This window comes from Bombina bombina, chromosome 4 (genome assembly GCF_027579735.1).
Source record: "Bombina bombina isolate aBomBom1 chromosome 4, aBomBom1.pri, whole genome shotgun sequence".
Taxonomy (NCBI): domain Eukaryota; kingdom Metazoa; phylum Chordata; class Amphibia; order Anura; family Bombinatoridae; genus Bombina; species Bombina bombina.
In genome coordinates, this window is record NC_069502.1 from 624,995,166 (window position 1) to 625,067,254 (window position 72,089).

The window sequence follows — 72,089 nt, forward strand, 5'->3', positions numbered from 1 at the left end:
GGTGCTTACGGACGCGGCCAGCTTAAAAAATGTGCTTGTGCACGATTCCCCCATAGGAAACAATAAAAACCTAACACCTGCAAAAAAGCAGCGTTCAGCTCCTAACGCAGCCCCATTGTTTCCTATGGGAAAACACTTCCTATGTCTGCACCTAACACCCTAACACGTACCCAGAGTCTAAACACCCCTAACCTTACACTTATTAACCCCTAATCTGCCGCCCCCGCTATCGCTGACCCCTGCATATTATTATTAACCCCTAATCTGCCGCTCCGTACACCGCCGCCACCTACGTTATCCCTATGTACCCCTAATCTGCTGCCCCTAACACCGCCGACCCCTATATTATATTTATTAACCCCTAATCTGCCCCCCTCAATGTCGCCGACACCTACCTACACTTATTAACCCCTAATCTGCCGAGCGGACCTCGCCGCTACTATAATAAAGTTATTAACCCCTAATCCGCCTCACTCCCGCCTCAATAACCCTATAATAAATAGTATTAACCCCTACTCTGCCCTCCCTAACATCACCGACACCTAACTTCAAGTATTAACCCCTAATCTGCCGACCGGACCTCACCGCTACTATAATAAATGTATTAACCCCTAAAGCTAAGTCTAACCCTAACCCTAACACCCCCCTAAGTTAAATATAATTTTATTCTAACTAAATAAATTAACTCTTATTAAATAAATTATTCTTACTTAAAGCTAAATACTTACCTGTAAAATAAATCCTAATATAGCTACAATATGAATTATAATTATATTTTAGCTATTTTAGGATTTATATTTATTTTACAGGCAACTTTGTATTTATTTTAACCAGGTACAATAGCTATTAAATAGTTAATAACTATTTAATAGCTACCTAGTTAAAATAATTACAAAATTACCTGTAAAATAAATCCTAACCTAAGTTACAATTAAACCTAACACTACACTATCAATAAATTAATTAAATACAATACCTACAAATAAATACAATTAAATAAACTAACTAAAGTACAAAAAATAAAAAATAAATGTTACAAAAAATAAAAAAATATTTACAAACATTAGAAAAATATTACAACAATTTTAAACTAATTACACCTACTCTAAGCCCCCTAATAAAATAACAAAGCCCCCCAAAATAAAAAAATGCCCTACCCTATTCTAAAATTAAAATAGAAAAGCTCTTTTACCTTACCAGCCCTTAAAAGGGCAAAGTTATAATTTAACAATGAATCTAAATACCCATTAATTGTTAGTGACCCTTCCGATTCCATTGTATTACAATATCATGTCTTATCTAAGGGACGCCATCTTGGATGATGCTCCGCGTCGGATGTATTGAAGATGGACCCGCTCCGCGCCGGATGGATGAAGATAGAAGATGACATCTGGATGAAGACTTCTGCCCGTGTGGAGGACCACTTCGCCCGGCTTGGATGAAGACGTCTCTCAGTAAGTCGATCTTCAGGGGGTTAGTGTTAAGTTTTTTTTAAGGGTGTATTGGGTGGGTTTTATTTTTAGGTTAGGGTTTGGGCTGCAAAAGAGCTAACTGCCCTTTTAAGGGCAATGCCCATCCAAATGCCCTTTTCAGGGCAATAGGGAGCTTAGGTTTTTTTAGTTAGTATTTTATTTGGGGGGTTGGTTGTGTGGGTGGTGGGTTTTACTGTTGGGGGGGTTGTTTGTATTTTTTTTACAGGTAACAGAGCTGATTACTTTGGGGCAATGCCCCGCAAAAGGCCCTTTTACGGGCTATTGGTAGTTTAGTTTAGGCTAGGGTTTTCTTTATTTTTTATTTTTTTTTATTTTAATAGGGCTATTAGATTAGGTGTAATTAGTTTAAATATCTGTAATTTGTTTATTATTTTCTGTAATTTAGTGTTTGTTTGTTTTTGTTCTTTAGCTAATTTAATTTAATTTATTTAATAGTATTTAATTTAGTTAATTTATTTAATTGTAGTGTAGTGTTAGGTGTTAGTGTAACTTAGGTTTTATTTTACAGGTACTTTTTTTTTTTTTTTTAAGTTTCAAAAGTTTATTGAAGTCAAAACAATTACATTGAAAATAAAGTGCATTAATGAAATTGCATTATGTTGCATTACATTTTAGATTTGTGCACAAATTAAACAAGGGGGGGACACAAAAAATAAATCAAGTATGGTTACAATATTTAAATGTCAATTACAGAAAAAGAATAACTTTAAGCATGCATCACATTCCAACATGAATCCAGCATTATGTCAGTAACGTTTGGGGCTGCGAGTAGTATGAGGTTGTGTTAACATGTCTAGTTCTGGTTATGAAGAGTGATTTTGAATGTATGATTCCCACATGACGGTCATTTGTGCGTATAGATCCAGGTTTTTATTTTTCATGTATGTGTATTCTTCTAAAGATATTGTTCGGTGGCACTCAAAGTGCCATTGGCTAAGGGATGGTACATCCTCAGACTTCCACTTCCTAGCAATCAAAATTTTAAAGCTATTGCTCAGTATATGGAGCAATTTTTTAGACGGGGTGGGGAGCTTATTTGGGATGTTGTTAAAAAGCCATAAGCAAAGATCAAGAGGCAATTCTATTCCCAATATTTTACCGGATTCCCTGGCTACGTCTGACCAAGTGGGGGCTAATTTGTCACACTGCCACCAGATGTGGGACATGTGACATTCCAGGGACCCGCATCTCCAGCAATGTGCCGATTTAAGTTTATATATCTTTTTGCATCTCTCTGGGGTCAGGTACCATCTTTGTATAATTTTTAAGTTAAGTTCTACAAATCTGCTTGAGGCTGAAGTTTTTTTAATGTTATCAAAAATCCGTAGAGCTTCTACATGAGGGATGTCTATCCCTAATTCTAAATTCCATCTGTCGATGTAGTAGGGGAGGGAACCTTGTGGTTGTTGTGACAAGAGTGCATGAATGATTGAGAGTGCGTGTCTAGTCGGAGTGGGTTTGTCACAAAGAGATTCAAATGGTGTCATAGTTCTTGTCATGTTGTTAGATTGTGGATGGGAAGTAATGTATGAGTGGCATTGTCTATAAAAAAGCCAGTCCTTAAAGACAAGAAAACCGGCAGAGATCAGTTCGTCTGTACTTGTTGAGTGGTGCTCATTTCCAAGATGATGGATTTGCAAGGATCGGGTATGTATACCTGTTAGCTTAGGGGTTATCAGAAGGCCGGGCTGAAATTCATGGTTATGAGTTAAAGGTGTTAAGGGCGAATATTTCGATGAAATGTTAGGGTATTCTGTAAGGATCTTGTCCTAAATTTTAAACGTTTCTAGTGTTGGCTGGGGGGAAAATTGTAAAAACCTGATCCTGTCTTTTGGGGTCCAACATAACTGTCCTAAATGTCTATTACGAGTAAGATCGTGTTCTAATTGGACCCAGGCTTTGTTATGATGGTTTGAGTGCCAATCTATGATACGCTGTAAAAAAGTGGCTTGTCTATACCGATGGAAGTCCGGAACTCCCAGGCCTCCCATCTCTACAGGGAGAAGCATAATTTTTTTGCTAATTCTCGCTCTGGCATTAAACCATATAAAGTCCAAAATATTCGATTGTAGTGATTCCATGAAACTTTTGGGGAGGGGAATGGGCAGTGTTTGAAAGAGATAGAGGATTCTCGGGAGAATATTCATTTTGATGATATTGATCCTACCTAACCATGAAGTATTTTTTCTCTTCCAAGAGGAGAGATCGGAAATTATCTGCTTGAGTAAAGGTTTGTGGTTTAGTAGGAAGAGCTGTTCAGGTAATGGAGTAAGATGAACTCCCAAATATTTAAGTGAGGTTTGTTGCCAGCGAAATGGACAAATCTGCTGGACTAAGTGTATATCAGATTGTGGGGCATTAATATTCATGATTTCCGATTTACTTTTATTGACTAGAAAGTTAGAGGCTTTGCCGAAATCGTCTAATTGGCTGATAATGTGGGGAATAGAAGTTACAGGGTTTGTTATGCAGAATAGGATATCGTCAGCGTACAGCATAATTTTGTGATGTGAGTCTAGTACTTGTATACCTGTTATGAGTGGGTGGTTGCGGATCTTTTGCGCCAGGGCTTCTATTGCACATGCAAATAAGAGTGGGGAAAGGGGGCAGCCCTGTCTGGTACCATTGGTAATGCTAAAAGGGGCTGAAAGGGACCCATTTACATGGACTCTAGCAGTGGGAGTAGTATACATGGCGAATATACGGTCTGAAAATTCCTGTTCTATGCCCATTTTCTGAAGTACTACTTTCAGGAACTGCCAACCAACGTGGTCAAAAGCTTTTTCCGCGTCAGTTGACAGAACCAGGAACGGAATATTTTTATGAGTAGCGTATTCTATTAGCTGAGTGATCCTGACCGTGTTGTCCTTTGCTTCCTTAGTGGGTACAAATCCAACCTGATCATTTCCAATCAACTGTGGTATGACAGTGTTTAACCGGGTTGCGAGTATCTTGGCGTAAATCTTAAGGTCAGTGTTTAAAAGAGAGATTGGTCTATAGTTTTCTACAAATTCAGGGTTTTTGCCAGGTTTAGGTATGAGGGATATGTATGCCTCCAATGTTTGTGTGGAGAATGGGCTATTAGGCGTTATAGAGTTAAAGAGGGTAAGTAAATGTGGGGTAGTATGTCAATATATTTTTTATAGTAATAGGTTGTGTAGCCGTCTGGGCCTGGTGCTTTTCCGATAGGAAGGTCTTTTATAGTTTTCCTGATTTCGAGGAGAGATATGGGGCTCTTGAGAAAGGTTTGTTGGTCTTCTGTTATTACTGGGAAATGTATGTTCTCAAGAAACTGTGTTATATAATTTGAGTGATCATGTGCGTTAGATGTATGGGGGGCCTCGGATGTTGTGGATAGATTGTACAACCGCTCGTAATAAGTGCGGAATGATTCAGCAATTGCCGCTGTGTCATAATATGTTTTATTTCTGGATTTTATCGAGAGAATATACCTGCTGTTGGAATTGCGTTTTAGTCTACTGCATTTATTGTCACCTTCATAGTAAGATTGTTTAAGTTTAAAAGCTAGGCCTTTGCATTCCTTATCTATAAGGTGGGTTGTGGCCTGCTTTATAGTCTGCAGTTCTGCAATTAATTGTGTGTCCGTAGGTTTCTTTTTGAGTTGGGTTTCTATGTCACTTAGTTTATATAAGGAATCTTGAAGTAATTGTCTCTGTTGTTTCCTGTAATGGGATGAAATATTAATGAGTTCTCCCCTTATTGTTGCCTTGTGTGCTTCCCATGTGTTTTGAAACAGTGAGACCGAACCTATGTTCGTTTCAAAGTAATCTTTAATGGTATTTTGCATCTTTTTGCTATATTGTGGTAAATCTAAGAGCTCATCATTCAGTTTCCAGAGATAGGCTGATGACGATGCCGAGGGCCACGCTATGGTGCATGATACCACAGAGTGGTCTGACCATGACGAGGGGATAATACCTGAGTGTGTGATTTTTGATAATGTATTGACATCTGTGAAAAAGTAATCTATACGGGAAAAGCGGGCGTGTGGGTGAGAGAAAAAAGTGAAGTCGTCTGTGTCAGGGTGATGGACTCTCCATACGTCATGAACAGCTAAGTCTCTGAGGCGTTGTTTCACTAAGGAAATGGTCTTGTGTGGTGTGGATGAAGTGTGGTTTGAGTTGTCTCTGTAGGGGTCTAACGTTATGTTCAGGTCACCTCCTATGATTAGCATCCCTTTAACAACTTCTAATATTTTCCTAGATAGAGAGGATATGAAGCTATCTTGACCGGTGTTTGGGGCATAGGCACAGACCAGGGTTGTAACTGTATTGTATAATTTCCCTACTAGAATTATATATCTACCCTCAGTGTATCTATGTGAATCAAACAATTGAAAAGGTATTCCCCTTTTAATTAAGATCCCAACTCCGTTGGTTTTTGCTTTGTTAGTAGAGTAGTATGAAGGGCCGAATTTGTAAAAGAAAGTTTTAGGTTCTTGTCCCTTTAAAAAATGAGATTCCTGTATGAAGAATAATTCTCCATTTTTATTCTTAATGTCTCTAATTGCTATATTCCTCTTATGTGGGTTATTTAAGCTCTTAGCATTTATGGATAGGAGGGATAGTTTCCTGTTAATATGGGTAGTGTTGCTCATGGTGTCTAACGTCTAAGAGGGAGTATGTTAATAGGAAAAAGGGAAGTGGTACCTGTATCTGAATATGTTTTAAACCCATGTGGAGTGAAAAAGTCGTGGCATAATATTGAGGTACAGTGCGTGTGAGATATGCGTCTGTAAACAACAACTGTGTTAACTGACTAATATAGATCATAACAATCATAAAGTAACCATAAAAAAGAATAATGGGATTTAGGGAATGGTGGAAAACCATAAGTAAGATTGAAATTGCTGACATTTCAATCGGAGGTCCTACAACAGTTAGGACATAAATGATATCATATATAGTAACAGCGTAAACAGTGCAGATAAAAATTTACAATTATAGTTCTTTAAATTAGATTAGGTGAACTTATTCAAGGAGAAAGTGCAAACAAAAATTTTGCATAAGCTACATGACAAATTCTTACAACAAACAGAATTCTAGTTAAACTGTTAGCAAATAGCTGGGGGAAAACCTGGAAGGAAAACACGACATGCATTACATGTAAAAACTTATTGAACATTATACTGCGGTGGTTGGGTCTCACCAATTATGAAGGGTATGTATAGTCCTTAGTTCATATCAGTCTCTAGATGAAGAAGGAGAGGCAGTGGCTCTGTCCTTTCTTTTTTTGTATGGTTGTACTTTGCTCCAGGCTGTTTTCGGTAGGCTGGACAGATGAGTTTGAAGACTTGTGGCTTGGAAGCTGTCTTGGGAGGAAGATGGAGGGCCTGGTGGCTTCAGTGGTATTCCCAAACCTTTAGAAAGTTTGTCCAAATCTTGGATTCCTTTGTAGATAAGAGTTTGTCCATCATGGGGGACAATTAAACTGAAGGGGAATCCCCACCGATACTTGATGTGTTTATCTTGCAAGATGGATGTTATGAAGCGAGCTTCTCTGCATTTCTGGATGGTGCTTTGGCATAAGTCTGGGTAAATTTGTAGATCATGGTCCAGGTAAGAAATAACATGTGAGGATCTGGCCTTCTGCCAGATGGTTTCTCTGTCAGTGAATCTGAGAAAGTTAAGAATAGTGTCTCTAGGGGGAGCATTTGGGGGTGGAGGAGGCCGGAGAGACCTATGTGCTCTTTCGATTTCCAGTGGTGGAGCTTGCTGATCACCAGTTAAATGTTGGAAGAGGCCTTGTAGATAGGCCGACATGTCGGCTGTTTTGATTGATTCCGGAATTCCTCTTATGCGTAAATTGCTCCTTCTCCCCCTGTTCTCTAGATCTTCAATTTTTTCCTCTAATGCTTCTAGTTTTGAATCATGCGTGGAAACTTGATTGTAAAGTGATCCAACTGCCTCAGTGGTGGTGTCTTGTATTTCTTCCATTTCCACTATTCTCTCCCCTAATTCTGATATATCTTTGCGCAGTGAGGAAAGTTCTTTGGTAATTAAAGATTTAAGTGATTCAAAGTTGTCCTTGGATGGGAGCTTTGCAATGTCCTGCTTAAGCTGCATAATGTATTCAGTCGGTAATATTGTGTCAGGGGTTATTTGTTGTTCTGGTGTGGAGAGCTCTTGAGAGTCTGTGGTGGTTGTTTGAAAAAAGGAGCTGACCAGAGAATTATTATTGGGTTGGTTTTTGACGCTTTTTTCCCCTTTGGTTTTAGTTTTAGAAGCCATGCTTTTGCTAGAATAAAGCAGACACAGTGATCAAGGCGCTTGATTGTTAATGTGTATATGACCCAATCCAAGTTTCTTCATACAAGTTATGTGCCAAGTCTAAGTCAATGTGGTTTTGGGTAAGTTTTTCCAGCTATGCTTCGTCATATAGTTTACACCCCACTTATATAGGATTTATAGGCCGCATGTAGAGAGCGTAATTGAATATCTGTAAAACACATTTCCTTCAGTCGGTAGTTGTAAATATGTGCTGTTTAATGCGACAACCGTTTTCGGAGGTGCATACCTTATTCAGCAGCGCTGTAAATCCGATCAATGAACTTTAGAAGTGCTGCGTTATGATAGTTCAGTTGCCTCAGGGATATTTCTCCTACGCACATTTTAGATCCAATATGGCGTTGGTGCGCTTCTCACCTCTTGTATCCCTCAGTGTAGCGAGTCAAGCGGAACTCGTTTAGAGAGGAAAGTGCTCACTTCTCGGTCTCCTAACATTCACCCATGTTATGTGACAATTTGCGGGCGAATAACACTGTTTTAGTGCTTAAAGGTCCCACTGCTGTAACGGAGCTGTGCTACTGTGCGGCCATCCGCCTCCTGGCCAGGCTCCCTCTATTTTACAGGTACTTTTGTCTTTATTTTAGCTAGGTAGTTATTAAATAGTTAATAACTATATAATAACTATTCTACCTAGTTAAAATAAATACAAACTTGCCTGTAAAATAAAAATAAATCCTTAGCTAGATACAATGTAACTATTAGTTATATTGTAGCTATCTTACGGTTTATTTTATAGGTAAGTATTTAGTTTTAAATAGGAATTATTTAGTTAATGATAGGAATATTTAGTTAGATTTATTAAATTATATTTGTTAGGGGGTGTTAGGTTTAGACTTAGGTTTAGGGGTTAATAACTTTAATATAGTGGCAGCGACGTTGGGGGGGCGGCAGATTAGGGGTTAATAAATGTAGGTAAGTGGCGGCGATGTTAGGGACGGCAGATTAGGGGTTAATAATATTAAACTAGTGTTTGCGATGCAGGAGTGCGGCGGTTTAGGGGTTAATATGTTTATTATAGTGGCGGCGATGTTGGGGGCGGCAGATTAGGGGTTAATAAGTGTAGGTAGGTTGCGGCGACATTGGGGGCGGCAGATTATGGGTTAATAAATATAATGTAGGTGTCGGCGATGTTGGGGGCAGCAGATTAGGGGTTCATAAATATAATGTAGGTGGCGGCGGTGTCCGGAGTGGCAGATTAGGGGTTAAAAAATGTATTTTAGTGTTTGCGATGCAGGAGGGCCTCGGTTTAGGGGTTAATAGGTAGTTTATGGGTGTTAGTGTACTTTTTAGCACTTTAGTTATGAGTTTTATGCTATGGCGTTGTACCATAAAACTCATAACTACTGACTTTCAAATGCGGTAGAAATCTTGACGGTTTAGGGTGTACCGCTCACTTTTTGGCCTCCCATGACAGACTCGTAATACCAGCGCTATAAAAGTCCCATAGAAAAAAGACTATACAAGGTTTACGTAAGTCGTTAAGCGGTAAGGCCAAAAAAGTGTGCAGTGACCCTAAACCTTCAAGACTTGTAATACCAGCGGTAGTGAAAAAGCAGTGTTAGCACCTCTTAACGCTGCTTTTTCAGCTACAGCAAAACTCGTAATCTAGGCCTTAGATTTCAACTAGCTTGAATTCTTGAATATGCATTTTATAGGACCAATACTAATCACTAGAATTTGATGTTTTAATACTATAACTGGAGGATCAGTTTTTAAAGTTTTTACTTTAAAGTTTTTACTTTATCCTACTTTTATATTAACTATACAGGTTCTGATGATTTAGAAGATTGTTGTATTATAAAATATATTGTTGTTAGGTGTGGCCAAACCCTACTATTTATATTTTCTTTATCTAAATGTACTATTTGTTTTTTATGTATTGATTAAATATTTATTTATATCATCAAAGCAGAATACTCTGTCCATATATGTGCTTTGACTTGATTTGAGATATTTGTAGAGATTTCTCTTATTCAGTCATTTGTACTATATCCCTTAGCTCCTCACAGAACGCCACTCAAATATTTGTTTTTCAAATTATACTTTCCTTGACCACACCTGAGAGATTGTGGTTTAAATCTTTTTGAGTTGGCTTAGAGGATAAAATAATGAAACCCAAAAATGTTCTTTCATGATTTAGATAGAGAATACAATTTTAAGCAACTTTCTATTTTACTTCTGTTATCTAATTTGTTTCATTATCATGGTATAATTTGTTGAAGGAGCAGCAGTGCACTACTGGTTTCTAACTAAACACATGGGTGAGCCAATGACAATCAGTATATATATGCAGCTACCAATCAGCAGCTAGAACCTAGGTTCTTTGCTGCTCCTGAGCTTACCTAGATAAACTGTTCAGCAAAGGATAACTAGAGAAGGAAGTAAATTAACTAATAGAAGTAATTTGGAAAGTTTTTTTAAAATTGTATTCTCTATCTAACTCATAAAAGATAATTTTTTGGTTTCATGTCCCTTTAAGAAGGCTGTTTTCAGATGAGAGAAAGTGTCTACTGCTACTGGAGGCCATTTTTTGCAGTCTGTGTTTCATTTAGTCAACTCAGTGAGAGGAGCAACGATTCTGGAGAAGTCCTTTATAAACTTGTGATAATAGTTGGAAAATCCCAGGAATCTCTGTAGTTCTTTCAATGTGGAGGGTTGAGGCCATTCAAGAACTGCGGTTAACTTAGTAGGGTCCATGGCAAAACCGTCCTTTGAGATAACATATCCGAGAAACTGGATCTGGACTTAATCAAATTTGCACTTCTCCTACTTGGCTACCAGAGAATTGTTTCTGAAACAAAGAAGTACCTGTCTCACATGTTTGTGATACTCCTCCATGGTGGCGGAGAATATGAGTATGTCATCCAAATAAACAATGACAGTACGATTAAGGAGGTCACGGAAGATGTCATTGACGAGAGCTTGAAAGACAGCAGGGGCATTGCATAGCCCAAAAGGCATTTTACTAAATGCTCATAATGCCCTGATCTCGTGTTGAAAGCAGTTTTCCATTCATGTCCCAGGAAGATACGAATGAGATTATATGTGCCACGAAGATCTAGTTTCGTAAAGAAACAAGCATTTTGGAGCGTGTCATATAATTCAGTGATCAAGGCAATAGGATACCGGTTCTTAATGGTGATGTTGTTTAGGGCTCTGTAGTCAATACAGGGTCTTAAACCAACATTCTTCTTACTGACAAAAACCCCCAGCCCCAACAGGAGAGGAGGAAGGGAAAATAAAGCCTTTAGCTAAGTTCTCTTGGATATATTCCTCCATGACCTTGGTTTCAAACTTGGAGAGCAGATAAGTCCTTCCTGTAGGAAGTGGAGCTCTAGAGAAGAGGTTGATTTTGCAGTCGTAAGGGCGGTGAGGAGGTAGCACATCAGCTGCTTTCTTTTCAAACACATCCATATATTCAGCATATACAGAGGGAAGAGTAGAAGAAGTCTGAAGGTTGGCTATAGGGGTGTGATGCAATGGAGTAACCATAGCCAGGAAGGAGTGAAAACAGGTTTTCCCCCAGGAGGCCAAATGTCCCTCAGTCCACTCGAATTGAGGACTGTGTTTGTGTAGAAAAGGAAGACCGAGGATAACTGGTTGTGCAGGAGAATGAATGACATCAAATTGCAACTGTTCAGAATGTAAGACTCCCACAGTCATGGTTAAAGGTGCTGATTCTAAATGGATTAAGCCTGATCCCAGGGGTGTGCCATCCAGAGTTGTTATTTTGAGACATTGTTTTTTCTAAAGAAGAGGCAAACCTGCTTGAATCATGAAAAGGTGGTCTAGGAAATTTCCAGCAGCCCCGAATCAACAAAGGCCTGTGCTTGAACAGAGTTCTGGAGAAAGGTGAGGGTAATAGGTACCAGGATCCGAAAAGAGTGAGGGGAATTGGTAATGGCCATGCTTAGAGGTACCCCACTATTATCCTCTAAGCGTTGGCTTTTACCGGCAGTATATCACAGTTCTTAAGTTGATGTGAATTGAAACCACAGTAAAAACAGTCTCAACCTCCTTCTTCTCTGTCTTTCAGATTTAAAGGACTTTAGGGAAGAGAGATCCATGGATTCCTTCTCAGAGGCAACTGGAGGCGCAGGAGAAGTAAAGGGTATTCTAGTGGCTAGATGGGTAGGAGGACGGGAAGGCAGGACTCTGCGAGTTCTCTCTCTCTCAGCTTGTCGCTCCTGAAAGCGAGAATACAGACTGATACACAGCTCAATGAATTCATCCAAGGTAGATGGGACATCACGCTAAGTGAGCTCATCCTTGACGTGTTCATGTAGACCTCTCCCAAAGATCGCCTTGAGAGCACTGCAATCCCAGCTGGTCTCATGTGCCAAGGTGCGAAATTTGATGGTCTATTGTGCCACAGATCTATTACACTCACAGAGATCCAAGAGAGAGCATTCAGCGGTAGAAGTGCGACCAGAGGTCCCGAACACGGAAGAGAGTGCAGAGACGAAGGTATCAGCATCATTCAGGAGTTAAGCACCGTGTTCCAATAGGGGAGAAACCCAGGCTAGGACCTTATCCTTTAATAAGGAAACAATAAAGGTGACCTTTGACTGATGGGACTGGAAGGTATGAGGGTCATTGCGGAAATGCAGTCTGCACTGGTTGAGAAATCCCCAACAGTCAGTAGCACCATCATACTTGTCAGGCAATGGTATCCGGGGTATGCTACCAGAAGCAGGGGAGGAGGCTGCAGTACTAGCAGCAGGGGCAGACTGTATGGCAGCAGGAGTAGTGTTTTTCTCAGCAACAAGTGAGGAGAGCATAGCGGTAATAGTCTCTAGTTTAGAATCCAGACTCTGCAAGTGTATGGCATGAGTTCCCAGCGTTTGTTCCTGAAGATAGACTGCTCTTGCTACCTCATTTGGGTCCATGGCCCAAGTATAATGTAATGCTTGTGGGATATTTCCCTATCAGACCAAACTTGGCCAGTAATCTTCTTATCCCGTCGTTGAGTGGAAGGATAAGGAAATATCCTAGAACAAGAGAACAGGTAAGTAAATGAGGTAAGCAGTACTCACAGTAGAGAGGGCAATCCTTCACGGCACTACAGAGGATAATTGGAGAGTAGTCAGGCATGCAGAGTCTGGCAACAAGGCAATCTAGAGTACCAGCAGTACAGGGGTTAAACACTAGAGAGGTCTAGGACAGGCAGAGTTCAGCAACGATAAGGCAATCAGCAGTTCAGGGTTAATCAGAAGAGTAGTCTTGAGACAGGTAGAGTTCAGCAACAATAAAGCGATCAGCAGTTCAGATTAGAAAGTAAGCACCCAAGAGCACACACAGTAACACCTATACTTGGGCAATGATAACAGGCAACAGAGGTACTTACATAGGCGTAGATTCGCGCCAGAGGAAGCATTCAGCTGCAATCAGGACCGGCATCAGAGGGAGCTGGCGTGCGGCAATGACATCATCGCCATGCACCAGAAGCAGCCACCGCATCCACGGCAACGGGCCACCGCATCCATGGCAATCGCCATGACAAGTGAGGGGAGCGAACTGGAGCGGCGTCACACCCTGGGCCCTGTCTTGTTCAGACACTGATTCATGTATGGGGAAGGTAGTAAGCTGTTTAGGAACTGGCTTTAAGAATATATGCAGCACCTTAAAGGGATACTAAACCCAATTATTTTTTTTACATGATTCAGATAGAGAATGCAATTTTAAGCAACTTTCGAATTTTCTTCTATTATCAATTTTTCTTTGTTTTGTAGCTATCTTTATTTAACCCTTTTGAGTCTGGGCTAAAGTGCCTACATCGGAACAACTGTTCCGATGTAGACAAATTGAAACCACGTGATCGTGCACACGATCGCGAGATTTCAATTATTGGATCTCGTCTGGGGGGCGTCCCTACAACCCTAGGAACGCCCCCAAGACCGCGATCAAGTCCTGACTGCACATAAGGCTTCAGGACAGCCGTTAGTTATGACGTTCTATTCCGTCATAACGGCTTTAAAGCCCATTCTAATTATGACGGAATAGAACGTCATAGCGGCTTTAAAAGGTTAAAAAGAAAGAATGTAAAGCTTAGGAGCTGGCCCATTTTTAGCTCAGAACCTGGGTAACGCTTGCTTATGGGTGGCTAAATGTAGCCACCCATAAGCAAGCGCTATCCAGGGTGCTGAACCTATTACTGCAAATTAAAGGAGCCCAAGTTCCCTGGCTTTTTGTATATTTTACCTCTAAATAGATCTATATACCAATCATATTTAATTTGTTATTATTATTATTATTAATAAAGGGCCATTACTGCCAAAACTAGAATCCACATGGATACATTTCAGTTTTGTATAAAAGCATTTTTGCAATATACATGTATTAGGAAAAAAGCTTCTAATAAAAGTTATAGCGGTTTCAAAAGTGTATTTAAAAGGACATGAAACCCAACATTTTTCTTTCATGATTCAGATAGTGAATACAATTTGAAACAACATTCTCATTTACATGTATTATCTAATTTGCTTAATTTTCTAGGAATCCTTTGTTGAATAAATAGCAATGCACATGAGGCATCTATGTGAAGCCACCAATCAGCAGCAACTGAGCCTATATAGATATGCTTTTCAGCAAAGGATATCAAGACAATGAAGCAAATTAAATAATAGAAGTAAATTGGAAAGTTGTTCTTTCTAAATCATGAAAGAAAAAAATGTGGGTTTCATGTCCCTTTAACCCCTTAACGATCAAGGACGTGCCAGGCACGTCCTACAAAGAAACAGTCATTAACAACCAAGGACATGACTGGCACGTCCTCTGGGGTTTCAAGCGGTGGAAGCGATCCTGATTGCTTCCAGACGCTTTCAGGGTATTGCAGTGATGCCTCAATATTGAGGTATCCTGCAATACCCTTTTTTAAGCATTCTTTGGTCAGCAATGGTGTCGATCATTGGTGGCGTGGGAGGGCTTAGAGGGAGGCGGGTGGGCAACCTATCGCTGGTAGCTTCCTGTCAGTGGGGATGATGGTGGCATAAAATATAGCAAAATGGGCCTAGATCAATACTTTGGGTTGTCTACTAATATATATATATATATATATATATATATATATATATATATATATATATATATAGGGATATTCAGGGATTCCTGATAGATATCAGTATTCCAATGTAACTATTACTAATTTTGAAAAAATATTTTTGGAAATAGAAAAGTGCTACTTGTATTTATTGCCCTATAACTTGCAAAAAAAGCAAAGATCATATTTTATCATTTTTTTATAGTAAATTATAAGATATGATGAAAATAATGGTATCTTTAGAAAGTCCATTTAATGGTATATAATATGTGTGGGTACAGTAAATGAGTAAGAGGAAAATTACAGCTAAACACAAACACTGCAGAAATGTAAAAATAGCCCTGCCTGGACCCTAACGGTAAGAAAAGTGAAAAATTGACTGGTCACTAAGGGGTTAATAATGCACCAGCATTTTAAACACAGCAATTGCTCATAGAGTCTAAAGTGCTTGTACCATCTGGTAATGACTTAATCTGTTAATTGCAGATATTATATAAGCCCCACTGGTGGTCTGAGCAGCTGCATTATTTAAAATGCTGGTGCACTGAGAATATCTAGCTGTGTAGAGAAAAATGTTAAAGGGACACTCAGGTCAAATTAAATTTTCATGATTCAGATACAGCATGTAATTTTAAACAACTTTCCAATTTACTTCCATTAAAAAAATGTGGACAGTATTTTTATATTTACACTTTTTGAGTCACCAGCTCCTACTGAGCATGTGCAAGAATTCACAGACTATACGTATATGCATTTGTGCTTGGCTGATTGCTATCACATGGTACAGGGGGAGTGGAAATATACATAACTTTAAAATTTGTTCGAAAAAAATCTACTACTCATTTGAAATTCAGATTAAATGCTATTGTATTGTCTTTATCTTGCATTTGTTGATTATGCAAATCTACTGTGTTTATTGGTAAAAAAAGCATTTTTTGTCAATATTGACTGGCAGCTAATGGTAATGTAATCAACCATTTTAATATAACTTTTTCACAAAATTCACATACACTTTTAGAAATGATTGCAAGAATCAAAGTAAACTCTACTTTTATCAGCGGGGTTTTAGTTGCTTTCTTTTGATTCAGCTTGCTTGCATTCTTTATATTTAAACTTAAGAGACTTCGAGATCTTAACTGATAACTTATGAAATAAGTAAATAGGAACACAGACAGTTCTTGGATAAGATAAATTTAGTTAATATTTAAAGTTAAAAATCATGTAGGGGGCGTTTTACAGTATGATTTGATTATTCATAACATGAATTTGGTGATCCATAGTGTGATACGGAATGGTGTGTCACCCTGTGACTTTTAAGCTCTACGTTATACACAGCCAACGAATTGCCAAACATGTTCTGCTTGTTGTGTAAGCCCTGCTACTACGTCATTAAACAGCGCACATGTACTTCCAGCACGAAGGCGCGCCCTTTTGACGTTACTACTGACTAATTTTACACATCTTCCGTTTCCCTTATATTGTAGAATAAACCAAACCTTTTATGTATGTGGGGGTGATACAGAAACATGTTATGTACGGTTCATAGTTGAATAATCAATCTATATAAATATGTATCTTTTAATATTTAAGTATAAATAGTGTAACTATTTTATTTATCCTTAAGTTACATTTGTTACACATCGGATACAATTCTATTGCTAAGTCCAGGCACCCTCTTTTAAATAAGATTGGTACGACCCAACCTGGCCGAGGCTGCATGTGCGGATGGATGCAGTAATATCTTCCGAATTGTAGTATTTTAACGCTACTTCTGGTTTCTGTGATTGACAACCGCTTGTCAAGTTTCATAACACAATGGTAAGCTAAAGCTAGACCTAATCATAACTAGGATCTATAGCGTGTGATTCAACCCACGTTATTATAATAATTATTATTGAGAATCAGAGATGGCTGCCTCTCTATGTATTTTCTCTGATACTAGAGGTGTTAATTTTTTTAATTACATAGGGTCTTTTGCTACCTAAACGTTGATTATGTCCCGTGTATTTGGTATATGATTTTACAAGTTATTAGTACAGCAAATTGTTAATAAACATTATAGCATACTCAGTAACTGGAAATGGAATGCAAACTATAATTTAAAGCGACATTAAACACTAAATAAATGCTAGATAGAATGATGCATTCAAATAAAAGATTAGTCTGTGAATAACATGTTGATGTATTTTTGAAACTTGTATTAGTAGTTCAAATAGCGACAAAATAATTGTAATGTTTTATTGTCTATAAAACAATGGGAGCAGCCATGTTGTAACTTAGGTTACCTTCTTTGCTGTGGCCAATAAGGGACAGTTATAAATGGGTCACTAGACTGTGCAGCCAATGGCTGTATGGAATATAACAGGGTTCTGCACTTCCATTTCTAACAGTAACTGAAATGCTCACAATTTCAGTAGAGTATATATATATATATATATATATATATATATATATATATATATATATATATATATAATTTTATATTACCATCTTAAAGTGTTTAATGTCCGTTTTAAGGTTCAACGAGTTACAGTGAAAAATAAAATGTCCGTTGATGATTCTTAGTACTACAGAACTATTCAGTATTTTAAAGCCAATGAACTGCTGCCCAATTATTGATAAATATACCGAAAGTCACACAAAACAGAAAAGGTTTTACTGAACACAGCATAGGAGAAAAACATGTACATTTAGGCTTTTTAAATAGTTTGGTATTGTATTTTTTGTTTTTCAAAAGCTTTATTAAGTGCACATAAGTATAAATAACAATTACACAAACAATGTGATTGAAGAATACAGAGAATAACATTTGTTCAATGTTCAGCTGGTTAACACAAATTAGAGGTGCATAAAAGTTGGTATTATATTTTATTAGTGATTTACTTACTGCAGATATCCATCATAGATTTTTCTTTCATGCTGAAAATTCCTTTATTTGTCTGAAGTGTTCGCCGTGCTGAGCGCTTCAGGCAGCCCACGGCAGAACATTATTTTGCTATAAGGTGACGTTTCACCTCTTAGCCAATAGCCATGCGGGCTATTTGGTTTGGCGCTATCTGGCTTGGCGCCAGCTGGCCCGCACGGCTATTGAGGAGCTCAGTGTGGCGAATGCTTCAAACAAATATAGGAAGGAACTTTCAGCATGAAGTATTTTATACTGAAGTCCCCTTTATTTGTTCCACTGGTAAATCCTAGCGTTTCAGAAACGCTAGGATTTACCATCACTTTAAATATGAAATAATGCTTAAACTATCAAAAAATAATATATATATATATATATATATATATATATATATATATATATATATATATATATATATATATATATATATATATATATATATATATATATATATAGGGAGTGCAGAATTATTAGGCAAATGTGTATTTTGACCACATCATCCTCTTTATGCATGTTGTCTTACTCCAAGCTGTATAGGCTTGAAAGCCTACTACCAATTAAGCATATTAGGTGATGTGCATCTCTGTAATGAGAAGGGGTGTGGTCTAATGACATCAACACCCTATATCAGGTGTGCATAATTATTAGGCAACTTCCTTTCCTTTGGCAAAATGGGTCAAAAGAAGGACTTGACAGGCTCAGAAAAGTCAAAAATAGTGAGATATCTTGCAGAGGGATGCAGCACTCTTAAAATTGCAAAGCTTCTGAAGCGTGATCATCGAACAATCAAGCGTTTCATTCAAAATAGTCAACAGGGTCGCAAGAAGCGTGTGGAAAAACCAAGGCGCAAAATAACTGCCCATGAACTGAGAAAAGTCAAGCGTGCAGCTGCCAAGATGCCACTTGCCACCAGTTTGGCCATATTTCAGAGCTGCAACATCACTGGAGTGCCCAAAAGCACAATGTGTGCAATACATGGCCAAGGTAAGAAAGGCTGAAAGACGACCACCACTGAACAAGACACACAAGCTGAAACATCAAGACTGGGCCAAGAAATATCTCAAGACTGATTTTTCTAAGGTTTTATGGACTGTATGAAATGAGAGTGAGTCTTGATGGGCCAGATGGATGGGCCCGTGGCTGGATTGGTAAAGGGCAGAGAGCTCCAGTCCGACTCAGACACCAGCAAGGTGGAGGTGGAGTACTGGTTTGGGCTGGTATCATCAAAGATGAGCTTGTGGGGCCTTTTCGGGTTGAGGATGGAGTCAAGCTCAACTCCCAGTCCTACTGCCAGTTTCTGGAAGACACCTTCTTCAAGCAGTGGTACAGGAAGAAGTCTGCATCCTTCAAGAAAAACATGATTTTCATGCAGTACAATGCTCCATCACATACGTCCAAGTACTCCACAGCATGGCTGGCAAGAAAGGGTATAAAAGAAGAAAATCTAATGACATGGCCTCCTTGTTCACCTGATCTGAACCCCATTGAGAACCTGTGGTCCATCATCAAATGTGAAATATTGACAGAATCCATGGATGGCAGGCTTTTGAGTGTCCTTGCAAAGAAAGGTGGCTATATTGGTCACTGATTTGTTTTGTTTTTGAATGTCAGAAATGTATATTTGAATGTTGAGATGTTATATTGGTTTCACTGGTAAAAATAAATAATTTAAATGGGTATATATTTGTTTTTTGTTAAGTTGCCTAATAATTATGCACAGTAATAGTCACCTGCACACACAGATATCCCCCTAAAATAGCTATAACTAAAAACAAACTAAAAACTACTTCCAAAACTATTCAGCTTTGATATTAATGAGTTTTTTGGGTTCATTGAGAACATGGTTGTTGTTCAATAATAAAATTAATCCTCAAAAATACAACTTGCCTAATAATTCTGCACTCCCTGTGTGTGTATGTATGTATATGTGTGTGTGTGTGTGTGTGTGTATATATGTGTATATATATATATATATATATATATATATATATATATATATATATATATATATATATATATATATATATATATATATATATATATATATATATTTTTTTTTATGGTGAGTGGATGATGTCCTTTATCATGTATTTCACAAAGGGAAGTAGATATTCTGAAGTAAACAAGAACTTTTAAATAGTATTTATTTATGTTTTTCATTTGCGGTAAATTTTGGGGAATTAGTTATTCAGTTTAGTCACTGATTACATTGTTTACAGTTGTACTTTTACTGAAGCAGTTTCAGTATTAGACATTGTGATAGATTAAGCATGCTGTCAGAATTGAAAGAGCATATATATTTATCAGTATTTTTTTATTTGTCTTGTTTTAGCCTCACAGAAGGAAGAAACCCTTTATAGAGAAGAAAAACGCTGTAACCTTCCATCTGGTACATAGAAGCCAGAGAGATCCATTGGCTGCTGATGAAACCGCTCCCCAGAGAGTGCTGTTACCTGCAGATAAGGTTCCTAATTTAACATATTCAACTTTATTGTACATTTTCTATTTCTGCTCCTGAAGAATGATCATACAAACCTTGAAAAAAAAAAAAAAAAAAGTTTAGATTGTATTTGTTATATTGACCTTTGGTCTTATACGTGCATTTAAAGAATTTGCAGTTTGTAGGGCATTGTGGTAATGTTCAGGGCTGGATTGGTGGTTTAGCATACAAAGAGATCCATTCTATATTTTCTACAAATTTCAAGTGCTGCAAATTAAAGGAGCCCAAGTTATACATCTATATACCATCCATATTTAATATTCTTTTTTTATTATTATTAAAGAGACATTACAGCCAAAACTGGAATCCATATGGAAGCATTTCAGTTTTGAATAGAAGCATTTTTGTAATATACATGTAGTAGGAAAAATGCTTCTAATAAAAGCTATAGCTGTTTCAAAAGTTTATCTAATTATGCACAGTGCGCCAGCATTTTAAACACAGCACTTGCTCAGAGAACCTTAGGTGCTTTTATCATCTGGTTATGACCTAAGCTGTTAATTTCTGACATGATGCAAGCCCCACTGGTGCTCTGAGCAGCTGTAGTGTTTAAAATGCTGGTGGACTAAGAATATCTAGCTGTACAGAGAAAAAATTTTACTCTAAAGCAGTGATCATTTTTACTAGAAGCATTTTCGCCAATACATGTTTATTGTAAATGTGTTTCAATTCAAACATGTAATTCATCTATGCGCATTTAAATTTTGACCGGAATGTCCCTTTAAACTTAAAGTTTTTAATCTATTTCTTAAAGGGATACTAAACACAGATGTTTTCTTTCATGATTCAGATAGAGCATGCAATTTTATGCAACTTTCTATTTACTCCTATTATTTTTTTATTCGTTCTCTTGTTATCTTTATTTGAAAAAGCAGGAATGTAAGCTTAAGAGCCGGTCTATTTTTGGTTCGGCACCTGGGTAGTGCTTGCTGATTGGTGACTAAATGTAGCCACCAATCAGCAAGTGCTACCCAGGTGCTGAACCAAAAATGGCCAGCTCCTAACATTACATTCCTGCTTTTTCAAATAAAAAATGATAATAGGAGTAAATTAGAACATGCAACTTTTTATCTGAATCATGAAAGAAAACAAATTGGGTTTAGTATCCTTTTTAATAATTTTTAATGTTACTGATATCTTTAAAAATATTGACGGGCCTCAAGTTTAATGTAATCAACCATTTTGATATAACTATTATTTTATATATAGATTCAGAATTTATTGCAAGGATCAAGGTGAACTCTACTTTTATCAGTGAGGTCATAGTTGCTTTCTTTTGTTTTTGCAGATTGAAATTGATAAAAGAAGGGAGGAACAGAGGAACTTTGGTGTTTTCTTTGATGATGATTATAATTACCTGCAGCATCTGAAAGAGGTCGGCCCTGCAGAACTTGTGCCTTCTCAAAACCACCGACCACAGAGCCGGCTCGTTGTGACTGAGGAGGGAGACATAGAAGAGGAGGTTGAACTTATTCCCGTAAGATATGGCTTTATAATTGCAACCGCATAATGTAAGATTGTTATACCCTTTTATATCTTTTTGTTATATCTTTATCTCTGTTATCTCTTTCATATCATTTGGATTTTCTCTATTCTCTTTTGATTAAAGGGCAAAGAAAACTATCATTTATTATAGTTATCCGAACAGTAGATGCAAATAATGTTTTTCTCCCATTTTTGTCTAGGCGCCATCTATTAACTTGCCCTCTTCAGTTTTTGCATCAGAGTTTGAGGAAGATGTGGGACTATTAAATAAAGCTGCACCAATTTTAGGTAACAGTAATACCCTAAAATGCAATGAATACCTGCAATTTCTGATAGTGTACATTATACCAGAGTTACAACATATAGTGATGCTAATTATTCTTGATTTTAACTTTTTTATTACTAAGGGCTATATTATAAATAGAGCTCTAAATTATCGTGGTTCCGCAAACGGTCAAATTTGCAGGTGTGTGATAATTAACCAGCCATTACAAGTGGCTGGTTATTGCTACTGCGAGCTCGCAATAGCAATTAGCGCTCCCAAAAATTAACCAGTGATTAGATCTCTGGTTAATTTTTATAAAAGTGCCCCAAATTCTCTCTACATAGAGCGCATTGTAGTTTTTAATTAAAAAAACAAAAACAAAAAACAAAAGGTATTTAAAAAAAAAAAAAAAAAAAAAAAAATATTAACAACTGCACTTGGCAGTTTTTGGTGTGTAAGTTGGTGGGAGAGGGGTGTTAGAAAAAAAACGGGACTGAAAAGTACCTTTTACATTGCGGTCTATGGGAACTGTGTGTTCCCATAAACCGTAATGTAAATATATATGTATATGATTATATACATATATATTTGTGTATAATCATTTACATATATATTTAAAAATGCTGCTCTACTTACCTCCTTCACTGCGCAAGTTCTGTGACGGCATCAGAACCAGGCTCCCATAGGAGCCTATGGAATTGCGCTCTCGTGAGCACAATGCTTCGTAGCAATTTACTTGTAATACTATCGTAGCACTTGTAATACCAGCACACATTATCGTGCACTGGTATTACAAAGTAGAGCGTGAATATCGCTTGTTCGCAAGCAATATTTAGTTCTCCACTTTTAATCTGGCCCTAAATGTCGTCTATATATGAGCAATCTCTTGTCTGGCTGAAATGTCCTGCTGGCTCTTAAATTTCACATACATATGATGACCCCTGATTTTAATATAATACACTTCCAAACTTACATATTCTTCCTTTTTCAGAAAGTAGTGGCTGTTACTTGCATAGTGATGGATAGATTAATCACTTGTTATATCAAACAACCAAGTCATTTTAGAATGTATCCTATTCATTATAGTTAACTTACTTCTCCCCTTTCAGACTAAAATGAATTCACTTTGCTTTTTGGTATGATTAGTTTGAGCGCAAAGAAATAAAAAATCGTATGTCCTTTATGCCAAGACATGGTATTCATAGGACATATAGTGACAATTTATGAGCGGAAAATTATATTTCTTACTAGCTTGTTTTCATCTTCAGGTCCACGCCCAGACTTGGATCCAGATATTGTGGCAGCTCTAGATGATGACTTTGACTTCGATGATCCAGAGAATCAACTTGATGATGACTTCATTATACAGGCCAATGTTGCTGAAGATAGCTCTAAGTAAATATAAATTAATTGTCAAAACTATAATAGTTTTATCCTTTTCAAAACCCTTTATGATACATTCTAATGGAAAAAGTTAAACAATCTAATTTGGCAAATATATTTTCTGTGTGTATAATCATTGCAATAGTGTTAAATGCATAGCTAAAGTTCTGCTTAGACCCATAACACATTGCATCTCCTGAGCAAGACATAGCTGGTTAACCAATTAGGATCTCATACACATTTCAACACCAAACGCTAACTATGTCCTGCACGGTAGCTGTAGTGTATTGTGGCAACATTTTAGCGGTGCCTTACCATTTGTAGGGGATTACACTTATGATATGCTAGGAATAATAGTTTTAATGTAAATTAGTATTTTCTCTTATTTGTTCACTTTATTTAGCAATGCTACAGAACATTACTAATTTGGTATTGATATGCATTCTATTTATAATCGTATTATGAATCAGAGACTGTTTCCATTTTTTGTTTGTTTAAAGCAACATTAAACACGGAGATAGTAATATAAAATGCTAAAGCTTATATATAAAAAAAAACCTCTGCAATATACTTTGATTATTTATTTTGTCCACTATTCCTGTAATTCCATTCTGAAATCATGAGCTTTTCCGTTCCTGTTAGAAATGGAAGGGCAGATCACTGTTATATTCCACACAGCCATTGGCTGCACTCTCTAGTGACCTGTTTATAACTGTTCCTAATTGGCTAAAGCAGACAAGGTAACCTAAGTTACAACATGGCGGCTCCTATTGCTTTATAGATACTAAAACTTTACACTTATTTTGTCAATATTTAAACAACTAATTAAACTTATAAACACATCTACATGTTATTCTCAGACTAATCTTTTCTTTGTATTCATCATTCTATTTAGCACTTATTTAGTGTCTAATATCGCTTTAATATTATGCATAGACAATATGAGGAAACTGATGATGGTGAATGGGAAGATGTTGAAAGTGATGAGGAAGGTAGTGAGGAAGGTGACTTTGACTCAGATGGCCCTATGACAGATGAAGAAGATGGGGAAGGCCCTGGTCCCATGAAAGAATATCTGTTCATGAAGGAAGAGACCAAGAGTCGTTTTACAGAATATTCCATGACATCTTCTGTCATTAGGAGAAATGAACAACTTACTCTTCTTGATGAAAGGTTTGAAAAGGTATGGAAATCAATTCTTCTAGCTCTGTACATTTGTATATTGGACAACACCATCTTGGTGCTCACACTTTCTTGCACTCTGTAAGATAATTGGATAACATTCACATATCAGGGATTTTTACCAGCTTTTCCACAGCTGTATTGTGTGGTTCTTCAGGTAAGTAAACACAATATAGAGCGGGAGGTTTTCATTTTTGTAATATTCATACACCGTTTTGTTTAAAAGTTACATAACATATAAGACCACATAAATAATATAGCACAAAGAAGCCAGTGCAAAAAATATTAAGCTCCCACTTTGTATCACAAACTCTAACTTGGTGTACAACTCAGCTGTCAAAAACCCAGCAATGTCACTAATCTGCAATGTGCACCTGAATATCTAAGCTCTAAGAACCCAGTGCCCAGTATGACTATAATAGCCCTTTAACTTTGAAATTTGCCAGAAACAAATTGACTACTTCTTTGAAATACATGTCCCCTAAATAAGGAGCTAACAATAAAAATAAAATTTAGCATCACAACATAGATGACGGGTCATCCATGTCCTATATAGCAAATAATGTCTCACTAAAATATTAGTGCGGCATATATTCTAAATGTTTAAAAACCAAAGAGCACAGTACCTCCGTGAAAAATTCTTATTGAATCGCTAAATCTGGTCTGCAGACTAGAGCCTTTCCTCCACTGCTCACTTGCAGCAGTCCTATTTGGGATCCCAGAGACACTCTACTGATGGTACTCCAATCAGAATGTTTCTTTCATAATCGCATGACTCAGTAACCCATACAAGTATCTGTAAGAGACTGGTTAGCATAGAACATAAGCTAGAATTATAATACTATTCAACTGTATCAACATTTTTATTACGGTTTGATTCAATAAGAACTCTTCTTTTTAAACGTTTGGAATATATGTGGCATTATGTAAGGTTAAGTAGTTTTCCAGCCTCCAGTCAAGTTAAAAAGACCTTTATTAATTTCTTTCATGTAATTAGCAAGAGTCCATGAGCTAGTGACGTATGGGATATACATTCCTACCAGGAGGGGCAAAGTTTCCCAAACCTCAAAATGCCTATAAATACACCCCTCACCACACCCACAATTCAGTTTTACAAACTTTGCCTCCGATGGAGGTGGTGAAGTAAGTTTGTGCTAGATTCTACGTTGATATGCGCTCCGCAGCAAGTTGGAGCCCGGTTTTCCTCTCAGCGTGCAGTGAATGTCAGAGGGATGTGAGGAGAGTATTGCCTATTTGAATGCAGTGATCTCCTTCTAAGGGGTCTATTTCATAGGTTCTCTGTTATCGGTCGTAGAGATTCATCTCTTACCTCCCTTTTCAGATCGACGATATACTCTTATATATACCATTACCTCTGCTGATTCTCGTTTCAGTACTGGTTTGGCTATCTGCTATATGTAGATGAGTGTCCTGGGGTAAGTAAGTCTTATTTTCTGTGACACTCCTAGCTATGGTTGGGCACTTTGTTTATAAAGTTCTAAATATATGTATTCAAACATTTATTTGCCTTGACTCAGAATGTTCAACTTTCCTTATTTTCAGACAGTCAGTTTCATATTTGGGATAATGCATTTTAATTTAACATTTTTCTTACCTTTAAAATTTGACTTTTTCCCTGTGGGCTGTTAGGCTCGCGGGGGCTGAAAATGCTTCATTTTATTGCGTCATTCTTGGCGCGGACTTTTTTGGCGCAAAAATTCTATTTCCGTTTCCGGCGTCATACGTGTCGCCGGAAGTTGCGTCATTTTTTTGACGTTATTTTGCACCAAAAATGTCGGCGTTCCGGATGTGGCGTCATTTTTGGCGCCAAAAAAGCATTTAGGCGCCAAATAATGTGGGCGTCTTATTTGGCGCGAAAAAATATGGGCGTCACTTTTGTCTCCACATTATTTAAGTCTCATTTTTTATTGCTTCTGGTTGCTAGAAGCTTGTTCTTTGGCATTTTTTCCCATTCCTGAAACTGTCATTTAAGGAATTTGATCAATTTTGCTTTATATATATGTTGTTTTTTCTCTTACATATTGCAAGATGTCTCACGTTGCATCTGAGTCAGAAGATACTACAGGAAAATCGCTGTCAAGTGCTGAATCTACCAAAGCTAAGTGTATCTGCTGTAAACTTTTGGTAGCTATTCCTCCAGCTGTTGTTTGTATTGATTGTCATGACAAACTTGTTAAAGCAGATAATATTTCCTTTAGTAAAGTACCATTGCCTGTTGCAGTTCCTTCAACATCTAAGGTGCAGAATGTTCCTGATAATATAAGAGATTTTGTTTCTGAATCCATAAAGAAGGCTATGTCTGTTATTTCTCCTTCTAGTAAACGTAAAAAATCTTTTAAAACTTCTCTCCCTACAGATGAATTTTTAACTGAACATCATCATTCTGATTCTGATGATTCCTCTGGTTCAGAGGATTCTGTCTCAGAGGTTGATGCTGATAAATCTTCATATTTATTTAAAATGGAATTTATTCGTTCTTTACTTAAAGAAGTACTAATTGCTTTAGAAATAGAGGATTCTGGTCCTCTTGATACTAATTCTAAACGTTTAGATAAGGTATTTAAAGCTCCTGTGGTTATTCCAGAAGTTTTTCCTGTTCCTAATGCTATTTCTGCAGTAATTTCCAAAGAATGGGATAATTTGGGTAATTCATTTACTCCTTCTAAACGTTTTAAGCAATTATATCCTGTGCCGTCTGACAGATTAGAATTTTGGGACAAGATCCCTAAAGTTGATGGGGCTATTTCTACCCTTGCTAAACGTACTACTATTCCTACGTCAGATGGTACTTCGTTTAAGGATCCTCTAGATAGGAAAATTGAGTCCTTTCTAAGAAAAGCTTATCTGTGTTCAGGTAATCTTCTTAGACCTGCTATATCTTTGGCTGATGTTGCTGCAGCTTCAACTTTTTGGTTGGAAACTTTAGCGCAACAAGTAACACATCGTGATTCTCATGATATTATTATTCTTCTTCAACATGCTAATAATTTTATCTGTGATGCCATTTTTGATATTATCAGAGTTGATGTCAGGTTTATGTCTCTAGCTATTTTAGCTAGAAGAGCTTTATGGCTTAAAACTTGGAATGCTGATATGGCTTCTAAATCAACTTTACTTTCCATTTCTTTCCAGGGTAACAAATTATTTGGTTCTCAGTTGGATTCCATTATTTCAACTGTTACTGGTGGGAAAGGAACTTTTTTACCACAGGATAAAAAATCTAAAGGTAAAAACAGGGCTAATAATCGTTTTCGTTTCAACAAAGAACAAAAGCCTGATCCTTCATCCTCAGGAGCAGTTTCAGTTTGGAGACCATCTCCAGTCTGGAATAAATCCAAGCCAGCTAGAAAGGCAAAGCCTGCTTCTAAGTCCACATGAAGGTGCGGCCCTCATTCCAGCTCAGCTGGTAGGGGGCAGGTTACGTTTTTTCAAGGAAATTTGGATCAATTCTGTTCACAATCTTTGGATTCAGAGCATTGTTTCAGAAGGGTACAGAATTGGTTTCAAGTTGAGACCTCCTGCAAAGAGATTTTTTCTTTCCCGTGTCCCAGTAAATCCAGTAAAAGCTCAAGCATTTCTGAAATGTGTTTCAGATCTAGAGTTGACTGGAGTAATTATGCCAGTTCCAGTTCCGGAACAGGGGATGGGGTTTTATTCAAATCTCTTCATTGTACCAAAGAAGGAGAATTCTTTCAGACCAGTTCTGGATCTAAAAATATTGAATCGTTATGTAAGGATACCAACGTTCAAGATGGTAACTGTAAGGACTATCTTACCTTTTGTTCAGCAAGGGAATTATATGTCCACAATAGATTTACAGGATGCATATCTGCATATTCCGATTCATCCAGATCATTATCAGTTCCTGAGATTCTCGTTTCTGGACAAGCATTACCAGTTTGTGGCTCTGCCGTTTGGCCTAGCTACAGCTCCAAGAATTTTTACAAAGGTTCTCGGTGCCCTGCTGTCTGTAATCAGAGAACAGGGTATTGTGGTATTTCCTTATTTGGACGATATCTTGGTACTTGCTCAGTCTTTACATTTAGCAGAATCTCATACGAATCGACTTGTGTTGTTTCTTCAAGATCATGGTTGGAGGATCAATTTACCAAAAAGTTCTTTGATTCCTCAGACAAGGGTAACCTTTCTGGGTTTCCAGATGGATTCAGTGTCCATGACTCTGTCTTTAACAGACAAGAGACGTCTAAAGTTGATTACAGCTTGTCGAAACCTTCAGTCACAATCATTCCCTTCGGTAGCCTTATGCATGGAAATTCTAGGTCTTATGACTGCTGCATCGGACGCGATCCCCTTTGCTCGTTTTCACATGCGACCTCTTCAGCTCTGTATGCTGAAGCAATGGTGCAAGGATTACACGAAGATATCTCAATTAATATCTTTAAAACCGATTGTTCCACACTCTCTAACATGGTGGACAGATCACCATCGTTTAATTCAGGGGGCTTCTTTTGTGCTTCCGACCTGGACTGTAATTTCAACAGATGCAAGTCTCACAGGTTGGGGAGCTGTGTGGGGATCTCTGACGGCACAAGGAGTTTGGGAATCTCAGGAGGTGAGATTACCGATCAATATTTTGGAACTCCGTGCAATTTTCAGAGCTCTTCAGTTTTGGCCTCTTCTGAAGAGAGAATCGTTCATTTGTTTTCAGACAGACAATGTCACAACTGTGGCATACATCAATCATCAAGGAGGGACTCACAGTCCTCTGGCTATGAAAGAAGTATCTCGAATTTTGGTTTGGGCGGAATCCAGCTCCTGTCTAATCTCTGCGGTTCATATCCCAGGTGTAGACAATTGGGAAGCGGATTATCTCAGTCGCCAAACGTTACATCCGGGCGAATGGTCTCTTCACCCAGAGGTATTTCTTCAGATTGTTCAAATGTGGGGACTTCCAGAAATAGATCTGATGGCGTCCCATCTAAACAAGAAACTTCCCAGGTATCTGTCCAGATCCCGGGATCCTCAGGCGGAGGCAGTGGATGCATTATCACTTCCTTGGAAGTATCATCCTGCCTTTATCTTTCCGCCTCTAGTTCTTCTTCCAAGAGTAATCTCCAAGATTCTGAAGGAATGCTCGTTTGTTCTGCTGGTAGCTCCGGCATGGCCTCACAGGTTTTGGTATGCGGATCTTGTCCGGATGGCCTCTTGCCAACCGTGGACTCTTCCGTTAAGACCAGACCTTCTGTCACAAGGTCCTTTTTTCCATCAGGATCTGAAATCCTTAAATTTTAAAGGTATGGAGATTGAACGCTTGATTCTTGGTCAAAGAGGTTTCTCTGACTCTGTGATTAATACTATGTTACAGGCTCGTAAATCTGTATCTCGAGAGATATATTATAGAGTCTGGAAGACTTATATTTCTTGGTGTCTTTCTCATCATTTTTCCTGGCATTCTTTTAGAATACCGAGAATTTTACAGTTCCTTCAGGATGGTTTAGATAAGGGTTTGTCCGCAAGTTCTTTGAAAGGACAAATCTCTGCTCTTTCTGTTCTTTTTCACAGAAAGATTGCTATTCTTCCTGATATTCATTTTTTTGTACAAGCTTTGGTTCGTATAAAACCTGTCATTAAGTCAATTTCTCCTCCTTGGAGTTTGCATTTGGTTCTGGGAGCTCTTCAAGCTCCTCCGTTTGAACCTATGCATTCATTGGACATTAAATTACTTTCTTGGAAAGTTTTGTTCCTTTTGGCCATCTCTTCTGCCAGAAGAGTTTCTGAATTATCTGCTCTTTCTTGTGAGTCTCCTTTTCTGATTTTTCATCAGGATAAGGCGGTGTTGCGAACTTCTTTTGAATTTTTTTTTTTTTTTTTTTTTAAATTTTCAAAAGAGCTTTATTTAGTTTAAATGAGTATACACGTCATAAATTGAATGCACAAAACATACATCAAGAATGTTACATTTGTAAAGCATCATCAGGGCTACTCATTAGTAAGATCACATTTTTTAGCTCAATTTATGTCTTATTGGAACCCAATTTCTAACATTGTAGACCTCTCTTGGGTCCTTAAAAAGATCTTATATGAACGGTATTGGGCACATATATAGATAAAGGGAAAAACTGGGGTTAAGGGAAAAAAAAAAAAGTTATAATATTCCAAACAATGTAAGATAAAGATCCTGAAAAAGTCTCTGACCAGACCATGCATCCACAAAACACATTGACTGCAATTATAAAAGGCAGTACATCTTGCTATAAATATAAGGTTAGTAGGGAACCCAATATGACTGGTCCAACATTTTGAGTTAATTTTGATGTTGCTTAAGGAGGACATGTTACTGACTATGTGTAGTGGATGTAAGATAGATATACTATATTGTTACAATGATTATTCGTGTTAAGAAAGGCGTTCTGTGGCATGGTGCAAAACATTGTAGGGAGGAATAAGGCTAAAACAGAAAGATATACATGGTATACTAGGGTGCTACACAATCTAGAGAGTATTACGCACTATCAATATCAATTGTTATATCGTTGTCGCTCAAAGGTCATGGCAGTGTTGCTACAGTTATTCTATATATATTTGAGTGAGACCGCTTAAAACATAGTGAATTAATATTGCGGCTGTATGAACTGCTATATTATGTTAATTGAAACATTAGTCCTGGTTCCACAGGTAGATTAACTAACTATATGCCGGCATATGCCAGAATGTTATGAGCATTGTTAACATGCAGTGCATCAAGTTAAGTTTTTCTTAGAGTTAGCTCTCTCATGGCCACGACCGCTAGCCACTGAGGAGAGATACATAGTATATGAAACATGCTTTCAGCATTGATATGAGGTATACAAAAAATTAGCCATGATATATCCGTGTCTACAAGTAAACACAATATTCAAACTGTGTAAAAACATTAAAAATATAGCAGCAAGGAAAAATGCAGAACAAACCATACTAGAAGCATGCGTGGTAAATTAACTCGTAGCAACTTTGTCCAACATGGAGCTGCCTATAGAAAATAAAAGTAATCTAGTGGAGGGGCATCAGCAGGCTACCCGACCCCTCTCTTCCATGTGAGTCCAGCACTGTACAAATAAAGAACAGACCTATTCAGAGTATGGAAGTAAGGTCGCCACCAAGTCTTTCTCAGGTATTTGGGTAAGAGATGGGAGAAACACTCAGTGAGAGTCCTTTGCGTCATCGTTGGTCGCTGGACAGATCGGTCGTCATCCCCGTGCAGGGACAGCACCACCCCGCCCCACCTTGAGCCTCTCTCTACCTTATGTAATGTTACGTCCTCTCCCGAGGGCCCGGGCCCAAGACCCTTCAATGGAGATGTTATCTGGGAGGTAGGGGATATAGCGCAGCTCCCGCGCTTCTTGTTATCATTATGCCGGCTCGGTAGGCTGGTGAAGTGCTTTGATGGCTGTTCAGTGGTCGTCTTTGTAAGTTGCTCCATGTCCAAGGTCGGGCTGCGTGGTGATCGGGAGCCATGTTGTACTTGTGAAGTCGTTAGATGCTTTGGCGGTATCATGTCCTTAGTGGGTTCTGCTTCTGAATGTTCTGTCAAGCTTATAGGCACGAATTGTATTAGGTAGTCGTATGGTGCCCTATCAAACATCCTTTGCATGAGATATTCAAGCTTACTTGGAAACACGATCAGTTGTTCTCGGCACTCTCCCGCCATGTCCGCCATATTGGGTGTCCTCTAGATGCGCTATGCCAAGAAAGATGCTTGCAGGGAGTCTCCTTTATGTAGATAGATGAAATGCAATAGTTGAGTGCACAGTTCAGTCGAGACCAGAAACCTCGGTATTCACCGAGGGGGAAGCGCCGCCTGTTGTGAGCCGCCGCTCCAGGCCCTTAACATCCAATCCTAAGCTCAGGTGTCATATAAACTGCTGCCATATCAAAAGAGAACTCTCTTTAGGTTTAATTATTGTTGACTATATAAATATAGTTTGACAGCTGTACAGTGGTGCCTATAATCGGCGGATTTAGTGCTACTCGACCAGAGCTCCTGGATATGCGACCGCACAGGATCGCTGCATGGACACGCCCCTTCTTTTGAATTTTTACCTAAAGTTGTGAATTCCAACAACATTAGTAGAGAAATTGTGGTTCCTTCATTATGTCCTAATCCTAAGAATTCTAAGGAGAAATCGTTGCATTCTTTGGATGTTGTTAGAGCTTTGAAATATTATGTTGAAGCTACGAAATCTTTTCGTAAGACTTCTAGTCTATTTGTTATCTTTTCCGGTTCTAGAAAAGGCCAGAAAGCTTCTGCCATTTCTTTGGCATCTTGGTTGAAATCTTTAATTCATCTTGCCTATGTTGAGTCGGGTAAAACTCCGCCTCAGAGAATTACAGCTCATTCTACTAGGTCAGTTTCTACTTCCTGGGCGTTTAGGAATGAAGCTTCGGTTGACCAGATCTGCAAAGCAGCAACTTGGTCCTCTTTGCATACTTTTACTAAATTCTACCATTTTGATGTATTTTCTTCTTCTGAAGCAGTTTTTGGTAGAAAAGTACTTCAGGCAGCGGTTTCAGTTTGAATCTTCTGCTTATGTTTTTCGTTAAACTTTATTTTGGGTGTGGATTTTTTTCAGCAGGAATTGGCTGTCTTTATTTTATCCCTCCCTCTCTAGTGACTCTTGTGTGGAAAGATCCACATCTTGGGTAGTCATTATCCCATACGTCACTAGCTCATGGACTCTTGCTAATTACATGAAAGAAAACATAATTTATGTAAGAACTTACCTGATAAATTCATTTCTTTCATATTAGCAAGAGTCCATGAGGCCCGCCCTTTTTTGTGGTGGTTATGATTTTGTATAAAGCACAATTATTCCAATTCCTTATTTTATATGCTTTCGCACTTTTTTATCACCCCACTTCTTGGCTATTCGTTAAACTGAATTGTGGGTGTGGTGAGGGGTGTATTTATAGGCATTTTGAGGTTTGGGAAACTTTGCCCCTCCTGGTAGGAATGTATATCCCATACGTCACTAGCTAATATGAAAGAAATGAATTTATCAGGTAAGTTCTTACATAAATTATGTTTTCTTACAGGGTCCATCACATTGGTTGATGTGATGGACCCTGTAAGAAATTAATAAAGGTCTTTTTTAACTTGACTGGAGGCTGAAAAACTACTTAATTTTGAATACATATTGGGGTTTGGCTAACCCTTTCCTGTGCCCCAGAAAGGAAAAGAGAGGTGCTGTCTTTCACCATTTTCATATAAAGCATTATGTAAGGTGACTGGTGACCTTATTCGCTATATGGGACTTGGATAATACTCTTATATATATGTTGTGGTGCTTAATTATTTAGCACCAGCTGCTTATTTAGGGAAGATGTCCCCTAAATTTTTATATGTATTTTCTGTGTGTGTATGTACATACAGTATCTCACAAAAGTGAGTACACCCCTCACATTTTTGTAAATATTTTATTATATCTTTTCATGTGACAACCCTGAAGAAATGTCACTTTGCTACAATGTAAAGTAGTGAGTGTACAGCCTGTATAACAGTGTACATTTGTTGTCTTAACTGTTGTAGCAAAGTGTCAATTCTTCAGTGTTGTCAAATAAAAAGATATAATAAAATATTTACAAAAAAGTGAGGAGTTTACTCACTTTAGTGAGATACTGTGTGTGTGAGAAAAAAAAAAACTATATATATATATATATATATATATGTGTATATGTGTGTGCTTTTTTATACCCTCCTGTGGGTCTCTTAGTTTCTATAGAGCCCTCCTGTTCTTAGCTTTTATGATACGCATGTTTGTTTTTTGCTGTCTTGTGAGAGAGAGTTTTTGTAGTGGCTAATAAGGTACCTTTTTTCTGTGCAAGCCAAAATCCTTGTGTTTGTAAGTTTATCAGTGCAGCCTTGTTAGATGTATTCCCTCAATCCCATACCAGTTGCTGGGAGGGAGTCAGATATGTTAGAGTACTTTCTTGTTGCACTATTGCTTGTATATGTGATTAAAGACATAGTTTAAGTCCGCTTTAGACCAGCAATGCGCCACTGGTAGCTAGCTGAACTCATGGTAAGCCAATGACAAGATGTATATATGTGTAGTTACCAATTACCTGCTAGCTCCCTGTATTGTAGGATATATACGTATTCTTTTTCAACAAAGGATACCAAGAAAACAAAGTGGGTTTGAAAGTAGTAGTCAATTTTAAAAGTATCTTAAAATTACATGATCTGAATTACACTGGGCTTTAGAGCCGTTATGACGGAATAGAACGTCATAGCCAACGGCTCTCCTGAAGCCTACTGCGCTTCCTGGATTTGATCACGGTCTGGAGGGCGTTCCTAGGGTTATAGGGACGCCCCCCCAGACCCGATCCAATAATTGAAATTTTGCGATCGTGTGCACGATCACGTGATTTCAATTTGTCTACATCGGAACAGTTGTTCCGATGTAGACACTTTAACCCTGCCAGGAAAGGGTTAATCTATTACTGCATTTCCACAGTGTTGTAATTGTTGTAAGCAGCAAAGTTAAGCATAACTGTTAGCTATGTAAAAACCACCTTACAAGAGAACAACTCTGTGAACGCCTCTTACTTACAGCTTTTTTTTTTTTTTTTTTGCCTACTACAGTTTTTTGAGCAGTTTGACGATGATGAGATTGGTGCTCTGGATAACGCAGAGTTGGAAGGATTCATTCACTCAAACAGCAGCCGGCTTCAGGAAGTCGTAAATGATTACTTCAAGGAGAAAGCCAAGGAGTATGTGGCAATCTATGTATTATTTTTGTATACATAACTGTGTATTCAGACTCCCATAGTTTACAGAATATTTTGCTTTTGTCTTCAACACATCTATTACTGTCATTCAAGTGAGAAATTCTCTCTGCCAATGTCTCCTTCTGCCCATGTTAATACATTAGTGTTTGAAAGTATTTGTGCCCTGTCCTTATATCCATGTGCACCTGTAGGGGAATGACACATCTGCAGAGCGAATTTGTATATGATATTAATAGACATAGGGCTGTATTCAAGGTAGCTAACAAAATAAACTTTATTAAATGTATATTAAACCCAATTTTTTTTTCTTTCATGGTTCAGAAAGAGCATGTATTTTTATTTTTTTAGCAACTTTTTCTTTGTTCTCTTGGTATCTTTTTTTGTTTTAAGCAGCAATGTAAGCTTAGGAGCTGGCCCATTTTTGGTTCAGCACTAGGCTAGTTATTTTTGATTGGTGGCTAAATGTAGCCCCTAATCAGCAAGAGCTAACCAAGGTTCTGAACCATAAATGGTACGACTCCTAAGCTTACTTTTATAAAAAAAAAAAATACCAAGAGAACGAAGAAAAATTGATAATAGTAGTAAATTAGAAAGTTGCTTAAAATCACATGTTTTATTTGAATCATGAAATAAAAAAAAATGGGTTTCATATCCCTTTATCTCGGGCTTACATAAACAGATGGGACTAAAGGTATTGGTACCCTTCCACTTTTTTAGGAAAATGCACAATTTTCTCTGACCTATGTAAAAAATGACAAAAGTATTTGGTATCCACCATTCTTTATTTCAATTTTAATAGAACATAAACTTCACTTTTGTTTTATGACTTCACACATTACAAACAGTAAAACAAAGGAGAATGGCACAGACAAAAATATTGGTACTTCTTAAACTAATATTCCGTAGAACAGCCTTTAGAGACAATAACTGCAATCAAGCGCTTTCTGTAGCTCTGAATAAGATTTCTACACTATTCGACTGGGATTTGGCCCACTATTGAGCAAGCTGCTCCATTTGTCTCAGGTTTGATTGGTGCTTTTTCCCAACTGCGAGTTTCAGCTCTATCCACATATGTTTGACGGGATTCAGATCTGGACTCCTAGAAGGCCACTTTGGAATGAACCAATATTTTCTTCTCATCTTTTTGAGGTATGTTTCAGGTCATTATCTTGCAGGAGGACCCATTAATGACCGTCGGCTTTCTGACACTGGGCAGTTAGTTTTGCTCCAGAATGCCTTGATAGTCTACTGATTTTATTGTGCCCTGCACAGATTCTAGGCACCCAGTGTCAGAGGGAGCAAAACAACCCCAAAACATTACTGAGCCTCCTCCATGTTTCATAGTAGGGAGCCCATTTTCATTCAGACAGCGACTGATGGTGCGACTAGAAACTGTTGCACCTTGAGCTTTAACGTTGACTTGGATCGGTTCTGAAGTTGTCCTTGGTTCTTTCTCTGCCATTCAAACGATCTTTCTCATCATTCTTGGATCAATTTTCCTTCTGCGTCCTCACCCAGGGATGCTGGCTACAGTCCCATGTGCCTCAAACTTCTTAATATTAACAACAGTGCTCACAGAAACATCAAGCTCTTTAGAGGTGGTCTTATAGACTTTACATTGACCATGCTTGGCTCCTTACTTCTGTCTAACCTCCTCAGACAATCTCTGGTTTTTCTTTTCCATGTTTAGTGTAATACAAACAGTGATACACGACAGCAGAACAAGTACTTTTCTCCATTTAAACTGGTTGAATGGGTGATTAAAAGATTGAAGACAACTGTGATACTATTTAAAAGAGAATAGTCTGCTTGAAGTATCACTGCAAAACAATTCTTTATTGTAACTTCTAAAGGGTATCAACAGTATTGTCCAGGTCATTTTGGAATGTCTTTATAGAATAAGCAAGAATTTGCTCCATACATTGTGCACAACGTATGGATGACAAAATATATTTTAATTTTTAACACTTTTTTCATGGTGAAAAGTGCATTGTTTGATTAAGATGCAATACTTCTGGGAGTAAATTAAAAAGTCTCAGCATAGAATTTGTTAGGTGTTGAGGTGGAGGGTAGTATGTCTTGCCTTTTATGGATAATTTTAGCTGTCTTATTTATATATTTAAAATAAGAGCTTTAGCCCAAAAGTATTTAACAAAGGATACATTTTTCTATTGATAACAAAGTCTGTTCAAGGCACATTGTTAATGTGTTTCCAATGACTTGTTATACCAGCAGAAGAGTAAAAAATGTATGCAAAATGACTTCTTTAGTTTTAAATTTGTATATAAAATAGCTGGTTCAAAATGGTTTGAGCTTGCAGGGAAATCAGATCTCCTTATGTTACCACTTTGTGTACACATAAATGGTTCCTTATCTGATCTCTGTCTCTATACTGAAGCCCAATTAGAAAAGAACAATTGGAAATTAACATTGTATTACTTGTTATGTTTTTATACAGCTTTTTTTATAACCCTTACTTAAAGGGACAGTTCACCCAAAAATGTTCTCCCCTTTAAATTATTCCCAATGATCCTTTTTAACCTGCTAGAGTGTATTAATTGGTTACAAGTAGCTCCTTTACTCCTATTTCAGCATTTGAAATAGCTGATTTAGCCTGTGGTATCGCCACCTATACTGAACAAATTAATACTGGAGTATAGCCTAAGTATACACAGCCAGCAGAAGAGATTACACTCTCAGTGGGATGCAGGATAGTTAAGTAATAAAATGATCATTTTCCATTGTTCTCTCTATGTATTGAGCTTTGGTGTTCCAGCCAAATAAAAGATAAGGAAGCAAGTCTGTTTACACAAACTTAGAACATAATGAGATCTGATATCACCTTTAAGTTCAACCCATTGTAATAGGCTGTGGTTTCAAAGCACAAAATCAGTTACTTCATATACACAAATAAGCATGAAAATGGAATTTCTCAAATATTTTATACTCTGCAGTTGGTATAACAAGTCATTTAAAATACATTAATGGAAAAACAATTTTACAGTGCACTGTCCCTTTATGTATAGAAACGTTCAATATAGGTAGGGATACCATGGGCAAAATCATCTATTTCAAATGCTGATATAAATGTAAAGCGGTTATCTGTAAACAGTTTTTAGTACACTGCAGGTGAAATGGATAATTGGGAACAAATTAAAATTTAGGGTAAACTCTACATTCAAGGGGCTAGAATTTGAGAATAGCCTTCTGTGAAATCAGTAGGCTCGTCAATTGGTGTTTGTTTAAAGGGACAGTCAACACCAGAATTTTTGTTGTTTAAAAAGATAGATAATCCCTTTATTACCCATTCACCAGTTTTGCATAACCAACACAGTTATAATACACTTTTTACCTCTGTGATTACCTTGTATTTAAGCCTCTGCCAACTACCCCCTTATTTCAGTTCTTTTGACAGACTTGCATTTTAGCCAATCAATGCTCACTCCAGGGTAACTTCACGTGCATGAGCTTAATATTATCTATATGAAACACATGAACTAAATCCCTCTAGTGGGGAAAACCCGTCAAAATGCTTTCAGATTAGAGGCGGCCTTCAAGGTCTACGTCAAGGTTTAGCATATGAAACTCCTTGGTTTAGCTTTCAACTAAGAATACCAAGAGTACAAAGAAAAAATGGTGATAAAAGTAAATTGGAAAGTTGTTTAAAATTACATGCCCTATCTGAATCATGAACGTTTTTTTTTTGGACTTGACTGTCCCTTTAAGACAGTGTTTCTCAATTTTGGTCCTCAATTCCCCCCCCCCCCTCACCCATCAGCTGACTATTTCACCTGTGCATTGGTTCAGCTATAATGAAAACCTGACCTGCTGAGGGTACTTGAGGACCGCAGTTGATAAACAATGGTTTAAGCCACCAGTGCTCAGTTACAGATGACCTCAAATATTTGGCAGCCACAGGTGACTCTAGCTGTTTAAAAATTTACTGTATAGTATGTGTCAGCCCTGATTGTTTTTTGCACCCTGCAACTATTTTGAGAGTAGTTTTATATTTTGTTATTTTAATTGCCTTGAAAAGAACAATGTAAATTGGCACTTAATTATGTTAATTTATTTTGCCATCAACTGTATATGTTTTTAAAGGATTTGCTAATCTTGTAATTTGATTATATATTTCCTTATTGTAGTTGTGTAAAACTGGAAGACTTGAAGCCTGAAGAGGGACTGGAATCGTATATAGAGGATGATGAGGAAGAAGATAAGGAAGAGATGCAAACTATTGCTATTGAGGAGCCGGGCGAGAAGTGGGATTGTGAATCCATCTTAAGTAAGTATAAATGATCACCAGGATGAAGAAAAATGACACACACACACGTTTTTATCTTCGTTTTTATCTTCTAACATTGACTTAAATATCCAAGTTATTTACAGACAAAAACCCCAAAATTTAAAACATTGACCCACAAGAAACAGTCTTTGGCCTCACCAGTCTTGTCAGTCCTTGGATCTGGTGATATATTAAAATAAGTGGGCTGAACCTTTCTGTTCCAACGATGTGTCTCCCGTAGGAAAAAATAGGGATCGCCCACATTGTCACTTAGCTGCAATGTCACCGGAGGGGGACTGTGTTCAAAGTGTGTTTACACAACATAGACTTACACTGTACATTTATTAGATTTGTCATACTGGAAATTCTTGCTGCTGAAAAGGTGCGTCCAAGATAAAGGGCAGTGCTTTGAATATTAGAAACTCACAGCAATGTTTCCCAATTACAATACATGTTACTCTCATGGAACGCCCAGGAACACCTATATATTTGTGATGTCTGCAATCTACTTTGTTAAAAGACAAGAAAAAAACACTTTCCTATTAAACCTATAGGAGTTGGGGGGTTGTGGGTATATAATAGATGTATATGCAATGTATTGTATTGCATAATTTTAAATTAAGTACTTTAAGTCTTGTGATTGTAAAAATTGTCTATATTGCCTTTGCTGTGTGTTTTTTTTTTTTTTTTTTTTTTTCTTCTTTAGAAGATTTTCAGGTTTGCAATATTAATACTTAGTAGAACAGTGTTTATCAACTGTGGGCCTCAAGTACCCCCCCCCCCCCCCAACAGGCCTGGTTTTCATTATAGCTGAACCAGTGCACAGGTAAAGTAATCGGCTAATCAGGAACACCATGGTTACTAACCTGCTTTAACCCATAAACTGATTATTTCACCTGTGCGCTGGTTTAGCTACAATGAAATCCTGGCCTGTTGGGGTAATTGAGGACCATGGTTGAGAGACAATGTCATGGAAGACAGTACTGTATTGCAGATATAAGTTCTCACTGTTCTGAACGTGCTATAATAATGCAACCACTGTGCAACAAACTTGTTATACTTATAATATTGCGACTGCAACAAACTTGCTATAATATTGTTACTGCACTGTAACAAACTTTATAAAATACAGATAAATGAAACATTGCATATGCATCTATCATATACCTACAATTCCCCAGCCCCTAGAGATGTATTATTGATTTCATAATTCCACTATTGTATTGTAAGAAAAGGGGTTGAGTTTCTGTTGACACATGTAAATTGTATTGCCATACAATACTGTGTAAAGGGATCATTTACATTGCATCCTAAATGTAGGGGGCGATGCTGCTTTGAATATATCCTCATCATCGCCACCCACTGAGATGTATAGTAAAACGGCTCTCGGCAAGACTGTCTTCAGACACTGATGTCAGTAGTTTTTAATATGTCACAGACAATCGCGTGTCTGTGACTATATCGCCTCATTGCGGCAGTTTCGATCATCAGGAACAAAACTCATATTTTAGTGATAGTTTGGTACACACGACCTGCATTTTATATTTTTGTTTCATAGCCAATGTTCCCTCTAATTTTATTGAGTACTGGGCGCAAACATTTTTACCTGTGCAAATTTTGGGCAAGTGACCAAAAATTGTTTGCACTGTCTACTGCACTTGAAAACATAATTACACACATACACAAACTCGCACATAGATATTTACACACTCACTCTCCCTCACATACACACTTTCCCTCACATTCTCAAACACACACACTCTCTTACCCACACACAGAGCCACTCTCTCTTACCCACACCCACCCACACACAGAGCCGCTCTCTCTTACCCACACCCACCCACACACAGTGCCGCTCTCTCTTACCCACACACAGAGCCGCTCTCTCTTACCCACACACAGAGCCGCTCTCTCTTACCCACACACAGAGCCGCTCTCTCTTACCCACACACAGAGCCGCTCTCTCTTACCCACACACAGAGCCGCTCTCTCTTACCCACACACAGAGCCGCTCTCTCTTACCCACACACAGAGCCGCTCTCTCTTACCCACACACAGAGCCGCTCTCTCTTACCCACACACAGAGCCGCTCTCTCTTACCCACACACAGAGCCGCTCTCTCTTACCCACACACAGAGCCGCTCTCTCTTACCCACACACAGAGCCGCTCTCTCTTACCCACACCCACCCACACACAGAGCCGCTCTCTCTTACCCACACACAGAGCCGCTCTCTCTTACCCACACACAGAGCCGCTCTCTCTTACCCACACACACAGAGCCGCTCTCTCTTACCCACACACACAGAGCCGCTCTCTCTTACCCACACACACAGAGCCGCTCTCTCTTACCCACACACACAGAGCCGCTCTCTCTTACCCACACACACAGAGCCGCTCTCTCTTACCCACACACACAGAGCCGCTCTCTCTTACCCACACACACAGAGCCGCTCTCTCTTACCCACACACACAGAGCCGCTCTCTCTTACCCACACACACAGAGCCGCTCTCTCTTACCCACACCCACCCACACACACACACAGCCACTCTTCCCTCACACAAATTTGATAATAGGAGTAAATTAGAAAGCTGCTTAAAATGTCATGCTCTATCTGAATCACAAAAGAAAAATGTGGGTTCAGTGTCCCTTTAAGTAAGAAGTGCGCGGTACAATAGAAATCAATGCGCTGCCGCGCTCATTAGAGGGAACGTTGTTCATAGCAGTTATTTATTTTGTAATCTTGTGATGAAAAATGTAAATAATTTACATGGCTTGTTTGTGCTTAAATAGGACAACCCTAAATAAAATAACCCAAATAAAGTTCAGTATACCCAGTTGAACTTTCCAATCTAGAATGGGGAAAACTGGTGTTGCTTTAGGAAATTTATGTTTATACACACCACTCCCACAGAACGCATTTTCATTTTATTCCGAAAGAATTATCATTTTATTGTATAAAAAAAAAAAAGCCTAAACGAATACGTATTTGCATTTTTAGGTAAAATAATAAAGAAGTTTTTATTACACGTTGAAAGCCCTACATAAAATACTAAAAGGCTATATATACTTCTTAGGCTTCTAACCTGTAGTACCATTGGTAGGAACATCTGTATCCAACTATGTGTAGTGTGTTTAGGGTTGTAATTTAGCTAACAAAGTGATAATGCATTTTTTTTTTATAACAATGTCAATTTTATTTGTTTTCATAATTGCTGCTGTACATTGAGCATTGTTTTGTTTTTCTTTTACCAGGCACGTACTCAAATTTATATAATCACCCTCAGATTATCAAAGATCCTCCAAAGGTATATGGACTTTTTCTTTTTTTCTTTTTTTTTTTTAGATTAACTCTTTATTCTTAAAGTATGTTTTTGGTCTTTTTAGTACAAAAGTGCAAATTTTAACATCCAGGCCAATAAAAAAAAATGTACAAATGTTAATTCATTGCTTTTTTTTTTTTTCTTCAAAGTAAATAAAAATGTATTATAAATATATAACGAATATTGCGTTGTGGAAATGGCTGATTAGTGTTTGACATTTTAATAAATGCTGCACCTGCTGTAGTATAAATATTTGCATTTCTTTATATATATATATTGAAGATATGCATTTCTTTGATTTGTGTACATATTTTGTGCTCCGGGATTTAAAAATACAACAAAATTTGTAAAGTAGATTTATAAAGTCAATGTATACAGGAGTTCAGGGCTCGACAAACCCAGGAGCCTGGGAGCCACTGGCTTCCTAGAATTTTACCCCTGGCTCCTAACTTTTTGGGTTTTTCTCCATATATCTATATACAAATCCAACTGTCTGGCTCCTAAAAATATGCCTGGCTCCTAATTTTTGAACATATTTGTCAAGCACTGCACGAGTTGCCAGCAAGGGCAAGTGCAGAATTTGCTGATTAGTTTGCTAATCAGTATTTGTTTCACAGCCCAGACCAATTAAGGTTTCTGTCAAAACTGGGATTCCTCTGGATGTATTACCTGCAAAAGGACCAACAGCCAAGCAAGTTGAGCGTATGGAGATGATCAATGATATTGACTTACCTAGGGTTTCAACACAGCCACGTTCCAAAGAAGAAAGTACAGAGGAGCGGAAAGCAAGGAAGCTAGCCATAAAGGAGGAGCGCAAGGTAATTAAGTCTAGAAATATTGCTATAAATGTTACATTGAGTGCAGTTTGGTGCAGATAAATCACTAGCATCCTAATTTTCATAATAAAGTTAAATATTTTACTCCATTGTAGAATTCTACATACATTTGTGTGGGTTTTTTTTTTGGTTGTTACCTACCTACTCACTGTGGTGCATCATTTTTCAGCAGGACCTGCAGCTTCATAAAATATGTTTTGTGACATATAAAAGTAGTTTTTTCAGAGCTCCAAAATTAATTATTATAAAAAAAAAAATCAAAGATGTAGTACAAATGTTTTATATTTTGATTTACTAATTCAGTGGTTTACAAAGATTACTTTGTATTTATTATCTGAGGTTCCTTACTTTTTGCAATACGTTTTAGAAACCTACTGTCAGTCCTTTATTTAATGAAATAGTGATAAAATATATGGTTTACAAATCTGTCTCTGTACAATTGTAAAGATGAGAATTTATACCTCTGCCTTCAGGACATAAATTAAGTAGAAAATGACCCATATATTTAAAGTTAGAGATTTGTCCTTGTTCTATAGATCCAATCCACCCACCTATTCATTATCGTCCAGCTTTAAAAATAATTACATAGGGATTGGAGAGGTTTCTGTATTGAGTTTACTCACATTGGTATATACAGGCCATTATGTTGTGTTAATATCAGTGTATATTCAAATTCCCAGTGTTTCGTTCTACAAAAGGCGTCAGTCTTATCTACATCTGTTATGGCATATTCCTTTGTTACATATGAGTAAACTAAAATACAGTATATAAGTCTGTGATTGGCTGATGGCTGTAACGTGATACAGGGAGGCAGCAAATAGTAGGAGAATTTAAAATTCAGAGTAAGTTCTATTGCATTGTCTTTTTATTATTCATACTATATTTATTGGTCCTTTAAGCATTTATGTGTTAGGTATACTAAAGATGACTCCCCAGCTGTACTCATTACTGTTTTGATGTTATGGGTCTCCCTGATGATCAGCTTTTCTAATAGTGAACCTTTTACGCTTGTCCGGTGATATAATTGGCATTATTAATGTTTAGAGTATACTATTACTAGTTACTCTTTTGGAAGCAAGTTACCTCTAAGTTGGTGCCAGCACAGTAAAGTGCAGAGAGGCTTTTTTAACATGAGCAGCCACATATTCTGTGAAGTCAAATTATATCCACATAAAAGATTGCCGTCTGTAAAGTGGCACCTACTATAATTCCCGGTATATTTTTTTTACTTGGTAGTGTGAATCAAATTTCAGTTGATGAATGTGAAAGTAAAGATTACCTGACAAATAATAGACAAAATGTGTCGAGAGCCTTTATCTCTTGATTCTTAACAGTATAAATAAATACATAACATTAGAATGGAAATGAGATCTTATGTTTATATACGTTAGAAGATGACCTCTACCTGATTTCTTCTTCTAAAAAGAAAATGTTGTTGGTGTGAGAATTTTAATATTTTTGTTTTTTGTTTGCTATATATTGATATACTGTAGCTTCACATACTAGTGTCTGCATAAGGTTCCATTATAATAGTGTAAGGTTTGACATTATTATGCATAATAATAGAATCTGATGACAGCATTCTAAATTTCTTTTTATGTTGGTGAGAGTCCACAATTCTTTACTGTTGGGAATTCAACACCTGGCCACCAGGAGGAGGCAAAAACACCCTATATGAGAGCTTTAATATCCCTCCCACTTCCCTGACCCTCCCAGTATTTATTTGCCTCGTTCATAGCAGACAGGGGAAGTTAGAGGTGCTCAAGATATTTTTGATTATTTTATTCCTGTTGTGAATATTATTATTATTATTATTATTATTATTATTATTATTATTATTATTATTTCAGTAGGTACCCGCAAAGTGTACTATGTGTTTAGACACAATAAATATTATAGAACCTCTATATCATTCTGTTAATGTAACTCAATATATATAAAATAGTAGTTACCAACTTTGCAGGGGCAATGTGTGCAATTTAATAACACTCTGAATTATATCATTTGCAAAGGATAATACATATGAAAGCTGAATCCTTTTAGTTCTGATTTGTCTATTAATTAAACTGAGGCCAGATCAATAAACAAACATAGTTTATTAAAAGAATTATTAGAAATAATAAGCAATATTTGAATAAAGCAAATCAATAAGCATACATCATTACAATGATTTACTGATTATCAGGTTAGAACCAATACAAACAATAACTACATTATGTTATTTGCAGTAGCTTGCGTGTATAATAGAGAAACAGAAATGTAGGTTATTTAAATTCTCAGCATAGCTGGCAAGAATCGGGTAAGCTCATAATCATGGCAAACCATAGGAAAATGATATTATTACCAGATTCCTGATTGACCCAGTGTTATTGTCGACCGATAAGACCAGGTTAACAGGAATTACCTAACAAAATATTTGTGACTATAAAGGGCAAACCAGAATTTATTAACTCACCTGATTCAATAAGAAAACTTTGAATATATACACAGAGCATAAATCATTTTAACAAAACTGTGGGTTTATTTCATACTTATCAATATTGTGGGATCCTTCACTGTGTTCAGTGTAAATAGACCCTCTTGGGTTACCCCTGGACCCTCTCTCGCCATTTTCCTGACTTGTCTGTCTGGTCAGCTTAGCCCTCCATCTCTTCTGGACAGGGTGTGTTCCTCATGCATGCTCAGTGTGTCCCTTTGTGCCGTCTGCTTGTGTCCCCTCGTGCCCCCTCTTGTGGAACCATGTATGAATAACATTGGGATATTTGTGGACATTTACACCAATAAAGAAATGATAGGAATCATGCATCGTATGCTGGGGACCTTTATCATTATAACTAAATATGAATTATTTTGTTAAAGCATAAAAACTTCACCGTAAGCAATTATATACTGACAAGCAACACTAGTTAATAGCTACATATTAATACTGATTAAATATATATATATATATATATATATATATATATATATGTGTGTGTACCTAAATATATAAGTAAATATACATGATAAAATTTAAGTCTATATAATAAAGCACAGACACTTGTTGTGATTAATGTGAATTTCCCAAGACAATTGTCCTGACATTCCCTCATGAGGTAAAACTTGGAAGAGAGGGATTTAGGAGAGTACTGTCTGTGCAATGTAAATGTTCTCTCTGGAGTTGTAGTCACAAGCCTGCCATGGATCTTGCTGGAAGGTTCCCTAACCTCCTACTCCCTCAGAATATCCTCTACTGTTAGTTACAGTACAGGAGGGGCTTCTACTGGATCTTGAGGAATCCATAGCTGAAGGGTAAGAGCAGTGGAGTGGGATCCTTCTTTGGTGTATGTACCCATATTTCTCACAAAGCCCACAAGCTACATACACAGTTAATACTGTGAGCCAGACACAGCAAGTTAGGATTTTATTCGTACCCTGGAATACTGTATGGCACATTGACACAGCAGTTGCTAAAGGTTTTGCTGCATTTTCTAAATATTTAGCTCTGCAATTCAAGGGACATTATACACCAAAAAACATTGCCTATGTAAATAAAGCTTTCAGTGTAGATACATTCTGCAATATACATACATTAGCTATTTTTCTGCTAATGCTGCTAGGAATACAGACGTAGAAGACACTAGGTAGAAAGATAGGAATTTATCCTTACAGGAAGGAAGTCCCTATCATCTAACAACCTGGCTTTCGCTGCTGAAACTCTAATGGAGCTCTGAGTTTCTTTGCATTGATCTGAAGAGCTGCAAACGTGCACAAAGCAGTTTTCCCTTCCGTTTGCTGCAATATCACTCCCCGCCCCTCCTCACTGTCACCCGGCATTTTGCTTAGCCTCTGCACTCAACAGACATAAATCTTACACACAGATCTGTATGTTTTACAGATCTGTGTAAGATTTAAGTTGGTTGCACCTCTTTACCCTACCATCTTTTTCTCACTTCTTCTTGGCTATACAAAATACTGAGAGGGTCAGGAAAGTGGGAGGGATATTTAAAGCTCTAGTGTAGGGTGTCTTTGCCTCCTCCTGGTGGCCAGGTGTTGAATTCCCAACAGTAAGGAATCGTGGACTCTCTCTAACAAGAAAGAAAGAGAAGAATTTATCAGGTAAGAATAATTTTTTTTTTTCATTGGATGATTTTGTTTTGTGTGTACAGTCCACAAATTTGATGGTCTTCAAATTAAATGTTAATAAATGTGCTTGTATATTTTTTTTTCCACTCAATTCAGTTAATTTTATGTGAAATTGTGCATTCTTATAACACACAGTAAAATTAAAAGGTTCTAACAAAGTGTTCTTTCCCAGGAACGCAGAGTGGAGAAGAAATCTAATAAAATGGCCTTCAAGATGGAGAAAAGCAGACAGGAAAAAGAACAGATGAATTTGCGACATAACCTGCAGGGACTCAAGTTATCATGATGTGGTTGGTAACTGATAGTGATCTCATCTGACTTTTTGCTAACTCCAAAGGAATATCCAGTTTGGGTCTAATTTTTGAAGATGCTGTGAAAGACACACGATTGACCAGCTGGGCTTCTGAATGCACCTACAGATCTCACATGAGCAAATTGTAAACATATTGTACAGATTCACTGCATTACGTTCTGCAACAACTGACTTTGCAGTATTCAAGATCCTACAGTTTAACTACTGTAAATATACTTTACTATTTATTGCTTTGCAGTAAAGCATCTCTTACTTGTCAAAAGTATAAAGCAAAATATGGACAATCTGAAAATTATAGAATTTACTACAATGTCATTTTTCTTTGACAGAAATAAAATACTTGTATTTTGGAGTTATTTTTTTCTGTATTTTTGTCTTTTGATTTTCACTTCTACATCAGGAATCTTTTTAGTGTTATCAATTGTTCATTTTAAATGCAGTCCAGGAAAAAAACAGGAAAATGATTAAAATCGGTCCTAAACAAACCTTTAACACTTCAAAATTATCAGTGAGATCGCAAATGGCCTTTAAATGCCTCATGTAAAGTAGTAAAATGTATATCTCTGCAGAATAATTATTTCCCAAGAACCTGAAACTAATACCCAGAACTGCAACTGCTGCCTTCAGGTTTCCTTCACTTTCCGCAGGAAATAATGTTTTGGATAAAAAAATAATAATTCTGCAGTACCTTAAATACACAAACTCCTAGATTTTACAAAGTGCATAATTCCACAACATTTAAATTCACATATCACTAGTAGTAGCATTTATGTGCACAAGTGGAAATAAAGGCAGCTTCACTTGGTTCTGTGTGGGCATGTGATTGACCACTCATTCGCCCACTTAGGTTTACAACCAAAAGAGGATGAATTTAATGTATAAACACTTTTTAAATAGGCTAAGTTGCAAAACAAATACATTTGAAAAAAATATTTTTCTAAAACAAATGTAAAACAATAAAATAATGCTTCTAGTAAATGTGATCATGATTTCATTGATAAGAGTATATGTTCATATGTTCTATCAACCTGCACTAAAACATTGTGCCTGTTCAGATAACAGAGGTATATATTTATCAGGTATTATGCAAATGGTCTCCTTAGAGCCAGTGTGGTGTTGGAGTGCACACAAGGCATATGTACATATGCACCATGTACAATAAAAGCTGTTGCAAAAAAACATTACTTTTTTTTTATTAGTAGCATTTTTGCTAATTCATGACAATAGAAAAAAAGTTTTTATCCAAAACTGTGATACATTCATCTATGTTTTAAATTTGAGTTTTATGTCCCCTTTTAAAAATATTAAACACCTATTTTGTTTGAATAAAATGTTGGTTGTCCTACATTCTCTGAATAGGCCAAAAAGCAAATTCTGTAACCTGCAAATGTTGCAAATCAAATAGCTGGTTTATGCAATTCTTACATAAATAATCCTGGCTTAATGATATTACACAGATATACACATGGGTGTAAAAATATCACTATAGTTTTATCATTCAGGGGGACAAAAGTTACTAGTGGGAATCTATCACTTTAGTTTAAAGGGACACTAAAGTCAATATTAAACTTTCATGATTCAGAAGGAGCATGCAGTTTTATGAAACTTACCAATTTACTTATCATATTTTGCACAGTCTTTTCATATGCACACTTTCTGAGGCACCAGCTTCTACTGAGCATGTGCACAAGTTTACAGTGTATACATATATTAGTGTGATTGGCTAATGACTGTCACATGATACAGGGGACCGGCAAATGGGGACAAAAATAAAATTGGGGGAAAAAAAGTCGTCTTTTTTTTTTAAATTCAGAGTTAATGCATTATCTTATTTTGTACTTGTTAATGATGTAATTCTGTATTTAATGGTCCTTTTAATAGGTGAAAAAAGTTGCTAGTGGAAACGTTTAAATAATTGTGAACTTAAAAACACTGGCATTAACATATTTTGCTATAGAATTTCCTAGGTCCACAGAGAATACAATTACCAGAGTGACAAATTGCCTTATAGCCAAGGCCATTGCTTCTTGTGAATACTTTTCAATGTACAGTATATGCATCGTTTGGCTCTCGACCACGGTAGCGGTTTCAATATTAACAGTATGCAAATGACACCCAACTCTACCACTCCAAATGGCAAACTCTTGTCTCTTCCCAATTTTCATCCGTTTTTCCCACTCCTAAAATCTCTATTACTGTTAGCAACTTATTTGCTTCAGAATTGTTTCCTCACATTGTCCTTTTGCTAATTTCACCTTTTAAAAGGTCTGAAAAAAGGTTCTTCCTTACACAAGACATAGCTAAGATATAAGTTTGCTCGTACATAATATTCTGCCTTGACTGCTGCATCTTCATCTTGACTTCCAAGCGACATCCCCTCCGCAATAACATCTGTCAGATTCCCATCATTATCACTGCTCCTAATCTGCTGAATCTCTGATAGTCCCCTCCACTGGTGTCCTTGAGAGACATAAAAGTCAAAATTGAATTGTCAATGTTCAGATAGAGCATGCAATTTTAAGAAACTTCCATTTATTTGTATTATTAATTTTACTTAAAGGGACAGTATACACCAATTTTCATATAACTGCATATAATAGACACTAGTATAAAGAAGAATATACACAGATACTGATCTAAAAATCCAGTAAAAAATCTTTAAAAAAAAACGTACTTAGAAGCTCCCACATTAGCACTGTTTATGAGGTTAGACTGGGACATCCAGTGAAAGGGGCTGGGAAAACAGGAACATCAGACACTTCCCCCATTACCTGCATATGAAAAGACAAATTATACCAACTGGAGCCGCAGGAATCTGTAGACATCAGTATACTGCTAAAACTTTGGGGCTTGCTTAGGAGTCTGAAAATCAGCACAATGTTATTAAAAAAAAAATAAGCAAAACTATACATTGTTAAAAACACTCCCAGATGGGCTATATAAATGGATCATCTACAAAACATTTATGCAAAGAAAAATCTAGTGATTGGTGGCTACACACATATGCCTATTATTATTGGCCCACCAGATTTGTTCAGCTAGCTCCTAGTAGTGCATCGCTGCTCTGGGGCTGATGTTAGTATGTGTTTAACCTCTTTGCAGAGATTGAACACATGAGGTCGTTTACCCCTGTGCCACTATCAAGCCACTGCACGTTCTAACTATTAACCCCCTATGCCGCCATCAATCCACCGCAAGTTCTAACTATTAACCCCTGCACTGCCACCAACCCACCGCAAGTGGTAACCATGTAAGCACACTTTAAATAGGCCCCCCCAACTCTGCAGTAAAATGCTGACGAGCAGCGATGTCGATGATGTGTGCGGTGACGTCAGACTCTCATTGACTTCTATGGGATAGACATCGCCGTTGGCATTGCTTGGACACACCCCTATTTTTAACATTCCGACGGACTGTTGGGCTGCAATGCCGACGAGAGCATTTCAGAGCCGTTTCCCAATGATCTGTTGATGCTTTTCACACACCTGAAAATTTGTAACCCATGTTTACTTGATTTAATATCCAAGACCCCTCACCTAATGCATAAGCTGTTCCCCTTGTATTTATTTTTCCTTTACCGTGTAGATTCATTAATCACCTTGTGTGAAGTTAGTATTTATTAGATGGCTATTTTTCATATACTTATTTTATTGTAACAGGTTATGGAGGGACCCAATGTTATTTTTATTAAAAACCACCTATTAAGCTTCATTATTCCTACAGATCTAAACTCATTATTATTATGGTTGATTGGGCAAAGCGACTTGTTGAAAAACTTTTCAGTTCCCAACGTAGTAGATTGGAGATCACAAGTCACACTTACACTATCTTTGGAAAAATAACATTATTTTCAAATCAAGAGTATGGATCATTATTACTCAATCCTTTTTATTTGGGAAGATGTGGTTTTCTTGGTTTTGTTTTCCTTTTATGGCTCTTGCTTCATTGTTATATTTTGTATCACTAAAGACTGAAAATGTAATAATAAATAATTTAGAAAAGCTTGGGCTTCCAGGTTTCCACCCCTTTTTTTTTGTTGTTGAGAGAATTGCGTGAGGGCTGCCATTGTATTTCTTGCCATATTGGTGAACTTTAGGGTATCAGGCCCTTAATCTGCAGAGGAATGTAAATAAATTCGGAACAATTTAAGGATGGTCTAGAAATATTACAATAGTTTATGGTCCTAACAGCTATGATATATATTGTAAATTTCAAAAAGAGAGTTTTAATAAAGTTCAGCATGAAACTGAAACAATAGAAGACAATACTGCCATAGACAAAGGTTCTCGTGCTTGGTATAACCATCTTGTAGGTAGGTTTAAACAAAGTAAAGGATATTAATAGCGCCTGGGTTATGCATAAGTCTGTCTTGATGATGAATTATGTTGCAAATAAACTATATTTGTCCTGTTTATATCTTTGGAAAGCTCTGAGCTAGGCAGTATACCTTTATGTAGGATAATGGAGTCATTAGATGTACCTTCTGCCAACAAAATCTATGTTCTAAGACTTTTGTTCACAAAGTAAATACTCTTGCTATGTCTCTGAAGCATCTGGCATTCTGCTAACCCGGGCATGGATAAATCGGGAGCTGTAAAACAATGGAATTAATTATCTCTGTTTAATACAACATTGTTTAAGCAAATGGAGATTGAGAACAGTCCATTTATCTGTCCAAAACAATTGGTCTACATGTTGCTGTTTTTCTACATCCTGTAAGCAAATTAATTTTGCTTTATCAGTTTATAACAGCACGTCCAGCTGTTCTACAATCCAGAAACCTGCATGAATTTTTAGTGCATTTATTCGCCAGATAATTTAGTTAGTGAATTTCTAGCTCATTGTCTAAACATAAAGGCTGTGGTTTATGGTCCACTAGAGCGTTCTCTGTAATAATTGCTTATGCTAAGGGAACTAACACATGCCAAGATTTAAGAAGATTTAGCAAGGGAATCTGTGACAAAGTAAAAATGTTAATACTTTGCTTCATAATGAAATGTATTAGTCTGAATCAACTTTATTTCACAAGCACAAAGTGATAATTATTCTGACAGTGGAAGGTTTTGTTCTATTAATATGAAACATGAAAGTTGGATTATTATTTGAAAATGTTGTTATAATTATTCTCTTAACTATTTTACTGAATCATTAGACTGATGAATTTTTTGATGCATATTTGTCCACTGGATGTCACTGTTGCACAAAACTTTCTTGGCTTACAAATTAACTAAATAAATAAATAAAAACATCACTTTTTACTGTTTCAGATTATTTAAGAAATAGACCAATAATTGTATGGGTATACTTACTACTCTACAGTATAAAAATTACCTGAGTTGTAGATAAATTTCACAATAATTTCTGTCACTAACAAACAACCCCTCCCCCCCAAAAAAACAGCATTTTATTAGAGGCATTTTAGTGCATAAATAAATAAATACACTCTCTAATTCGTAAGAGCATATCATTTATGCAGTACCAACCCCGTAGGTTTGTGTCTTTAACCTCAGACTTACTGACCCTAGTTCGACTTTGGCTTTATGTGCGCACTGGATACCCCATGTATTACAAGGTAACATATTCCCACGTATTCCGAAAAGTGGAAAAAAACTAACACCTGTTGGAGGTGGCCGAAGAATGGTGATGTGCTTGATTTCTTCAATGAAAGGTGCTTCAGAGCATATTGAATCCCAGTTCCCCTCAGAATACAGTGCTTGCCAGAGAGATGTGAAGGAAGTAATCTGATTATAATCTCCAGAGTGATTTCCAAGATAAAAATGGAACAGTCATTTGTAATACTAATAGCCCCAGCGTGGCCACACAGGATTTGGTATGCGGACCTCGTCCGAATGTCCAGTTGCCACCATGGTCTCTACCTCTAAGGCCAGACCTTCTGCTTCAAGATCCCTTCTTCCATCCAGATCTAGTCTCTACACTTGATGGCATGGAAATTGAGCGCTTAGTTCTCAGTCATAGAGGATTCTCTGACTCTGTGATTAACACTATGATTCAGGCCCACAAGCCTGTTTCTAGGAAAATTTATCACAAAGTTTGGAAAACTTATATCTCATGGTGTACTACCCATGATTATTCCTGGCATTTTTTTTAGAATTTCTAGGATTCTTCAGTTTTTGCAGAATGGTTTAGATAAAGGTTTATATGCCAGTACTTTGAAAGGACGAATCTCTGCTCTTTCTGTATTATTTCATAGGAAGATTGCTAACCTTCCTGATGTTCATTGTTTTGTTCAGGCTTTAATTTGGTTTAAACCTGTTATTAGGCCTATTTCTCCTCCTTGGAGTCTTAACCTGTTATTAAAAGTGTTACAGGCTCATCCTTTTGAGCCTATGCATGAATTGGACATTACATTACTTTCATGGAAAGTATGGTTTCTTTTGGCTATCTTTTCTGCTAGAAGAGTTTCTGTATTGTCTGCTCTCTTGTGAGTCTCTGTATCTGATTTTCCATCAAGATAAAGCTGTTTTGCGGACTACGTTTACATTTTTACCTAAAGTTGTTACCTCACACATAATTAATAGGGAAATTGTCGTTCCCTCCTTGTGTCCTAATCCAAAAAATGTTACTGAAATGTATTTACATTCTTTGAATGTTGTTAGAGCATTTAAATATTATGTTGATGCTACTAAGGATTTCAGACAGACTTCTAGTCTGTTTGTTCTTTTTTCTGGCCCTAAGAAAGGCCAGAAGGCTTCTGCTATTTCTTTAGCCTCTTGGTTGAAACTTTTGATTCGCAAGGCTTATTTGGAGGCGGGTCAGCCTCCGCCACAGAGAATTACAGCTCATTCTACTAGATCGGTTGCCACATCTTGGGCTTTCAAGAATGAGGCTTCAGTTGATCAAATTTGCAAAGCGGCCACTTGGCCTTCTCTTCATACCTTATGTCAGGTAAGTTGTGAGGACACTATAATATATATATATATATATATATATATCATGTAGATTATTATTTCATTTATGTATGAAATATTAACCTTGGATATAAGTTCTGACTATTGCACAAAAAGGTTTCTTTATCAATAGGGCTGAAATGAATCAGACCATTTGCTATTAGATACACATCACAAACCAAGTTATGTGATAGAACAAAAGAAAGGACATGTGTTCAAGTTGTAAAGTGTGACATCTTAAGAACCTTTAGAACACAGTCTAAGAGATAGGAATCATCAAAGAAATTGCCTTCAAACGCTTCTTAGGTGGCCACCCCCTGTGGTTAGAGAGACTACATGTCTACAGATATACATGTACTATCAGAAATTTCAGGAAATGTAATATCTCTCACTTCAGAGTTATCTAATACACGCTGGGTTCAATATACAAATACCCAGACTTTGTGTCTATGTTGAAGATAGCAGAAGTATCTTTAATCTTATGTGAGATGAAATCCATATAAAAATTTAAATTTTAAAGTAAATTCTCTATATAACATTCATATAGTTAATATACTTAATACTGTATAAATGTGTGTATATATATATATATATATATAAGTTCTAGACTATATATATATCTCATGTCTGGCACATGTTACAACTATGAAGTGAATTAAATAAGTAACTGTATTAAAATTTAAAATATTTGACAAACTCGTTCAGAAGAAATGACATGTTTATTTAGATATCTAATGTATAAAAGGTTCTGAATTGACTCGTACATACCTAATAAATTGTACTCTAATAATATCATAAAAATATATTTTTATACACTCAAACATTATTAGGAAATGTCCTCAGATAATGGAATATAGTTATATCAGATATATATATATATATATATATATATATATATAGTTATATCAAATATATATATATATATATATATATATATATATATATATATATCTCATAACTAATTACAACAAACTTCTACTTACATGTATGTGCATGATATAAAAATGACTAAAAAGTGTAACAAAATATACTATCAGAATATTAAATGAAATGATACCATTAATATATCCTAATTGGCTTATTAATATAATATACTGCTAAAATATTAAATTATAATTACTTAATCTCCAAGTATAATTATAACTCTCAAATTCATCCCTTGATAACCCTATAATAAAGAATTGTATGGGAACATACATTAATATAACATTAATTATATAAATACATACTCAGTCAAATTAAAAAGGCCATTTACTTTGACCCAATGTTTTATTAAAACTATGAAATCATGTGTATTTAAATGAACACTTTATGAAAATATATAAAGAAAATATATATTCCTGTATTTGAAAAACATTTAATATTGTATTAATAAATTTCCCACTCAAGGTCCTGTGGCCCCCAGTGGCCAAAACTGAGTAATGCAACTAGAGGTATTTAATTTTTTAGGGAATTAAATTACCAGATGCAAAGCAAGTGGCCTATGAGAGCGGAGTTCACACCCAGAGTTTTCCTCATTAAATGATTTAGAAATAGAGGAGGAGTTAAGTCTCAGACAAAAACTCTGCACATTGGATGAGAAGGGGCCTTGCCTTTTTGCTTCTGCCTGCTTTTGGTGTGACATAGTCTGTGTGAGACAACCCTGCTGGAACACTCTTTTTAGAAAAAAGAATATTGGGCTTGCTTCCCTTCCTAAAAGATATATTCCTTATATGACATTGAGAGAAACTGGGTATTTAAAGGAGCATTACAAAGTGTTAATCACTAAAACGGAACTCCTCAGTCTCTTGATAACCAGTTTATATATAGTGTGCCACTTATATACAAGGGGCAGTCAAATAATAGACTCCTCGAAACTGGAAATAATTATATATTTTTTTCTTGCATAATTTTATCTTGCATTTTTTTGTGCATTAACCATTAGTGATAATTAAAAAAATTGTTGTTTTTTTGGGTATATACCTTTTTAAATATTTTTAACCACTGGTGGTTTCTGAATTTTTTAAGCAATTTAATGGAAAAATAATTAAGCAATTTAATGTGATAATTATATGTGATATACCACTTTGTTATTAAATTTAATACACTACATCCACATTATTCTTTCTATTTCATTTATTTATAGTACTACTGGGATTTATCATTGTATGGTGATACAGCTTTTTTAGCGCAATCTTTGTATGTATTGACAGCGATAAGGGATAGAAGATCAGGGAAAGAAGGTAGATGGTACCCATAGTTTGCATAGAAGGGGCTCAAGTCCGTAGATTAATGTCTTTGATTGTTATATGCATATTCAGCAAGGGGTAAATGTTCCTTCCAATCATCTTGTAGATGGGACGAATAGTAGCAGAGATACTGTACAGGGTTTGGTTGGTTCGTTCGGTCTGCCCGTTGGACTGGGGATGGTAAGCGGAAGACAGATTACGAGTTATGTGAAGACTGTGACAGAATTGGGTCCAAAAGCTGAGATCCTCTATCAGAGACGATAGAGGTTGGAAATCCATGGAGACAAAACACATGCTGAATGAAGAGTTTAGCCGTGTGCTGAGCAGTGGGTAATCCTGCAATGGGATCAAAATGTGCCATCTTCGTACAGCGGTCAACTACAACCATGAGACAGAAGTAACTCAACAATGAAGTCTATGATAATTTCTCGCCAAGGATGGTTTGATATGGATAAGGGTTGTAACAGACTGGCAGGTTTTGTGGTAGACTGTTTCGAGCACAAACTGTGCATGTGTTGACAAAAGATCGTACGTCAGAAGATAGAGAAGACCACCAAAACTGATGTTGGATGAGTTCAATTGTGTTATTAACACCTCTATGACCAGCCATAGAATTATCATGATGATGTTGCATGATGGGTACACGTTGGCAAGCAGGGACATATATACAATGTTGGTGGTAACGAAGACCATGACCCAGAGGTAAATGAGCTGCCTCTGTGGGTACTGTAACACTGGCTTGTCTAATCTCCTCAATGAGAGATTGACGAGAAGCCAAAAAATATGCAGAAGGAAGAATGGTCTCTTGATTGGTAGATACAGGTCCAGTATGAGAGGCGTACATTCTAGTTTAAGCATCAGCTTTCCCGTTTTTTGACCCAGGACAATAGGTAATTTGTAACTTGAATCGGAAAAAGAAGAGGACCCATCTTGCTTGATGCGGTTTTAAGTTCTTATGATCAGTATACACCACTATGGGATGGATGGCACCTTCAAGCAGATGCCTCCATTCTTCAAGAGCTGTTTTAATGGCCAATAGTTCTCGTTCTCCTATATCGTAGTTTTTCTCTGCACTGTTGAGTTTGTGTGAAATAAAAGCTATAGGATGTTGGAGGTTTTTCTCTTCTGACTTCTGAGAGAGGACAGCACCAATGGACACTTCAGAGACGTCAGTCTTGAGGTAGAACGAAGATTAAGTATCAGGTTGTGCCAAAATTGGGGCTTGAGTAAAGAGGGATTTGAGATGAAGAAAGGCCTTTTGTGCGGAAGCTTTCCATTCGAAGGGTACATGGTTCTTGGTAAGTGCAGTGATAGGAGCACAAATAGAGAAAAAATTCCTGATAAAACTTCGATAGAAATTGGCAAAGCCAATGAATTGCTGGACCATGCACTTATTTTGTGGAATAGGACAGTCGAGAATGGCTTTGATCTTTTTTTGGATCCATCTCGACTTGTCCAGGTGAAAGAATATATCCAAGGAATTCAATGGATGAGACCTCAAATACGCTTTTCTCGAGTTTAGCTTATAACTTGTGGAATCGGAGACGCTGTAGGATAATTCTCGCAATGCTCTCATGTTCTGGAAGTGTTTTAGAGAATATCATTATATTGTCCAGGTACACGACCAAAAAGTTATCAAGTAGGTCCCTAAAGATTTCATTGATAAAACACTGGAAAGTGACATGGGCATTACATAGCCCAAACGGCTTTACTAAGTACTAGAAATGGCCAAATCGGGAACAGAATGCTGTCTTCCATTCATGCCCTTTCTTAACACGAATGAGGTTATAGGCCCCCCTCAAGTCAATCTTAGTGAAGAACTCGGCATCTTTCACCCTATCCAGTAGCTCAGAGATGAGAGGAAGTGGGTAGCGATTCTTAACGGTGATGTCATTAAGAGCGTGGTAGTCCACACAAGGCTGAAGACCACCGTCCTTCTTACCCACAAAGAAAATGCCTGCACCTACTGGTGACGTGAAAGGGCGAATAAATCCTTTGGCCAAGCTTTCTTTGATGTACTCTTTTAACACCTTAGTTTCAGGCTAGAAGAGGTTATAGAGCCAACCACGAGATAGCGGAGCTCCTGGGAGGAGATCAATGGGGCAATCGTATGCCCTATGGGGTGGTAACACATCTGCTCCCTTTTTCTCAAAGACGTCAGCAAAATCATGGATTTTAAGGGGTAGAGATGTTGTGGTAGCAGCAACCAAGGGAGTAGTGGGATTAACATTAGGAAGAAGACAATCAGATGAACAGTGAAGGGAATTAAAAAATAATTGTCCTTGGGTCCAGTTGATCTGTGTGTTATGTTTGTGTAGCCAAGTGATACCCAATATGATGGGAAATAACGGTGATGGAACAATGTCTGAGATTACAACTTCTTGATGCCGATCTCCAATACGAAGTACCACTGGTATTGATTCCTGAGTGACTGGACCAGTTTTTAAACTACTGACGTCTACCATGTGAAGTAGAGAAGGCTGTTTCTTTTGGTGTATAGGAATGTGTAATTGGGAGGCTAGATTGACATCTAAAAAACAACTGCTGGCACCAGAATCAATAATAGCAGAAAGGTTAATGACGTTCTCGTCCAGCTGCAGGGAAACAGAAATGACAAGGTGAGAAGAAGAATCGTAAATAGGCATATTAAGACAGGTGACTTGGGCTGACAACATACCCATAACTGGTCTAATGGGACAGTCCTTAAGAACATGACCAGGTTTAGCTCAATATAAAGCAAAGATGGAGGTTCCTTCTTCTGGCTCTTTCCATATCAGATAGAGGTCTGCACAGCGGTCCAATTTGCATAGGTTCCACGATATCAGTTGCTTCAGTAGCGGATGACAGCACAGGAACAGGAGGAGAAAGGGAGTCTGATCGTCTAGGTGAAGGTAGTGGAACGTTCTGTCTCTCCTGCCTTCTTTCCAGAAAGCGGCAATCCAATTCAGTTACTGCTACAATTAGGTCCTCTAAAGTAGCAGGAACTCCAATCCGTGCAAGTTCATCCTTGAGTTGACCAGAAAGACCTATGTGAAATTGGTCAATGAGGGCCACCTCGTTAAGTGCCGTATCAGAGGCCACTTCTCTGAACTCAGAAATGTAGTCCTCCACTGGTCTCCTCCCCTACCGTAAGGATCATAAGGTACCTCGAGCAGTGGCAGAGTGTAAAGGGTCATCATAGAGGACATTCATGGCATTAACAAATGTTTCCCAGGTATTAAGGGCTGGATTGTCACTGTGCAGAAGTTGGTGTGCCCATGTCTGAGGCGGGCCTGTAAGCAATGAAATGGTACCTTAATATAATCGGTGGCATAGGTGCGGGGTTTCAAAGAATATAGTAATTCACAGTAAGTAATGAAGGCTCTATAATGCTTGCGGTCTCCGGTGAATTTATCAGGTAAAGCAATAGCTGGTTCGCTGGTAAGCACTTCATACCTCTGAGCTGAAGCTACGAAAGGTGTAGCAGCGCTGCGTAGTTCCTGAGTTCTAACTTGCTGCAACAGATTTTCATGACTGGCTTGTAATTCCTGAAAGGTTTGCGTCAAAACTGCCAGCTGTTGCGAAAGAGACGCAATAGTATCTGATGCTCTTGCGGGCTCCATGATAGGATGAGTGATGTCAGGGAGCAGGGCTACCCTGTGTGATAGCAAAAAACAAGTAATCCAAGACAAGATACAGATAAGGAAGGTCCAAAAGGCATAGTCAGGATAATAGAGGTCAGTCCAGGTAGCAGGTATCATAAATGGGGGTCAGGCCAAAGGTCAAACCAGGAAGTCAAATAGTAGGAAGGGGATCAGGTCAAGGTACAACGCTAAGTTATGCAGGTAAACTGGCAAAATAACTCAGCAATAAGCCAGGGCTCAAACTGGAATTTATACCTACAAAGGCCCAGGAACGCCCCCCTGTATCCCGGGCAACGAAGGCCTTGAATACCAAGTACCCTATGAGGAAGCGGAAAAGAGAGAGGCGTGTCACTAGGATTCATCACACTGATGGAAAGCACCTTAGACAATCCTGCACGCACACGCACGCCAAGGCATGCCCGTGCACACATCCGCAAGCTCGCGCCCTTAGGTGCAACCGTACTGTCAGACAATATCACAGCCGCGGAAGAAACCTGTGACGGCACCCTCCACCTTACCCATCATAGAACAGGTAGGGGGGCACCCCTTGTCCCATGACACTAGATCAGACTTATTAATGCTGTACCGATTGATATATTGAATTGCTAGTAATGTATAAATCTCTCTGGTTGATTAATTGAAGTTACATAAGACTATTTTGGCCTAGGTAGTTGAATTATAGCTCCTGGAAATTCCATTATATTTGTTGGAGTTAAGCTAAAACTTTAATTGTAATATTTGGCCTATATTAGTAAGCCAAACATTGTTAAATAAGTCATATTATTTCCTGGTTAATGCATTGCTGCTGGCTAATTATAAATTGTTCTAGTAAAATCCAATTGTGATATTTGATATTTAATTCATTTTGAGTAAAGTTTAAGTTCTAAATAATATTGTGGCCATATCCGGGATAACAGACAATTTAATTGAAAATTAATTAATCTAAATATTTATTTATCTTGCTTTATATTTTATTATTGTAATAATCAATTATATATATATGGTCATAACTGATATGTGATATCCTGTTTACTACATAAATATAATCACTGTGTCTATAATCTTCACATCAGAATTTACGAACATATAATTTGGGATTAAATATTAATATTTAATAATAATTTTATCGTCATTAATTTCTGAATATCTCAACAGTATTATTCTGGAGTACACTACAGAGATAATATAACATTTTACTCATGTGTACTGCTAAGATTCTACTATATGAATTGGAGGTATTGCTGACGATGATTTTATTATTGTCATTAATTATTAATATTCATAATTCAATTAAATATACAACACTTTACTACATTTTACCATTTTTATGTTTTGCTTCGTCTGAAGCAGGCTTTGGTAGAAAGGTCCTTCAGTCAGTTGTCTCAGTTTGATAATTGTGCCTATATATTGAGTTTTGTCATAAAATACATTATTTTAGGTTATGGATTTAATTTCTCAGTGAAAAAGCTGTTTTTATTTTTTCCCTCCCTTTATTGTTACTCGTCTACTTCCACATCTTGGGTATAACATCCTATGCGTAACAGCTTGTGGACTCTTGCCACCTATATGAAAGAAACCATAATTTATATTGTACCTGATAAATTCATTTCTTTCATGGTGGCGGAGTCCACGTGCCCCCACCCTTTTGGGGTTAATTGTTGTTTAACTCCTTAAGGACCACAGCACTTTTTCATTTTCTGACCGTTTGGGACCAGGGCTATTTTTACATTTCTACTGTGTTTGTGTTTAGCTGTAATTTTCCACTTACTCATTTACTGTACCCACACATAATATATACCGTTTTTCTCACCATTAACTTGACTTTCTAAAGATACCATTATTTTCATCATATCTTATAATTTACTATAAATTTCTTTATAAAATATGAGGAAAAAACACACTTTTTCTAACTTTGACCCCCAAAATCTGTTACACATCTACAACCACCAAAAAAGCACCCATGCTAAATAGTTTCAAAATTTTGTCCTGAGTTTAGAAATACCCAATGTTTACATGTTCTTTGCTTTTTTGCAAGTTATAGGGCAATAAATACAAGTAGCACTGCTATTTCCAAACCACTTTTTTTTCAAAATTAGCAATAGTTACATTGGAACACTGATATCTGTTAGGAATCCCTGAATATCCTTTGACATGTATATATTTTTTTTTAGAAGACATCCCAAAGTATTGATCTAGGCCCATTTTGGTATATTTCATGCCACCATTTCACCGCCAAATGCGATGAAATAAAAAAAATTGTTCACTTTTTCACAAATTTTTTCACAAACTTTAGGTTTCTCACTGAAATTATTTACAAACAGCTTGTGCAATTATGGCACAAATGGTTGTAAATGCTTCTCTGTGATCCCCTTTGTTCAGAAATAGCAGACTTATATGGCTTTGGCGTTGCTTTTTGGTAATTAGCAGGCCGCTAAATTCCGCTGCGCACCACATGTGTATTATGCCCAGCAGTGAAGGGGTTAATTAGGGAGCTTGTAGGGTTAATTTTATCTTTAGTGTAGTGTAGTAGACAACCCAAAGTATTGATCTAGGCCCATTTTGGTATATTTCATGCCACCATTTAACCGCCAAATGCGATCAAATAAAAAAAACATAAATTTTTTGTCAATTTTAGGTTTCTCACTGAAATTATTTTAAAAAAGCTTGTGCAATTATGGCACAAATGGTTGTAAAAGCTTCTCTGGGATCCCCTTTGTTCAGAAATAGCAGACATATATGACTTTGGCGTGGCTTTTTGGTAATTAGAAGGCCGCTAAATGCTGCTGCGCACCACACGTGTATTATGCCCAGCAGTGAAGGGGTTAATTAGAGAGCATGTAGGGTTAATTTTAGCTTTATTGTAGTGTAGTAGACAACCCAAAGTATTGATCTAGGCCCATTTCACTGCCAAATGCTATCAAATAAAAAAAAATTGTTCACTTTTTCACAAACCTTTTCACAAATTTTAGGTTTCTCAATGAAATTATTTACAAACAGCTTCTGCAATTATGGCACAAATGGTTGTAAATGCTTCTCTGGTATCCTCTTTGTTCAGAAATACCAGACATATATGGCTTTGGCGTTGCTTTTTGGTAATTAGAAGGCCGCTAAATGCTGCTGCGCACCACACGTGTATTATGCCCAGCAGTGAAGGGGATAATTAGGTAGCTTGTAGGGAGCTTGCAGGGTTAATTTTAGCTTTAGGGGCCTATCTATCTCTGAATGGAGCTTGGCACCCCGTGTTTCTGGCGAGCCTGCAGTTATAAAGCAGCGGTCTAAAGACCGCTGCTCCATAATCCTGTCCGCCTGCTCTGAGCAGGCGGATAGGAATCGCCACAATTCAACCCGATCGAGTACGATCGGGTTGATTGACACCCCCCTGTTTGCGGCCGATTTGCTGCGAGTCTGCAGGGGGCGGCGTTGCACCAGCAGCTCTTGTGAGCTACTGGTGCAATGCTGAATACCGAGAGCGTATTGCTCTCCGCATTCAGCGAGGTCTTGCGGACCTGATCCGCACTGTCGGATCAGGTCCACAAGACCTATGATAAATAGGCCTCAAAGTGTAGAGATCAGCCTCCCACCTGACACATCCCACCCCCTGATCCCTCCCAAACAGCTCTCTTCCCTCCCCCACCCCACAATCATCCCTGCCATCTTAAGTACTGGCAGAAAGTCTGCCAGTACTAAAATAAAAGTTTTTATTTTTTTATTTTTAAAAAACAAACTTATTCTGCTGTGTAGGATCCCCCCTTAGCCCCCAACCTCCCTGATCCCCCCCCCCAAACAGCTCTCTAACCCTACCCCTCTACCTTATTGTGAGCCATCTTGGGTACTGGCAGCTGTCTGCCAGTACCCAGTTTGCCATAAATTATAGTATTTTTTTAAATAAATTAAATATTTTCTTTAGTGTAGCTGCCCCCCTCAATATACAACCCCCTCCCAGATCCCTTAGCCAAAAAATCCCACCCTCCCCAGTCCTTTCCCCCACCGTATGCTAGAAATGAATTGTTTCATAGTGTAGCGTTCCCATCTGCCCCCGCGCCCGTGCACGCACTCACCCGTGCACGCCCCTGGCGGCCCCGCACGTGATCCCACCCCCCTCTGACTCAGATCCTACCATCGATGGCCACCCACCCGCCTCTCACATCGGCACCCACCAACGATCGTGGCCATCAATGAGTGGCTCTCTCTGCATCGGGTGGCTAACAAATGTTATTGCAGGATGCCTCGATATCGAGGCATCACTGCAGTAACATGAAAGCAGCTGGAAGTGATCAGGATCGCTTGCACCACTTGGAAACACCAACGACGTGTACCCTGTACGTCATTGGTCCTTAAGGGGTTAAAGTACATCTTTTTTCCTACTCCTCATTTTTGTCTTTTATTCCTTCTTAACACCTCACCAATTGGCTATACATCAAACTAAGGTATGAGTGAGGTAGGAGGGTTTTTATAGGTTTTTGAGGTTTTGGAAACTTTGCCTCCTCCTGACAGGAATGTATATCCCATTCGTAACAGCTCTGGGACTCTTGCCACCATGAAAGAAATTAATTTATCAGGTAAGATTTAAATTATGTTTTTTATTTTTATGTAATGTTAGGTTTTTATTTTTGTAAATTAGGTGGTGGTAGCTTAGGGGTATTAGGTGATAGGAGGTTAATGGGTACTTTGTGATGATGGTTTAGGGGTTAATAGTGTAGCGGGGTACTTTGCGATGTGGGGTTGTGGTGGTTTAGGGGTTAATAGTGTAGGGAGGTAATTTGCGGTGTGGCGGTTTAGGGGTTAATAGTACAGTTTAGTGCAACTTGTTTCTCTGGCAAAACTATTTTTCAATCCATTACAAAAGTTGCATTTGAAATACTAAATGCACTTGAATAAAACATAAACAATCTTGTTCAAAATCTTGTTCAGCTTTCTAATTTACTCCTATTATCAATTTTTCTTCGTTCCCTTGCTATCTTTATTTAAAAAAGCAGGAATATAAAGCTTAGGAGCTGGGCCAATTTTTGGTTCAGAGCATGGGTTACCCTTGCTTATTGGTGTCTAATTGTAGCCACCAATAAGCAAGCCCTATCTAGGGTGCTGAACCTAAAATGGGCTGGCTCCTAAGCTTTACATTCCTGCTTTTTATATTAAGATAGCAAGATAACAAAGAAAAATTGATAATAGGAGTAAATTATAAAGTAACTTACAATTGCATGCTCTATCTGAATCATTAAAGGGACACTGAACCCAATTTTTTTCTATCATGATTCCGATAGAGCATGAAATTTTAAGCAACTTTCTAATTTACTCCTATTATCAAATTTTCTTCATTCTCTTGGTATCTTTATTTAAAATGCAAGAATGTTAGTTTAGATGCCGGCCCATTTTTGGTGAACAACCTGGGTTGTTCTTGCTGATTGGTGGATAAATTCATCCACCAATTAAAAAAGTGCTCTCCAGAGTTTTAAACCAAAAAAAAGCTTAGATGCCTTATTTTTCAAATAAAGATAGCAAGAGAACAAAGAAGGATTGATAATAGGAGTAAATTAGAAAGTTGCTTAAAATTGCATGCTCTATCTGAATCATGAAAGAAAAAATTTGGGTTCACTGTCCCTCTAGAGAAAAACTTTTGGTTTAGTATCCCTTTAAAAAAAAAAAAATACTGCATAGGGCTAATAAATTGTCACACATTTTCTAAATTATTCGATTGCCTAGTAATTTCCCTCTTCAAAAACAGGGGACATATCAACAAACAGCAGCAGCCAGTTATAAGATGTGGAAACTTTTGTTTGCCAGATAAGTAGATAAAACTAGAAAAACAATTCAGTCTGCAACCACATATGGTTAAAAAAAGCTGTTTAGTACTAATATCACACACACCATAAAATGGATATAAAATGCCAAAATTAGGTAAGAGTATATATATATAAAAAATAGAATAGAGTAAACCTCAGCATGTAAAAGACATTAAAAACATCAAAAACATCAAGTTCACTTTCTTCATATAGATATGTAATCCATATAAAGTCCTTGCTGGAAAAATGAGAAGACAGTACCTTTGCTGCAAATCAGTACAAAATGTTTGAATAAAGGAGTACGATTTTTCCTCCCACTTTCACAGAAGTTTGATGAAATCCACCAGTGCCGCTCCCTTTAAACCATGCTTCCTTAACACGGCTTGAGTTTCCAGAAGAGCTTGCAGAAAAAAAAATAGAGCGCACAGAGGATTCAAGTGTAATTTTATTAAACACCGATAACACGCAAGTAAAATTGTACTTCTAAAAAATGCATAGATAAAACGCCTCCAAACAATACTGTAGCCACAAAAATCTGCTAAAAATAACGGAAGACAGCTGTATTCAGTCTCTGCCATGGACACTTTCTCAGGGGTTTCCGGTGTTCTGGTAAGAGGGCGAACTTTGGAAAACAGCGAACCATGTCACTTCCTGTGACGTTACATCAGCTGTTTCACAAATTTTGGACCTAATGCGCATGCATACCAGCGTCATCACATACCTGGCCGCATAAGTCACTGGTAAAATATTTAGAGCTGTGAAATTCCGGAACCCTTTCTAGAGCACATGCAAGGGATTTTGTATCAGAAATGGTGCGCTCATGGAAAGCTGTTTATTTGGCTCCTCGGCAATATTCGGAACTCTGCCCCCCACTGCAACTACTCCCATTGCTACTACTACTCTAAAGCTAAGTCTCCGTGCTCGTGTATGATACACAATGACATTGAAGGGAGCAAACATTTGTTGCAGCAGTAAATCTATTGGTTGATTAACAAAGAGAAAAGATGTTTGTCACGCACGAGCACGGAGACTAAGCTTTAGAGTAGTAGTAATGGGAGTAGTTGCAGTGGGGGGCGGAGTTCCGAATATTGGCGAGGAGCCTAATAAACAGCTTTCCATGAGCGCACCATTTATGATACAAAATCCCACGCATGTGCTCTAGAAAGGGTTCCGGAATTTCACAGATCTAAATATTTTACCAGTGACGTATGCGGCCAGGTATGTGATGACACTGGCACGCATGCACATTAGGTACAAAATTTGTGAAACAGGTGATGTAACGTCACAGGAAGTGACATGGTTCGCTCTTTTCCAAAGTTCGCCCTCTTACCAGAACACCGGATCACCACCGGAGGTGCGGTCACGTGATTAGCCAATGCCAATCACACAGTAAGAGGAGGAAAGTCCCTCAGAGGGGATTGTCAGTTAGATTACCCCAACACGTTTCCCCTGGTCACGGCCGGGCTTTCTCAAGAGGATTTTTTAAATCGGATGCCATTATCCTAAGAGGATCTACCTTAAATAGCAGTGTATTTAGACTCCGCCCCTGGAGGAGTGTCCATATATCGAACGCCATTGGTTCTTCCAAGCCAATTGATAAAGGCATTTAGGGGGTGTGTGTATTGGAGCCGAAAGCTAAATCGTTATCTAACTTCTAATATATATTCAATGGTGACACAATTTATACATATTACATATAATATGCAACATCCATCTGTAAAATCGTCAAACCCTAAAACATGAGCCTAAGTTAAAAGGACCTTCTCATGATATAAAGAATTTGATTGAACTGATTTTATATATTACACTTCAGAATACGAGTAGTTAATATCGCTCTTCTAGTTCTTAAAAACAAATACAATGTCAAGAGGGCGTGCAAACACTGAAAACGTTAATAACAGTGGATAATTGATCTAAATCTATATAACTGCTCAATTCCTCAGTGATGCACGCTATGATGGCTAATAGTAGTCAAGTTTTGAAGGTATAGAATGAGACAATATGAGTTGGATTACGTGCAAAGTATCTGCTCTCTATACTTGTATTCCTCATGATCTGAGGGTACCGGCAATCAAAGATGAATTATCCAAATGGACTATCCCTGAGGTACATATGCAATTTTTAATAATTACTTTGTTTTCGAGGGGAAGTATTATTTACAAATACGAGGCACAGCGATGGGGACGACTTTTGCCCCATTCTTTGCCAATCTTTATATGAACTCCTATGAAAACAAATATATATGGAGTAATAATCCCTTTATGAGTAATATTCGAAAATATGTTCGGTATATAGATGACATAATCATTCTATGGCAAGATGATTTCTCACTAATAGATGGTTTTGTCATGTATATGAATACGAATACATTCAATCTGAAATTTACTAAGCAATCATTGTGTATATCCATTGAGTTTTTAGATCTAATACTCTTCAATAAGCAGAATACTATTGCAGGAAAAAAAATATGAGGAAACCAACGGAAAAAAATGGTTACATAGAGGCATCAAGTGCCCACAAAAAATGCTGTATTAACAATGTGCCCTACAATTAATTCCTTAGAATTAGGAGATATTGCACATATATGTGTAACTTTGAAGAAGAAGCCAATATTCTAGAGATTTTTTTTTTAACAAAATGCTATGATCCGGATAAAATAAAAGAAGAGCGTATAAAAACACAATTGAGCAACAGAAATAAACTAATACTTCCACTGTTATTAATGTTTTCAGTGTTTGCACGCCCTCTTGACGTATTTGTTTTGAGAACTAGAACAGCGATATTAACTACTCGTATTTCTGAAGTGTAATATATAAAATAAGTTCAATTAAAAGCTTTATATCATGAGAAGGTCCTTTTAACTTAGGCTCAGGTTTTAGGGTTTGACGATTTTAAAGATGGATGTTGTATATTATATGTAATATGTATAAATTGTGTTATCACCATTGAATGTATATTAGAAGTTAGATAACGATTTAGCTTTTGGCTCCAATACACACACACCCTAAATGCCTTTATCAATTGGCTTTGAAGAACCAATGGCGTTCGATATATGGACACTCCTTCGGGGGCAGAGTCTAAATACACTGCTATTCAAGGGAGATCCTTTTAGGATAATGGCATCCGATTTTAAAAATCCTCTTGAGAAAGCCCGGTGTTCTAAAGTAACATGTATGCCATAGGAATGTGTATACTACGTCACTTCCGGTGACATATTATCAGCTGTTGGAGGGGTATGGCGCTCAATGCGCATGCGCAAGAGGCCCAACCTCCTCCAAACATCTGTTTAAGGAGCTTTATTAGATAACAACGGGTCGCAGGATTCTATGGACCGTAATCTGCAATGCGCATGCGCATACGGCCCTACTCCTCAGTGATCCATTGTGCGCCGCCGACTTGCCAAAAAAGGTGTCAGTTGACACCAAAACATTTTGAAACTTATGTTTGGAATAAAGGTATATTTTTCTATGAAGTCCGGTGACTGTTACAATATTTTATTCCGGTGGGGTAGAGAAGGTGAGGGCGTGTGGTGTGGGTATCATGACAGTACCACTATGCTGTCACATTTGTCACTGTCTACATTATATTGAATAAAGCGACCGCAGTGCACGCATGCACAGTGAAGGCTATTAGCCTCTATAAATTATGATTACGGGCCATATATTTCCTCGACCCGTTGTTTCATTTACATCAGCTGTTTGGAGGAGGTTGGGCCTCTTGCGCATGCGCATTGAGCGCAACACCCCTCCAGCAGCTGAGTCATGTGACCTAAAGTGGCATGGAATACACATTCCTATGCGGTATACCATTTTCTTTAGAACACCAGCCGTGACCGGGAAAACGCGTTGGGGTAATCTAACTGACAATCCCCTCTGAGGGACTTTCCTCCTCTTACAGCGTGAACGACATCGGCTAATCACGTGACCGCACCTCCGGTGGTGATCTGGAAACCCCTGAGCAAGCATCTGTGGCAGAGACTGAATACAGTTGTCTTCCGTTGTTTTTAGCAGATTTCTGTGGATACAGTATTGTTTGGAGGCGTTTTATCTATGCATTTTTTGTAAGTACATTTTACTTGCGTGTTATTGGTGTTTAATAAAAATACACTTGAATCCTCTGTGCGCTCTATTGATTTTTTCTGCAAGATAAGTATATACGCAAACCAGTCACCGACCAAGAAATTATTTGGAATTAGTCAGGTAAGTCTTATTGATATGGCAACTGATCCGTATAAGGACCCTCTTGTAATTAACAGAAAAAGAGATGTTTCCCATTCTCACTTTTTCCATCAAAACTGTTAATAAAAATCATTGCATTGGATGTTTGAAGAATTAGGTTCCCCCCCCCCTTTTTTTAAATAGGAAGTTCCAAACTATTTTTCTTTATTTCTATATTGTGCTGTAACAACAGATCTCATAGTATAGTTTCCCATGACTCTATCATTTATCATCGGAATGTACTATGTACACAGTGATATGTTGTGCATTGTAGGATTTCTGTAATACGTGTGTTCTTTACTAAACTGTTTTTTCTTTTTTTTTCTTTGTAATAAATAACGTCTCACTGAAAAGCTTTTAAGGTCATGTTGACAAAAATAAAGCACTTAAGAATAGTGTGAGCAAAGTAATAAAACGATAAAAGTCATACATTATTTTCTGTATTCAACCGTAGCAAAGTGCATCTCCTTATGTAGCCCCTTGCTTTGTTACAACCTCCGATTGGTGCTCACAGAACTGGATTTATTCTTTTCTCATGAGTTAAATGTAGATATTCATATGTCATTGTAAAATTATATGTGGATCACTACATAGTATTTCCAATTTAGGCCAATGATCAATTTTCTGATCAGTTTTCTATCTTTATGGAGTAAGAAAGAACAGCAATATACTATACAGTCATATGTCGCCATATGATTATATAATAAAATGTACATTTTTATCTATACCTTGTGCTAATTTAAGGTTATAAGATCATTTTGAATTACACATTATCGTGATATAAGATTATATGATACTTCTAACAGTAAGTTTTTAATAAAAACCTGTATGTGTAACTATCTTTTTCATATAGTAATGTTCTTAATTGTTATAGCATTGAAAAAGTCATATATGACTAGGTTTCAGATTTGTCTATTCTTTCAGAACCTCCTCTTGTTGGTCTGAATTTTTTTAGTTCATCCTCTTAAACAAGGTTAAACAGAGGCTAACCTAGAAGGCTATCACATGGTTCCAATTCATGTAGAAAGATTATAAACCCTCTCCAGTGGACCCAGATTATATGTGATGGGTGTATGAGCAACCAGGCTCTGCATCAATACCCTAAAAAAAAACATAAAAAGGTTTCAGACTTCAATCCAAAAGAAA

At 37.4% G+C, this 72,089-nt stretch overlaps 1 protein-coding gene across 1 annotated transcript; it reads left to right on the forward strand.

The window, feature by feature from the left end:
• The first annotated feature begins 16,512 nt into the window (after window positions 1–16,512).
• On the forward strand, window positions 16,513–48,543 carry LTV1 (LTV1 ribosome biogenesis factor). Its single transcript, XM_053710649.1, has 11 exons — window positions 16,513–16,658; window positions 20,075–20,206; window positions 21,531–21,719; window positions 21,928–22,015; window positions 23,261–23,387; window positions 24,312–24,558; window positions 35,161–35,288; window positions 39,452–39,591; window positions 42,846–42,898; window positions 43,531–43,731; window positions 48,047–48,543. Exons 1-11 carry the CDS (start codon window positions 16,656–16,658, stop codon window positions 48,158–48,160), a joined length of 1,422 nt encoding a protein of 473 aa, XP_053566624.1. The 5' UTR covers window positions 16,513–16,655; the 3' UTR covers window positions 48,161–48,543.
• The last annotated feature ends 23,546 nt before the right edge of the window (window positions 48,544–72,089 follow it).

Coding starts and splice junctions, on each gene's coding strand:
- LTV1 (XM_053710649.1), top strand. Junction 20,207..21,530: donor TGCTGTTACCTGCAGATAAG/GTTCCTAATTTA, acceptor TTGTTTTTGCAG/ATTGAAATTGATAAAAGAAG. Junction 22,016..23,260: donor TAAAGCTGCACCAATTTTAG/GTAACAGTAATA, acceptor TTTCATCTTCAG/GTCCACGCCCAGACTTGGAT.